Source organism: Balaenoptera physalus (genome assembly GCF_965194825.1).
Source record: "Balaenoptera physalus genome assembly, chromosome: 7".
Lineage (NCBI taxonomy): Eukaryota > Metazoa > Chordata > Mammalia > Artiodactyla > Balaenopteridae > Balaenoptera > Balaenoptera physalus.
The window spans coordinates 96,523,338-96,595,426 of NC_138886.1; the positions used below are offsets into that span (position 1 = coordinate 96,523,338).

The 72,089-nt window shown below is 38.2% G+C and overlaps 1 protein-coding gene across 2 annotated transcripts; it reads right to left on the reverse strand.

The window, feature by feature from the left end:
• Nucleotides 1–6,619: 6,619 nt before the first annotated feature.
• Nucleotides 6,620–45,102, reverse strand: LPL (lipoprotein lipase; the record flags this gene model as incomplete). Of its 2 annotated transcripts, XM_082469764.1 has the most annotated exons (10): nt 44,808–45,101; nt 37,986–38,155; nt 26,076–26,255; nt 24,658–24,769; nt 23,655–23,888; nt 22,223–22,465; nt 20,145–20,265; nt 19,232–19,414; nt 10,748–10,852; nt 6,620–8,603 (listed from the first exon to the last, which is right to left on the reverse strand). In XM_082469764.1, coding segments are annotated over exons 1-10 (1,437 nt in total). In that variant the 5' UTR covers nt 44,896–45,101. The 2 variants fall into 2 exon arrangements, with proteins under 2 accessions (XP_082325890.1, XP_082325889.1); XM_082469763.1 differs by lacking the exon at nt 6,620–8,603 and having other exon boundaries at nt 10,744–10,852; nt 44,808–45,102.
• Nucleotides 45,103–72,089: the final 26,987 nt, after the last annotated feature.

Sequence of the window (72,089 nt, forward strand, 5' to 3'; positions counted from 1 at the left end):
GCAGGAGGGAACAGGGACAACTTTAGAACAATGTCTGAGTAGGAAAGAAAGAATTTCTTCTCCTGTACAATCAATCTGTGCAGCAATTGGCCTTAGATAGGAACAGGGAAAACATTTTTTTATCTGAAGGGAAAGCATAGTATATGGAGCAGGGAAATTGGTACCTTTAGGAGTGGAGCACATAGACATTCTCTTTATGATTGCCTCTACATTCTCAGTAAAATCAGAAGCTAAGCCATCCTCTGAGACTGAGGAGTGATAAGGAGGTATCGGAAGTTGGAGGTGAAATAATCATCTGGGAGAGTAAAAGAGTGTTTATAAATGTAGGAGGATTGCTGGGCAGTTCTAAGGTACCATCTGAATGAGGTACTGACAGATTTAAAGTGAGACAGTCAGCAGGATGTGTGTGTGCATGTGTACGAATTGGTGTGTTTCCAGTCACATTCTGTTGTTCAGATGCAGTCATTGAGAAAGTGGTGATTTAGATTTGTTCAAGGTTTGTGTTTTGCCCTGGAAAGTTCAATTCAGGGAGAGAGGAGCAAGGGCCTTGGGAGTTTTGGCAGTAGAGTAATAATGACCTTGGGCTTTGAAATCTAAGCTGAGTAAGGATCAAAGTGAGGATATGTAAGGAAGCAAGAGATGGATAAATCAATGAATTGGAGGTTCTAGGGCATTTGAGGAATTGTTGGATTAAATTAATTAACAGGTAGTAGTGGTAGTAGTAGTGGTCAAAGAGGAGAGAAATTGAAATGAAGTTCCTGAGTTATTTGTAATGACATAATGTAGTATATAACTCAGGAAGTCTATGTAAAAGTAGATTGAAAGACAAGATTATGGGAGGAGAGGATGTAAAGAAATTATGAGGCCACAATATTGGAAGCATCATCTGTATATGCCCCAGCTATCTATTTTTGTATAACACATCCCCTCAAAACTTAGATAAAACAATGTATTATTATTATTATTTTTTATTTTGGCTGTGTTGGGTCTTCATTGCTGAGCATGGGCTTTCTCTAGTTGCAGCGAGTGGGGGCTACTCTTTGCTGCAGTGCGCGGACTTCTCATCTGCAGTGGCTTTTATTGTGGAGCAGGGGCTCTAGGCACGCCAGCTTCAGTAGTTGTGGCACATGGGCTAGTAGCTCCTCGGCATGTGGGATCTTCCCGGACCAGGGCTCGAACCCGGGTCCCCTGCATTGGCAGGCAGATTCTTAACCACTGTGCCAGCAGGGAAGTCCCAACAATGTATTATTATCTCTCACAGTACTGTGGTTAGTTCTAGGTAATAGCTGGGATTACAGTCTTCTAAACATTCAACTGGGTGGCAATCCAAGATGGCTCATTCACATGGCTGACAGTTGATGCTGGCTGCTTGCCAGGAGCTCAGCTAGGCTGTTGACCAGAGTGCCAAAATATGGTCTCTCCATGTAACTTGGACTTCTTACATCACATGTGTTGTGTTCCAAAGGCAAGTGTCCCAAGAGTGAGTATTCCAAGAGGCAGGAAGCAGAAACTACAAAGCCAGTGAAGGGTTACACCCAAACTGGCACAGTGTTATTTCTACCATATTGTGTTAGTAGACGCAATCTCAGAGCCAACACAGATTCAAGGGGGTGTGGGGAATAGATTCTAACTCTTGAAAGGGGTGGCAAGGTAACATTGCAGAAGAACATGTGGAATGGAAGATATTGCTGTGGCCATTTTTGGAAAATAAAATTTGCCATAGCGTGGATACTGAAATCAATAATAATAATAATAGGACGAGTGTTGGAGGGAGAGAGAGTGAGCCAGGTGTTAAAATGCTGATTAGGAAGAACAAAGAGCTATTTTGTTGTAGATATCTGCAACAAGGAGAAATAGAAGATAATGAGTTTGTTGGTATGAGCTTTAGCAAACTTGGGGTTTGAGGAAAAAGGAAGGGATAATGGTATAAAAATGGCAAGGAGGAACAAGAAGGATATCTACCTCACTCTCAGGTCAAGTGATAAAAGAGGAAAGGACTATCTACCCTTAGAGAAGGCTACAGAAAAGAGGTATTCTCAAGGGACAGCCAATCTCAGAGAAAGAAGGTAAAGATTATGTTCAGACAAGAAGCTGCATATACAATGGATTTTGCTGATGATGAATTAAGAATTCCAGAAATTGGGGAATTCCCTGGAGGTCCAGTGGTTAGGATTCCATGCTTCCACTGCACAGGTTCGATCCTTGGTCAGGGAACTGGAAATTGTGGAAGGGTGTGTGGGGTTGGAGAAGGGTGGGAGACAGAGTTAGGTTAGGGAGTATACAGAGTCACAAGGGAATGAGAGTCAGGAGATGATAAATAACCTAGGAATCTTGAGATTCATTGGTGAGCAAGGAAAACAAAGTTACTGAGCATGATGGAATTAAGGCATGATGGTCTCTCTAAGACAAGTTGTTACATTAAAGTTGCAAGAATTGGAGACGGTATCCTTGGAACAAAGAGAGCATTGTGAGACCCTTCTTCAGTTAAAGACCACTTTGGCCCCAGGAGTATGGGGATCTCTATAAGAAATAAAATGACTTTTAATATGTCCATGGGTAAATATTATATAGCTTCTTTTCTCTTTTGTTTTGTTTTTGACAGAGTATTGAAGTATAATTGACGTTAATAAACTACAGTTCTAAAGTGTACAATTTAATAAGGGTTGTGATAGTGTGACCATCACCAAAGTCAAGATAATGAACATATCCACAACCCCAAATATTTACTCAGGTTCCTTTATAATCTCTCTCTCCGGTCCTCCCTCCCTTCATTCTTCAGGCAATCACTAATCTGCTTTCTGCCATTATAGATTAATTTTAAATTACAAGAATTTTATGTAAATGAAATAATACAGTATGCACTCTTATTTTGTGTGTCCTTTCACACAGCATAATTATTTTGAGATTCATCCGTGTTTTTAGGTGTATCAGTAGTCCACAATTCGTTTATATAGTCACACATTGATAGTTATGTAGGTGGTTTCCAGATTATGGTGATTACAAATATATCTGCTATGAACATTCATGTACAAGTCTGTATGGACATATGTTCTCATTTATTTTTGGTCAATACCTAGGAATGTATAGGCTGAATCATATGGTAGATGTTTGTTTAACATTTTAAGAATCTGCCAAACTGTTTTCCAAAGTGAGTATACTATTTACATTCCCACTAGTAAAGTATGAGTGTTCTAGTTGCTCAGTATTGTCACTATTCTCTCTGATGATGTCTGCTTTTTACTGGGGGGTGTGTTTATGACATTTACAGTTAATGTTATTATTGACATACTTAGTTTTAAGTGTATTCTCTTGCTAATTGTTTTCTCTTTGTCCCATATGTTATTTGTATCCCTTTTCTTCTTTTTCATTAAGTTTATTACAACATTTTATCTCCCTTTTCTGGTTTATTAGCTGTTTTGTAACTTTATTCCTTGCTTTACTCTTCATGGTGTAAACCTTTAACTTATGACAGTTTTTGTTCTAATGATGTTATATGATACAACTTCACTTATAGCATTATAGCCTTACAATTGAATATTTTCATTTCTCCCCTCCCAGCCTCTGGACTATTGTCATCTATTTATTTCTACATATGTGATAAACCCACAATTCTTTATTGTTACTTTTGATTTAACCAGATAATTGTTTAAATAAATTTAAATAACAGGAAAAAAATCTTATTTATTTACCCAGTTACAATTTCTAGTGGTCTTCATTATGTTGTGTAGATCCTTATTTCCATTTGGTACTATTTTCTTTCCATCCAAGGAATATTTAACATTTCTTTAACATTTCTTGTAGTGCGCACCTGCTGTTAATGAATTATTTTAACTTTCGTATGTCTGAAAAACTCTTTTTTCTCCACTTTTGTTTTTGAAAGACATTTTTACTGGGTATAGAATTCTAAGTAACAGGTTTTTTTCTTTGAGTACTTAAAGATGTTGTTCACTTGTATTCTCATGCATTTTTTTCAACAAGAAATATTCTTCCATCTTTATGTTTCTCCCTCTGTGCATATATAATCTTCTTTCTCTAGCTGCTTTAAAATTTTTCTTTCTCACTTGTTTCGAGAAACTTAACTACAATGTACTTTGGTGTAGTTTTCTTGTTTCTGGGTTTCATTAAATTTCTTGGATCTATGGATCTATAGTTTTCATCAGATTTGAAAATGCTCTACCATTTTTTCATTTTGTATTTTTTCTGTTCCTTAAGAACCCCTGCTTTCATTCAAAGTCACCAATTACATATGTAATAGGACACTTCAAGTTATCCCACAACTCACTGATGCTTTGTTTAATTTTTGGTACTTTTTACTCTCTTTTTCATTTTGTACAGTGTCTTCCCATCCCTTAATTTTTTCTTCTGCAATGCTTAGGCTGTCATTAATTCCATCCAGTTTATTTTTCATCTCAAACATTATAGTTTTCATCCCTAGATGTTTGATTATTTAAAAAAAGCTTCCATGTTTCTATACTTAACATACTCAATCTTACCTGTAGCTCTTTGAACACATAAAATGTAGTCATTATAACTGTTTTAATGTCCTAAACTACTGATTCTATCATCTGGGTTGGTTTTGATTAGTTGATTTTTTTTTTCTTTTTAGTTACGGGTCATGTTTTTCTGCCTTTTGCATTCTTGATCATTTGTGATCAGGTACATTTGTGAATTTTGCCTTGGTGGATGCTTAAAATTCTTATAAATATTCTTTAGCCTTGTTCTGGGATGCACGTTCTTAGAAACAATTTTAGCTTTTGCCTCTTGCTTTTAAGCGTGTTGACAGGACCAGTGAAGTGTTTATTTTAGAGCTATTTTTGTTGAACTACCAAGGCAAAGCCCTTTTGTGTATTCTACTTGATAACTCACTAATTATGAGGTTTTTCTAGTCTGCAAATTGGAGACAGGCACTATCTTATTTCTGTGTGAGCTATATAGGTACTATTTTCTCTATTCCTTTTGGATGGTTCTTTCCTGAACCTTTGGTAGTTCATTATCTCCACCCCCCCACACACATATATATACAGTGATCAGTACTCAGCCAAAGACTCAAGGGGGACCGTCAGCTGAACTCGAGTTCATTATGAAATGATTACTATGATAAGTCTAGTAATCATCTGTTCTCATACAAAGTTACTACAATATTATTGATTGTATTCCTTAATCATTTGACACTTAAAGAGTGGAAATGAGAACAATCAGGTACAGATACTGCATTTCTGAAGTTAAGTGGGCACAGTTTGAATGCTAATAAGGTAGGTTAGAGGCTTGGGTTATCCCAGAAGTAGCTGATAAGCATACCTTATTGGATGGTGTCATTCAGATATAATAATTCTGTGTTCCAAAAGACTTTCCCTAATGAACAAAACAGAGGCTGTGTCTAGAACATTAGTAACTAACTGTCTAAATTTCTTAAGAGGTCATTACAGATTTTATAAAACCATACTTATTTTAGTTTAAGTTAACTAGAAAAATAAAATGTATAATCCATAACACTTTAAATAAAGAACGTGTGGGCCAAGAAGTCAAACTAATCGCAAGCTATTCTGAGTCCCAGAAGGGCAATCCCTGCTCTAGAAATTGATGCAGGAGTACTAAGAAGTACTGATTGTTCTAAGAACCAATCCTTACTTAGTTACATGGATGGGCTGTACGTTGTTCTTTTTAAAAATAATTAATTAATTAATTAATTAATTAATTAATTTTTGGCTGTGTTGGGTCTTCATTGCTGCACACGGTCCTTCTCTAGTTGCAGTGAGAGGGGGCTACTCTTTTTTGCAGTGCGCGGGTTTCTCACTGAGGTGGCTTCTCTTGTTGAGGAGCAAGGGCTATAGGCACACGGGCTCAGTAGTTGTGGCTTGTGGGCTCTAGAGCGCAGGCTCAGTAGTTGTGGTGCATGGGCTTAGTTGCTGCGTGGCATGTGGGATCTTCCCAGACCAGGGTTCGAACCAATGTCCCCTGCATTGGCAGGCAGATTCTTAAGCACTGAGCTACCAGGGATGTCCCTTTTTTTTTAAGTCTTTACTGAATTTTGTTACAATATTGCTTCTCTTTTATGTTTTGGTTTTTTGGCCGCGAGGCATGTGGGATCTTAGCTCCCTGACCAGGGATCAAACCCGCATTCCCTGCATTGGAAGGTGAAGTCTTAACCACTGGACTACCAGGGAAGACCCTGTATGTTGTTCTTTCTCATTATCAAGACAATTCAAAGAAAAGGTCTAAAAATGCACCCTCTCATCCCAAATAATTCATTTTATTGCACACATGCCACTGACTTTGTAGCTAATGATCAGACCTCAGAAATAGAAACACTATTCCAGAAAATGGTGAAAGATATTTTTATATTAATCTAACATTTTACTTGTGAAAAAGTATCTGGCAGGCAAGGAAAGTCCTGTGTATTTTTTAGGAAAAATTCTGTATCATTTTTCTCTATAATTTAAAGGATCTCTAAGGGTTTGTACACATGTAAATATAAAAAATATATAATATGCACTGTAATTTTTAGAAGCTATATTTTTTACTAAACATAGGATTACTCAGTAAAAATTTGCTCAATGAATCTGCCCTAAGAATAAATTTCTTTTTGGAGGGGTTTAAATGATACAAAATAATGACTTAGTATTGTAATAAAATTTCATCAATTTTATTAAAAGCAGATTCCATTTCTTCACATAGTTAAGTAAGTTTTGTGTTTTTTTAAAGCCCATTTTATTGTATTACTTCATAAGAGTAAGTTGGCTCAGTGAGACTGTCACTGATAAAGACATGTACAAAGTTAGCACCAAACAGCTATAAATGCAGATAACCACAATGACCTTTCCAATATGTACAAACTCCCTTTACACATACACACACATATTTACAGCTAATAAATAACATTTAAAGCCAAAGCATTGCTGATATATATAGTGAAATCTGTAGAAGCCAGAGTTCCCAGGGCCATACACTGATTTGATTCATATTTTCTTAAGTTGATGCACCCTTGCGCAAAACCCAAATCCAGAGAATTAATGAATTAACAATAAAGGGGGATGCCAACAACTTGTCGCACAACATTTTATTTTTAGAGAGAATTCATTCCAAACTGGCTGATGTCAATCACAACATTCGTCCTATTTTGTACAGGCAAAACCATATTTCTCAGATGAAGGGCTTAAGTTCTGGCACCACTGGAACAATTTCTACTCCAATATGTTCCAATACATCTCTTGATCATTTACCTTCCAAGCCACGCTGAGGAATAATCATACATGTGGGGCTTCATACGTGAATATGTGTTCAGACACCCACACACATTCACAGTTTGGATTCCCAGCAATAGCCTCTGAGATATTTGACTTCTTTATCATTTTATAATAATATATAGAAAAGCATTCTGAAAATATGAGATCTAGTTTATAAATAATTGTTCACTCACTCTTGACTAGTTGTTAAAAACAACAACAACTCTCATGATATTCCATGTGATTATAACAATGGAGGATCCTTTTAACTGCCCACGATGGTTTTAAGCACTGCCTATGAATATATCCTGTAACTCTTCTATTTCTTTACTTAGTAAAAACAATCTTTTCTAAAATTTGTAAGAGTTTGCATGATGCAAAATTTGACCTTGAACACATATTTTCTTATCAAAATTAGGGAAGAAAGAGACATGCCCAAAGTCTGACTGAAGCATGGCTGAAATAAGCCTAAAATTAAATAGTAACCATCGTATATGAAAGGACTTCAAATCAATGAATATAATTTTGAAAATCTGATAATAAAATTATGGTTTCATTTTCTTTCTCTGTAGTTAAAATTATGTGTCAGCTGATGATAACAGGCTCATTTTAAACGCCTATCCAGGGAAATTTGTTAAAATATAATCTTGAGACAAAGCAAGAAAAGGAAGGGGAAAGACTAAGCAATAAACAGTAAAGCCTATTAAGATTTAATTGATCTCAATATTATATGTCCTTTAATTTGTAACTTATTTATGATGCAACCAACTGCAAGGAGTATTTAAAGCATTAGTACTTTATCAACTCTATTCTCCATTCCTCTCTCCAAGTCACTAGTTCCTGGTTAACTCCTGGGCTACATCCCAATGGCAAGAGGAGAATCATTCCAAGAAAGTAGGTATTTTGACTGATGAGTAAATGGGTCCAACTCATGCCACAAAAAATCACTTTCTATATTTAGACTTGGAGAAAACTTTGAAAAGGTTGTCAGTCTAGAAAATGCAGAATTCCAATTAAAATGTGAGGTTCTAATCAATTTTAGGCTATGGCTAGACTTATTACATGAAGAGGTCTGGTTATTTTACCATGAGCCCAAACAATTATTTCTTTCTCAAAGGACAGAAGGCAGTGCTTTTCATATCTGCTATTTTTTAATGTTGAAAGATGTGCTATTTGGCCACTCTACTCCTCAGATTGAATTAGCCACTTTTCAGTATTTGAGACTGTTTCCTAAAATAACTAACAAGGCTATAGAGCTGGGATTAATACTCAGGAAAATCCATCTTTAACCACCCAAAGCATCGGGCGTCTTTTGTAAAAGTTACTTCATTCTTCATAGAATTCATAGGCTGTTCTTTCTTCTGTAGATTTGCCCAGTTTCTGAGAGAAAACAGAGGAAGAACGGCAATTTATTACCTGCTTAGTGTTTTATAACTCTCCCCCCCCCCCCACTACTTTCACGGTGAAAGAGTAGTCACCTGGAAGTTCAGAACAAAGGTTGTGAGAATAAACTGAATCAGAGGAAGTGGCAGGCTCATAGGAATAAAAGACACTCTAATATTTACTTAGCCATTTCCTGATAAGGAGTAACATTTTCAGAAGACTGAACCAAATGATTTCAAAATTTAGGAAGATTTCTTACTTCTAAAACTTGTTAAATAAAATACCTATTTTTTTCTTTTCTTGAGACTTCTAAAGAGTTATATCGGAAAGTGAGAGAAAGAGAAGCTTTTATTTGATTGATTAATTTAGCCACAGAGGCAACAAACTGCAGAGGGTTATTAGTCTGATTCATAATTACGTCCTAGATAAAGATCAGGTGTAAAAAAAAAAAAGCTCTCTAAATGTCTGTTGTTCCAGTAGTCTTATAAGCAGATGAGGAATGTATCGTAACTATCTCAGATAAAGTCTTATAACTTATATAAATAATATGACCAATATGACCAGAAATACTTTATAAACAGCTGGAGTTATTTCCTAATTTTTCGAGTTTTGTTTTTAAATTCACATTATATATTTAGAGTTGTGGATGATTTGGAGAGAATGTATGCAGAGGTGTGTTTGTGTATGTTTATATGTAACGTAAAAGCAATGTATAAAACTTCATATAGGAGTCCCTTTCAAAGAGTTAAAGCAAGTGTGAAATTGCCTCAGATTTGTGATGAGGAAAAACAAAGCAATGAATCTCTTGGTAGAAGTCTCCACTTAGATAAAAATTCAGTTATTCTCCCTGGCTCAATACCAGTAGCTATTCTCCATTTCAAGTTTATCTTGAGTGCTCTTACATTAATGTTTTCAATCCAGATGTCTTCACCTTGTCACTCAAAGTACATATGTCATAATGCCATTATGTAAAAAAATAAAAGAATATAAATATTACATGTGCATAGAGAAAATCTGAAAGGATATAAATTAAAATGTTAGTTGGGGGTTGTCCCTGGGTGATAGTTACAATGATTTTATTATCTTTTTGCCTATTTTTTCTAATCTATTCAAAATCCATAATTATCCGTGGATAAACTATCTTATAAAATGGAAATTAAAAATAATGGAGATATTCCACATAGGGTCTTTAATATGCTCTTTTTGATTAGAAAATTCTTATTCTGTACTTTGGTCTATAAATGTAACTGGGAGAGGACAAACCGAAAGCAATTGGCTTTTCTATTTCCAGATGATGTTGTGACCAACCTTTCCCATTGTTTCTTGTGTCACTGGCTTCTATGATATGATCTAAGCTTTCCCCCTTTATACCTATAAACCATCAGCACTTGGCTTCTGGCAGGGGAATGAGTGGAGGAATGAAAGTGGCATACTTTGGGAATTCAGGAGGGGATGGGGAAGGTCACATGTTCAGTCTCTACTTAGTACTGACACTCTGGAATGATTCAGCTGACAGCTGCCATGTGGATTAGCCTTAAAGGTCAGGTAGAAAAGAGCCAGGCAGTTGTTTTGAGATGGAAAAGAGAACCATCTCCTAAACTCTAAGTCCACTAGCTTTCCGTCTCTGGGGGTTTTGAGATGGATGCTTGGTGGCTGCCCCTTTGGCTCTCTGTCCTGGAATCTGCTGCCACTTGGAGAATCAAGAAGGACTCGGGCTGCAGCTGATGTTTTGCTCCCCTGGGAACGTCCTGGGAGGAGCTGCACCCACAGCCGCAATCACGGCTACTAACTTGTGTTGTATCCCCTGCACACAGGGTCTGTAAAGGGGGCAGTACAGGAAAAAGCAGAAGTGAAGATTTTGTGGTAGTTCAAGATGTAAAATAAAATCTAAATAGTGCACCTGGGGTGAAGGTCAGAGCTGGCAGAAAGAACAGAAAGAAAAAGAACATAGAGGAAGTACTGCCAAAAGCAAATGCACTGGTCTAATGTGTATGCAGGAGGCCTGAGAAAGGCCACCCGAAGGCTCTGATCGCAAGACTCAATCCAAGCCTTTAGTTCAGGGGTGAAGGACAATGCATGAAGCAACATCCCTCAGAGAGCAAGTTCAAGATACCCAGAGAGCCTTAGCCCATGATGCTCACCAGCCAGACTTTCTATTCAGAGACTTGTCATGGCATTTCACAAATATCACAGGTGACTTTCCTTTCTGCAGGTAAGACATTTTCTCCCTGGAACAGAAGATCACCCTGTGGAAGAAAATGGACGTGAACACACCATATTGGAAAAATACCTGTTTATACTCAGCCCATTCAGGTCAGCAACACATCCAAATCAGAGGGTTATCTGAGGGCTTAACCCACTGTCTGGCGGTAAAGCTAGTTCATCAGTACAGACAGGCACACAGACAGCCTGGAGCAGGCTTAAAATCACAAGATTTTCACCAAAAATTGATAAAAGATCAACTTTACCACTTCTTAGTGTCTGCATTAGGGAATTCACAAACTAGCCTTCAACTGGCCCTGCTGGAGAAACAAATACTCTGTATAGCCTCTCCATTCACAACCTCTTTTTCTCCCCCTTTGGTTATAAAAGAAAATGACAAAAGAAAAATACATTATCAACCCTTATTTATTTATTCATTCATTCATTCATTGGTCACGCCTCGTGGCTTAGGGGATCTTAGTTCCCCAGCCAGAGATTGAACCCAGGCCCTCCACAGTGAAAGCACTGAGTCCTAACCACTGGACCACCAGGGAATTCCTTATCAATCCTAATTTAAAAAGTCATTTTATTTACAATAATAGTATACTACAGTTTGCAAAATCCCTGTACATTTAGTATAAAACTTTAAAATCTTATGGGGCTCTCTATGCAATTCATTTTATCTATGTGGAGTGGGGTTGGGAAGAGAGGCTGAGAGATTATCTTGGAATCTTGTCCTTCTTGAGGAGGTTAGTTTTAATCTTTGAATGTCCAAGTGGCATCTCTGAGGTTCTCTGCATAACTGTTTTGTGCTTGCAAGAATCAGTGCTAAATGAGAAGCTGAGATTCTTGACTTCTAATCTCAACTCTCACTCAATGACTGCGGCAATTCAGAGTTTAGGTTTTCTTCCCATGAAATGCAGAAATACCATTACTTCCCTAGTATGACAATAAAATAACACTCCTAAAAAATGATTGATAGGTGTAATTATCTAGGTAATGTAGTTTTAAAGACAAAGCTTACTAAAGTTTCACCTGAACACTGGAGGCTCCATAAATACTATTTCTAGGTAATAACATTAGAGTGAATGAAAATGAATGGAGAGGGGCAGAGTCGAGGGGGCGGAGTCAAGATGATGTACTAGGAGGACACGGAATTCACGTCTCCTCACAACTAGGGCACCTACCAGGTACCGGTGGGGGACCATGGACATGTGAGGGGACGGGAGGAACCCCCAGTGACCAGGTAGGACACAGAGAATGGGGGGAGTGAAGGGGGATGAGAAGTGGAGGCAGGATGGGACTGGCGCCCCTGAGGGGCAGCTGGGGGAGGGGAAGGGATCCCATGCCGGAAGGGGGAAATTGGGGAACCACTGGGGGGCAGATGATCAAAAGGGAGCATGGCCAGGTTTCCCCTGCCCACTTGGACCCCCGGGAACCTGCTGAGATCCTGGACCTGATCCTCTACCCACTGAGGCCCCCTCCAGCCATGCTGGTCCTGAGGGAGTGGGAGGGTGAGAAGGGGGAGGAAAAGCAAAGCCCAGACCTCCGGCACCCCTGAGGGATGGCTGGGGGAGGGGAGGAGTTCCTACACCAGCGGACCCACCCACGGTTAGGGGTCCAGCAGGGAAAGGGGGAGACCCTGGGGGAGACGGTGGTCATGGAACTTGAAGGAATGGAAGGGAACGCGGCCAGTGCTTTCCCTGTCCACTTAGGCACTGGGAAGCCTGTTGGGTTCAGGGGCCTAATCCTCTGCCCTTGGAGCCTCCCTCCTGCCAGGCAGAACCCAAGCCCCACCCCTACACCCCCAACCAGGGCCCCACCTCTACACTCTGCAGAGGTAGAGGTGTTCTCTACCTCTGAAGTTCTCTACACTTCAGCAGAGGCCCTCCTTCCAACGTGCTGCCTCTCCCCTTCTGCGCATGTCCTAGGCAGAGGCCCTGCCCCACGCTTGAACGTCACCCCGCCTAGGTCCTGCCCCACGCTCAACCGTCACTTCCCCACCCGCCTAGGTACCGCCCTACCCAAAACCTTGTTCCTGCCTAAGTTCCACCCCCTGCCTAAATTCCACCCCCATAGCCAAGGCTTTTTTTTTTTTTCTGTGTGGTTTTATTTTACCTTGTTGCAGTTGTTTCAATTACAGTTTTTTTTTTTCCTAATATATTTTTTATCTTTCTAATTTTATTTTGTTTTTATCCTTTGATATGGTACTGCTACTTTTTTTCTTTCTGATTTCTTTTTTTTTTTTTTAACCACACCACAAAGCTTGTAAGATCTTGGTTCCCAGGCTGGAGGTCAGGCCCGAGCTCCTGTGGTGGGAGCTCCAAGTCCAAACCGCTGGACTAACAGAGAACCTCAGACCCCAGGGAATATTGATTGGAGTGAGGCCTCCCAGAGGTCCTCATCTCAGCAACAAGACCCGGCTCTATCCAACTGCCTGCAAACTCCAGTGCTGGACGTCTCAGGCCAAACAACCGGTAAGACAGGAATACAGCACTACCCATCAAAAAGAGAGAGAGAGAAAAAAAAGAAATGACAAAAAAATATGTTACAGATGAAGGAGAAAGGTAAAAACCTATAAGAACAAATAAATGAAGATGAAATAGGCAATCTGCCTGAAAAAGAATTCAGAGTAATGATAGTAATGATGATCCAAAATCTTGGAAACAGAATGGAGAAAATACAAGAAACATTTAACAAGGATCTAGAAGAACTAAAGAGCAAAGAGTGATGAGCAACACAATTACTGAAATTAAAAATACTCTAGAAGGAATCAATAGCAGAATAACTGAGGCAGAAGAACGGATAAGTGAGCTGGAAGATAAAATGGTGGAAATAACTGCCAGAGAGCAGAAAAAAGAAAAAAGAATGAAAAGAATTGAAGACAGTCTCAGAGACCTCTGGGACAACATTAAATGCATGAACATTTGAATTATAGGGGTCCCAGAAGAAGAAGAGGAAAAGAAAGGGGCTGAGAAAATATTTGAAGAGATTATACTTGAAAACTTCCCTAACATGGGAAAGGAAATAGTCAATCAAGTCCAGGAAGCACAGAGAGTACCATACAGAATAAACCGAAAGAGAAACACACCGAGACATATATTAATGAAGCCATCAAAAATTAAATACAAAGAAAAAATATTAAAAGCAGCAAGGGTTGGGTTTCCCTGGTGGTGCAGTGGTTGAGAATCTGCCTGCCAATGCAGGGGACACGGGTTTGAGCTCTGGTCTGGAAAGATCCCACATGCCACGGAGCAACTGGGCCCGTGAGCCACAACTACTGAGCCTGCGCGTCTGGAGCCTGTGCTCCACAACAAGAGAGGCTGTGATAGTGAGAGGCCAGCACACTGCAATGAAGAGTGGCCCCCACTCGCCGCAACTAGAGAAAGCCCTCGCACAGAAACGAAGACCCAACACAGCTAAAAATAAATATATAAATAAATAAATTTATTAAAAAAAAAAGTCTGAAAATTAATGAAACATTCATTTCTTCCTAGTTTAAAAAAAAAAAAAAAGCAGCAAGGGTTAGTGTTAACATACAAGGCAATCCCCATAAGGTTAACAGCTGATTTTTCAGCAGAAACTCTGCAAGCCAGAAGGGAGTAGCAGGACATATTTAAAGTGATGAAAGGGAAAAACCTACAACCAAGATTATTCTACCCAGCAAGGATCTCATCCAGATTCGACAGAGAAATTAAAACCTTTACAGACAAGCACAAGTTAAGAGAATTCAGCACCACCAAACCAGCTTTACAACAAATGCTAAAGGAACTTCTCTAGGCAGGAAACAGAAGAGAAGGAAAAGACCTACAAAAACAAACCCAAAACAATTAAGAAAATGGTAATCGGAACATACATATTGATAATTACCTTAAATGTAAATGGATTAAATGCTCCAACCAAAAGACAAAGATTGGCTGAATGGATACACAAACAAAATCCGTATGCATGCTGTCTACAAGACACCCACTTCAGATGTAGGGACACATACAGACTGATGGTGAGAGGATGGAAAAAGATATTCCATGCAAAAGAAAATCAAAAGAAAGCTGGAGTAGCAATTCTCATATCAGACAAAATAGACTTTATAACAAAGACTATTACAAGAGACAAAGAATGATGAAGGGATCAATCCAAGAAGAAGATATAACAATTATAAATATTTATGCACCCAACATAGGAGCACCTTAATACATAAGGCAAATGCTAAAAACCATGAAAGGAGAAATCGATAGTAACACAATCATAGTAGGGGACTTTAACACCCCACTTTCACCAATGGACAGAGCATCCAAAATGAAAATAAATAAGGAAACACAAGATTTAAATGACACATTAAGCAAGATGGACTTAATTGATATTTATAGGACATTCCATCCAGAAACAACAGAATATACTTTCTTCTCAAGTGCTCATGGAACATTCTCCAGGCTAGACCATATTTTGTGTCAAAAATCAAGCCTTGGTAAATTTAAGAAAATTGAAATCGTATCAACTATCTTTTCTGACCACAATGCTATGAGACTAGATATCAATTACAGGAAAAAAACTGTAAAAAATACAAACACATGGAGGCTAAACAATACGCTACTAAATAACCAAGAGATCACTGAAGAAATCAAAGAGGAAATCAAAAAATACCTAGAAACAAATGACAATGAAAACACAACAACCCAAAACCCATGGGATGCAGCAAAAGCAGTTCTAAGAGGGAAGTTTATAGCAATACAATCCTACCTCAAGAAACAAGAAACATCTCAAATAAACAACCTAACCTTACACCTAAAGCAATTAGAGAAAGAAGAACAAAAAAACCCCAAAGTTAGCAGAAGGAAAGAAATCATAAAAATCAGATCAGAGATAAATGAAAAAGAAATGAAGGAAACAGTAACAAAGATCAATAAAACTAAAAGCTGGTTCTTTGAGAAGATAAACAAAATTGATAAACCATTAGCCAGACTCCTCAAGAAAAAAAGGGAGAAGACTCAAATCCATAGAATTAGAAATGAAAAAGGAGAAGTAACCACTGACACTGCAGAAATACAAAAGATCATGAGACATTACTACAAGCAACTCTATGCCAATAAAATGTACAACCTGGAAGAAATGGACAAATTCTTAGAAAAGCACAACCTTCCAAGACTGAACCAGGAAGAAATAGAAAATATAAACAGACCAATCACAAGCACTGAAATTGAAACTGTGATTAAAAATCTGCCAACAAACAAAAGCCCAGGACCAGATGGTTTCACAGGTGAATTTTATCAAACATTTAGAGAAGAGCTAACACCTATCTTTCTCAAATTCTTCCAAAATATAGCAGAGGGAGGAACACTCCCAAACTCATTCTGTGAGGCCACCATCGCCCTGATACCAAAAACACACAAAGATGTCACAAAAAAGAAAACTACAGGCCAGTATCTCTGATCAACATAGATGCAAAAATCCTCAACAAAATACTAGCAAACAAAATCCAATAGCACATTAAAAGGATCATACAGGGCTTCCCTGGTGGTGCAGTGGTTGAGAATCCACCTGCCAATGCAGGGGACACGGGTTCGAGCCCTGGTCTGGGAAGATCCCACATGCCGCAGAGCAACTGGGCCTGTGAGCCACAATTGCTGAGCCTGCGCATCTGGAGCCTGTGCTCCGCAACAAGAGAGGCCGCGATAGTGAGAGGCCCGCGCACCACGATGAAGAGTGGCCCCCGCTCGCCGCAACTAGAGAAAGCCCTCGCACAGAAACGAAGACCCAACACAGCCAAAAATAAATAAACTAATTAATTAAAAAAAAAAAAAAAAGGATCATACAACATGATCAACTGGGGTTTTTCCCAGGAATGCAAGGATTCTTCAATATACACATATCAATCAATGTGATACACCATATTAACAAATTGAAGAATAAAAACCATATGAACATCTCAATAGATGCAGAAAAAGCTTTTGACAAAATTCAACACTCATTTATGATAAAAACCCTCCAGAAAGTAGGGATAGAGGGAACTTACCTCAACATAATAAAGGCCATATATGACAAACCCACAGCCAACATCATTCTCAATGGTGAAAAACTGAAACCATTTCCTCTAAGATCAGGAACAAGACAAGGTTGCCCACTCTCACCACTATTATTCAACATAGTTTTGGAAGTTTTAGCCACAGCAATCAGAGAAGAAAAAGAAATAAAAGGAATCTAAATCAGAAAAGAAGACGTGAAACTCTCACTGGTTGCAGATGACATGATACTATACATAGAGAATTCTAAAGAGCTACCAGAGGACTACTAGAGCTAATCAATGAATTTGGTAGAGTAGCAGGATACAAAATTTATGCACAGGAATCTCTTGCATTCCTATACACTAATGATGAAAAATCTGAAAGAGAAATTAAGGAAACACTCCCATTTACCATTGTAACAAAAAGAATAAAATACCTAGGAATAAACCTACCTAAGGAGTCAAAAGACCTGTCTGCAGAAAACTGTAAGACACTGATGGAAGAAATTAAAGATGATACAAACAGATGGAGAGATATACCATGTTCTTGAATTGGAAGAATCAAAATTGTGAAAATGACTATACTACCCAAAGCAATCTACAGATTCAATGCAATGCCTATCAAACTGCCAATGGCATTTTTCACAGAACTAGAACAAGAAATTTTACAATTTGTATGGAAACACAAAAGACCCCGAATAGCCAAAGCAATCTTGAGAAAGAAAAACAGAGCTGGAGGACTCAGGCTCCCAGACTTCTGACTGTACTACAAAGCTATAGTAATCAAGGCAGTATGGTACTGGCACCAAAACAGAAATATAGATCAATGGAACAGGATAGAAAGCCCAGAGATACACCCATGCACAAATGGTCACCTTATCTTTGATAAAGGAGGCAATAGTATACAATGAAGGAAAGACTACCTCTTCAATAGGTGGTGCTGGGAAAACTGGACAGCTACATGTAAAAGAATGAAATTAGAACACTCCCTAACAGCGTACACAAAAATAAACTCAAAATGGATTAGAGACCTAAATGTAAGGCCAGACACTGTAAAACTCTTAGAGGAAAACATAGGCAGAACACTCCATGACATAAATCACAGCAAGATCCTTTTTGACCCACCTCCTAGAGAAATGGAAATAAAAATAAAAATAAACAATTGAGACCTAATGAAACTTAAAAGCTTTTGCACAGCAAAGGAAACCATAAACAAGACCAAAAGACAACCCTCAAAATGGGAGATATTTGCAAATGAAGCAACTGACAAAGGATTAATCTCCCAAATGTACAAGCAGCTCATGCAGCTCAATATCAAAAAAACAAACAACCCAATCCAAAAGTGGGCAGCAGACCTAAATAGACATTTCTCCAAAGAAGATATACAGATGGCAAACAAACACATGAAAAGATGCTCAATATCACTAATCATTAGAGAAATGCAAATGAAAACTACAATGAGGTTCACCTCACACGGGTCAGAATGGCCATCATCAAAAAATCTACAAACAGTAAATGCTGGAGAGGGTGTGGAGAAAAGGAAACCCTCTTGCACTGTTGGTGGGAATGTAAATTGATACAGCCACTATGGAGAACAGTATGGAGGTTCCTTCAAAAACTAAAACTAGAAGTACTATATGACCCGGGAGTCCCACTACTGGGCATATACCCTGAGAAAACCATAATTCAAAAACAGTCATGTACCACAATGTTCATTGAAGCACTATTTACAATAGCCAGGACATGGAAGCAATGTAAGTGTCCATTGACAGATGAATGGAGAAAGATGTGGTACATATATACAATGGAATATTACTCAGCCATAAAAAGAAACGAAATTGAGTTATTTGTAATGAGGTGGATGGACCTAGAGTCTGTCATACAGAGTGAAGTAAGTCAGAAAGAGGAAAACAAATACCATATGCTAGCACATATATATGGAATATAAAAAAAAAAAAAAGAAAAAAAAATGGTTCTGAAGAACCTAGGGGCAGGACAGGAATAAAGGCACAGACGTAGAGAATAGACTTGAGGACACGGGGAGGGGGAAGGGTAAGTTGGAAGGAAGTGAGAGAGTAACATTAGCATATATACACTACCAAATGTAAAATAGTTAGCTAGTGGGAAGCAGCCGCATAGCACAGGGAGATCAGCTCGGCGCTTTGCGACCACCTAGAGGGGTAGGATAAGGAGGGTGGGAGGGAGACACAAGAGGGAGGGGATATGGGGATATATGTATGCATATAGCTGATTCACTTAGTTATACAGAAGAAACTAACACAACATTGTAAAGTAATTATACTCCAATAAAGATGTTAAAGGAAAAAAGAAAAAAAAACATGTGAGCTACCTTTGTAGGCTAGAGATGAAAGCAAAATGACCATTAAAAAAAAAAAAAAGAATGGAGAAAAATAAATTTAATTACTTTTTTTGAGTCTCTCCTGCCTTTACTCTGATCTTCTCAATAGCAAAGCCGGGGCTGCTCCACCAGTTGGACCAGCTGAAGTATGAATCGCTGATCCATTTGAGTTTCAACATTAGCAATTCTCCAATATCCACCTCAGTGTAAATTAGAAAGGAGTATGTTTTATTTGTGGAAACTTCAGGCCTGAATAAAAAATCAACATATTTGGTTAGTTCTGGAAAGCAGGGTTTGTTTTTTTTTTTTCCTTTTTCTTCCTCCTAAGATATAAATAGCTTTACTGTTCAGGAAATATTTTTCAAATGGAAAAAATGTCCAACAAAATACGCAAGATGCATGTCAATGGCATTTAGTGTATTTTAAACGATATCTACACTAATGTGGACCTTTAATGCATTCTAACCTTATCCTAACAATATGAACTATGTAATAGAATTCTTAAGAGAAAAAAGTTCATAAGTCCACCATTTAGAGATATTATTTTCATTTTCATATATTCCCTTTCAATTTGTATTGATATGTGAACGTGTCCTTTGTTACAGTCATAGTGTACATAATACAATTCTCTATTCTTTCTTTGTTCACTTCATGTTTTATCTTTCACTTTTTGCCATGTTTTACCTAGTTTTCTATAATTACAGTTCTTAGAGGCTAGATTGATTTTATTGATTTGTTAAACCACAATTCACTTAGCCATTGCCTCAGTTTTGGACACTTGCTTTGCTTCTAATTTATGCTACTATATGTACCATTGCAATGAACATCTTTTGTCATATAGCTGTTTTAAAAATTTTCTGTTAAATATGTGTTTTTCTAGGTGTCCTATGCCTCTTCTGTTCCTCAGACCAATGGTTAGAGCAGGTAGCAGTGCCATGATAAACCCACGTGCTGGAGGTCATGTTCCGTAGCTACTCACAGGGTGAAGGGGATGTTCTCACTCTCGGCCACAGTGCCGTACAGAGAGATCTCGAAGGCCTGGTTGGTGTGTGTATTACTCTCAGTCCCAGAAAAATGTATCTTTACTTGGTAATGGAAGACTGTAGAGAGAAAAGCAGAACAACCTCTGATCAGTCTTTACGGAAACACTACAGCCCAAATAAGCAGGCAATTCTGAACGACAGACAGTATCTTACTAATGATCAACAGCAAGTGCTCATACATGACTATAATTATGTGTGGCTTGGAAAGATTTCTTCATGTCTGTACAGTGCTCACTACTAGAAAATTCAGAATTTGAATTCTACTCCCTTGCATTAAAGTGTGGTTGCAGTGGATAGGAAGAATCCAGGTGTATCTGAATTGCTAAAGCCGACCCAGAAAGTAGTCAGCTTTGATGGGGTACTAGGAAGATCAAACCAAGAGGCCAAAATTCCCATGAAGCTTTCTCTATGAACTCCACCTTTCCTTGGCTGTTTTGTCCCTTAGCATCTGGAACAAGCATATTTGGTATTTTTTACTGTCACTGTATGTGACCGTGTTTCTTCATGTTTCTTGGGTATGTCTGACCTCCCTACCCTGTATGTAGGCTCCTTCAGTTCAGAGGGTCATGTGTACCTTCTATTCCACTGTCTAGCACACAGTCAGCAAATAATAGGCTCACAATAACATTATTTCATTAAATCACTAGTGAGGCTATAAAGACAGCCAGTTCCTAAAGTGTTCCGTATTAGGGAGAGCCTCCAGAAGCAGGTACTTAAACTTCCACACCTCCTCCTACTCTCCCCATCTCTACTAAAAACCCTGAGTAGATGGGACGTGGGAGAGGTTAAGGGATAGGAAAGGCAGCAGGCTTGCAACACAGCTGTAAAGGATGAAGAGAAACAGTTTGGGTTAAATGGAGCCCTTGCAGGCATCGCCACAGACCAGAGCAAGGGAAGTCTGACTGCTGAAGTGTCCCCGGAGAACACTGAGGCAGGATGCTGGGGGTGAGTGAGCCCTGCCCAGTTCTTCAGAAGATTATGGTCTCCTCTATACCTGACACACACTTCCCCATTCTGAAAAGTCAAGGAAACTAAGGTTTCCCTCATTGCTTAAAAGGTTTCCTTGAATTATAGATGCTCCAAACCTCTGGACCACCAAATGCACCTCTAGATTCTAACAAACCACCTTAAAAATGGGTGCCTCTATCAGATATATTTTACCCTGGGAAACTGTTCTTCAATGCCATCTCTTCCCTCGTACTTCCACCTGGACTCCACATAAACTAGCCTTTCTAATATTAGTCCCTCTCGCTAGATTTATCTGATTATCTCCTCTTCCTGTCTCCCTTCAATTCCTGCAGGTCTTGCTCTGAACAAGCTGCCAAGTTTGAAATTCAACTGTGAACAAATTCATGGCAAAATGGGAATATCTTAGAAAGTTTGGTATAGACTTCCCTTCCAGGAATAGTTATATTTTCAAATACAGGTGGTTCTTGCCTTCACTGAAAGCAGACTTTAGGAGTTTGCAAACTTTTTCTACAAAGGGCCAGATAGTAAATATTTTAGGCTTTGTGGGACCAAATAGTCTCTGTCCCAACTACTCAGCTCTGCTGTGGAGGCATGAAAACAGCCTTAGTCAGTACGGAAATGAATTAGTGTGGCTATATTCTAATAAAACTTTATTTACAAAAGCAGGTGGTGGGCTGGATTTGGCCCATGAGCCATAGTTTGCTGACCCTGGATGAATGGTTTCAGGTTAACTTGGAGCCTGGTGCTAATGCAGTGGCCCATGCTAATGGTCACAAGTACAAAGGATGGTGGCAAGCAGGGCTGCTGCATAGGGCAGTGCAGTTGTGCCCTGGGCCTTACTGGCAATGGGAATTAGGAGCTTCAGTAAAATGGATTAGTACAACTCCTTCTCTACCAACAGAAACACAAGTGAGGGATCGGAGTTTAGCAACATCATTTTATCATCTCTGTTGCAATGGACAGAATCAGTACATGTGATGCAACAAGCATGATAAGAAAAGTAGGATCAAATCAATTTTCCTATTTACAACAGTCTCCAGCCTACCTTTGTAGGGCATCTGAGAACGAGTCTTCAGGTACATTTTGCTGCTTCTTTTGGCTCTGACTTTATTGACCTCATAGCCCAAGTTGTTGCAACGGTTCTTTCTGCAACTCAGGCAGAGCCCTTTTTCAAAGGCTTCCCTGGAATTGCACCGGTAGGCCTTACTTGGACTTTCTTCGTTCAACAGAGAGTCAATGAAGAGATGAATGGAACGCTCGTGGGAGCACTTCACTAGCTGGTCCACATCTGGGGAAAAAGAGACACAAAGAACATTTCAACTCTGTGACAGTCCACAATGAGTGTTTCGTCTTGCATGTCTAAAATAGTTGAGGTGTGGTGTTAGAATAAAATGACCCCCTTGATTGTAGGTCCTATTTAAGGAGGTACTCTTGGCAGCAGCTTCTCACCTACCCCCAAGAGTGCCAAAGTTGCAAATTTATAGGGAACTTTTGATGTTTTTGCTGTCTCCATTTGTGAATATGTTTATGAAGCTATAATAAGAGACATCCAAGATAGAAGTTGATTTCCCCCAGTTTATCACAACTTTCTCTTATAGTGAAAGCATATAATACTTCTAAATGCTTCTAGAAACCACATCATAAAGGGCAGGCATAATTGTTAAATAATAGTATTTTATCATAGATATTGATACTATGTATAATTGAGGGGTGTGTCACTGCTAATGATTTTTACATTAAATGAATTATAGAAATAATGAGCAATGTCATAAATGTGCAGCTATTACCATAAGCTTTATAACAATTGAAATTAGTAACATTATGTTGTAAATTCTATAATGTATGCCCAAAACACCTGAGCATACTGACTACAGGTAGGCCCCATTGTCCACAAGGTATGCAAAGGTCCCTTAAAACAAATCATAAAATTAACACAGCTAACATGATTATTAAAGTAAATATTAAAAACTAATATTAAATTGTATTTTCTTCTTAAAAATATGGAATATTTATTCTTAGGGAATGGTGATTTGTTTCTGATTTGTACATCTCTTTAAAAGGCTGACAAAAGAAATTTGGACTAATTAACATGTCCTTTACTTTTAGTAAAATTCAAAATAACTCTACTTGTTTTGCAACTGTATTCAAAGTTTAACGTGTGGCCAGATAACACTTTCAAAGGCAGTGCAGTTCTCTTGTCTAAATCTCACCATTTTTTTTTCCTTTTATTACTGCAAGTGCAGTAGTTTACAATATAAGTGTAGTTTGCAATATAATATAAGATGAAATGTCTGTCTGACCACAGGAAGTACTGAGGCTCTGAGGTGGTCATGCTGAATGTGACAGACTTCTTCAAAATCATATCTTTGCTAAATGTGTGTATTCAAACTACGTACTTGTGGAGAATGGGTAGGACACTTGGTCAGTAACAGTTAAGGCAAAAACTTACATTTAATTAACTTCTAAATTATATTTACCTCCAAGGCCTCTCTCTGCAATCACACGGATAGCTTCAGCAATGTTACATCCTGGTTGGAAAGTGCCTCCATTAGGATAAATGTCAACATGTCCTACTGGTTTCTGGATTCCAATACTTCGGCCAGGTGACCCTCTGGTGAATGTATGTAAGACATCTACAAAATCTGCATCATCCGGAGAAAGGCGACCTGGGGCTTCTGCATACTCAAAGTTAGGTCCAGCTGGATCTAGGCCTTAGTGGGAAAACAAAAAGTCCTCAGAGATTTTTAAATTCCCATTAGTTTTAGTCTCCTCCAGTATCACCTTATCATTCCATTGCTCATCATTTGAATGTAAATGGCAGCCACATAGATTCTTATTAGCACCTCCTATTCTATAGTGATTGGATTTTTAAATTATTGAGATTCATAAAAGCAGCTTAACTCCTTCTCAAATAAAATTTGAGTTTCTCAAACTAGCCATTAAATAACAATTTTCACTCAGGATGACTTGATTCCCTTTTGTATCAATAAATTATTTCTGAGCCTGGTTAGAAGGCCTTTAAATAGTGCTGGGCTCTTTCTTCCTCTCTACACAGGCCAAACAACCAATTGCTATTGGCCCAGATGACAAGACTCCTTTTTCCAAATGGCCTCTGGTGTTGGTCCTTTTTCATTTTTCCCAGTATTGATGTGAGAGGCGACATGTGTGTGCAATAAACTATCAAAGCACAGAGCAGAGGGAGGAGGGAAATGGGTTTCTCAGAGACACCACGGGGCTCTCTGTGCTTAACTCTGCACCATTTCTCTTCTACTGCCATTAGACGGTAAGCTCATGAGAGCAAGCGTCTGTATTTTATCTTACTCCAGAAAAAGAGCCCTCCCATGAGATAACCACATGGCCAGGTGTACCCAGAAGACTACCACTCACATATGGTTGTTTGACAAACAGTCTGATTCTCTTTCAGAAAACGACAGGCATCTCAAGTCTTTTGTTATAAGAAAAATGGTACTGCTTTCTTACCGGTAATTCTGTTGACCTTCTTATTGGTCAGACTTCCTGCAATGCCAGCAACATGGGCTCCAAGGCTGTATCCCAAGAGATGCACATTGTCCAGAGGATAATTAAATTCATCCTTTGGAAGAGGAAAAGAAAAAGGTGTTTGATATTTTACAGTTCTTTGCAAAATATCAATGCTAAAAGAAATAAAAGTTTAACAGTATTCCCGCCAAATAAATAAAATATATTGTTTTGAAAATATAGGCAATACTGAAAATTAATTCTACTTATTTTAATTTCCTGTTACAGATGAGAGGAACATATACTATAGTGTTGAGATTTTCTCTTTCCTTAATAACATATTTAAATTAGAAAGTTTTCCCATACATCTGAAATAGAAATGTATGGAAACATGAATTTCCATACATCTGAAAATATATGTATATGTGTATATTTATATATAGATATTTGTATATATATTGAAGAGATACATACATATACAAATATATATTTAACTCATTATTCTCTACTCTAAATACCCTGCATCACTTTATTCTTTCAGGTTAGCCAAGCAATGACTTAAAATCAGAAAATATTACAGGGGAAGGGACCACAGACACATAGAGTCCAGCCTCCTCATTCAACAGATGAGAAGTCTGAGGTCCAGGAAGGTGATCTGATTTGTCCAAATTCACTCTCCTGGTTAGCAAAAGAGTCAAGAAAAGAACTTTTATCTTTTAATGAGCAGCCAATAAACAGCTTATTTTTTACCTCCAAGCATCTGACTTAAATAATTTGGTCCTGTGAGAATATTAGCTTCCTTTCAACCCTGAGATACTTTCCAAAGGTAATTTTCAGAGAATGGCCTCAGAGAGTCAGAGGGAGTAAAACTCCTCACTCTCAGCACCTCATATCCTACAGATTTTTCCTGCCATTTTTCCCTAGTTCATCTCCATCACTCCCCTAACCCTCAACAAAAATCTGGATCCTTAATCCACACTAAGGAATAAGTACTATTAATATTTTTCTCAAAGAGATTGGTATTCTAACAGGTCAAACCCTGGATAAAATTTTCATGTGCCAGCCAACTGGTAGGCAAGGATTTGGCTGAACATGACATCTTCCCTCTGCCCTGAAATAACAAGCTTTTGTCCGTTCTGCCCATTTAGTTCTTGGTCTCAGCAAATCCATTCACCATGAAAATATCAAAGGACAGGGCAGGGCAGGGCAGGGCAGGACTACGCCTTATGGGCTTTATAGCATTATCATTCTTATCATAGTGATGCTTTTAGCCGGAAAATAATGTCCAGGCTCATTCTGAAGATATGAGTTGACCCAGAAAATATCTATATCTAAGTGAAAAAGAGCAACGACCAGTCGTTAATTCAGCTGTAGCCAGGAGATCTATTTTGGACATACAAGGCTCCTTCCCCCAGTCTTACCGCCATCCAGTTGATAAACTTGGCCACGTCCTGTCCCACCAGCTTGGTGTACCCCGCAGACACAGGATAATGCTGCTGGGCCCGTGACAGCCAGTCTACCACGATTACGTTGGAGTCCGGTTCCCTCTTGTACAAGGCAGCCACGAGTTTTGGCACCCAACTCTCATACATTCCTGTCACCTGAAGAGGATGATACCAGCATTCTTAAAATATCCACCTACAACTTGTTATAGATATGTCAGCCCAATACACCTACATTAAATGGTAAAAAGAAACAAACCCACAGGAAGCCCATTGGCTCAGACACAAAAATTAAACCACAAGAGTATTCAGAGTCTTCTGCCTTACCCTTCTGAGGCAAATTTGTGTACCCCAAAGAAGGACTGTGTTGAGCTCAGGAATGGCAGACTGAGGTTTACCAAAGCTTTCAATTTTAAAAGCATATTTTAGGGGAAGATGGCGGAAGAGTAAGACGCGGAGATCACCTTCCTTCCCACAGATACAGTAGAAATACATCTACACGTGGAACTGCTCCTACAGAACACCCACTGAACGCTGGCAGAAAACGTCCGACCTCCAAAAAGGCAAGAAACTCCCCCCGTACTTGGGTAGGGCAAAAGAAAAAAGAAATAACAGAGACAAAAGAATAGGGACGGCACCTGCACTAGTGGGAGGGAGCCGTGAAGGAGGAAAGATTTCCACGCACTAGGAAGCCCCTTCGCGGGCGGAGACTGCGGGTGTCAGAGGGGGGAAGCTTCGGAGCCACGGAGGAGAGCGCAGCCACAGGGGTGCGGAGGGCAAAGCGGAGAGGTTCCCGCACGGAGGCTCGGCGCCGAGCAGCACTCTCCAGCCCGAGAGGCTTGTCTGCTCACCCGCCGGGGCGGGCGGGGCTGGGAGCTGAGGCTCGGGCTTCGGTCGGATCGCAGGGAGAGGACTGGGGTTGGCGGCGTGAACACAGCCTGAAGGCGTTAGTGCACCACAGCTAGCCGAGAGGGAGTCCGGGAAAAAGTCTGCAGCTGCCGAAGAGGCAAGAGACTTTTTCTTCCCTCTTTGTTTCCTGGTGCGCGAGGAGAGGGGATTCAGAGGGCTGCCTAAACGAACTTCAGAGGCGGGTGCGAGCCGCAGCTACCAGCGCGGATCCCACAGCAACAGGGGCGCAGAGGGAAAAACGGAGAGATTCCCGCACAGAGGCTCGGCGCCGAGCAGCACTCTCCAGCCCGAGAGGCTTGTCTGCTCCCCCGCCGGGGCGGGCGGGGCTGGGAGCTGAGGCTCGGCTTCGGTCGGATCGCAGGGAGAGGACTGGGGTTGGCGGCGTGAACACAGCCTGAAGGGATTAGCGCACAACAGCTGGCTGGGAGGGAGACCGGGAAAAAGTCTGCAGCTGCCGAAGAGGCAAGGGACTTTTTCTTGCCTCTTTGTTTCGCGGCGCGCAAGGAGAGGGGATTCAGAGCGCCGCCTAAACGAACTCCAGAGAAGGGCGCGAGCCGCGGCGATCACCGCAGACCCCACAGCAACAGGGGCGCAGAGGAAAAAAACGGAGAGACTCCCGCACAGAGGCTCGGCGCGGAGCAGCACTCACCAGCCCGAGAGGCTTGTCTGCTCGGCGGGCGGGGCTGGGAGCTGAGGCTCGGGTTTCGGTTTCGGTTGGATCGCAGGGAGAGGACTGGGGCTGGCGGCGTGAACACAGCCTGAAGGGGTTGGCGCACCACAGCTGGCTGGGAGGGAGACCGGGAAAAGGTCTGCAGCTGCCGAAGAGGCAAGAGACTTTTTCTTGCCTCTTTGTTTCGCGGCGCGCAAGGAGAGGGGATTCAGAGTGCCGCCTAAACGAACTCCAGAGAAAGGCGTGAGCCGCGGCGATCAGCACGGACCCCAGAGACGGGCGTGTGACGCTGGGGCTGCTGCTGCCGCCTCCAAAAAGCCTGTGTGTGAGCACAAGTCACTCTCCACATCGCCCCTCCCGGGAGCCTGTGCAGCCCGCCACTGCCAGGGTCCCGTGATCCGGGGACAAGTTCCCCGGGAGAACGCACTGCCCGCCTCAGGCTGGTGCAACGTCACGCCGGCCTCTGACGCCGCAGGCTCGCACCGCCTCCTCTGTACCCCTCCCTCCCCGCGGCCTGAGTGAGCCAGAGCCCCCGAAGCAGCTGCGCCTTTAACCCCGTCCTGTCTGGGCGGGGAATAGACGCCCTTAAGCGACCTACACGCAGAGGCGGGTCCAAATCCAAAGCTGAACCCCAGGAACTGTGCGAACAGGGAAGATAAGGGGAAATCTCTCCCAGCAACCTTAGAAGCAGCGGATTAAAACTCCACAAACAACTTGATGTGCCTGCATCTGGTGAATACCTGAATAGACAACGAATCATCCCAAATTCAGGAGGTGGACTTTGGGAGCAGGATATATTAATTTTTCCCCTTTTCCTTTATTTGTGAGTGTATATGTATATGCTTCTGGGTGCGATTTTGTCTGTATAGCTCTGCTTTACAATAGCTTTATTTTACTTCACTATATTATAGCCTTTCTTTCTTTCTTTCTTTCTTTCTTTCTTTCTTTCTTTCTTTCTTTCTTTCTTTCTTTCTTTTTTTCTCCCTTTTACTCTGAGCTGTGTGGACGAAAGGCTCTTGGTGCTCCAGCCAGGCATCAGGGCCGTGCCTCTGAGGTGGGAGAGCCAACTTCAGGACACTGGTCCACAAGAGACCTCCCAGCTTCACGTAATACCAAACGGCAAAAATCTCTCAGAGATCTCCATCTCAACATCAAGACCCAGCTTCACTCAACGACCAACAAGCTACAGTGCTGGACACCATATGCCAAACAACTAGCAAGACAGGAACACAGCCCCATCCATTAGCAGAGAGGCTGCCTAAAATCATAATAAGGCCACAGACACCCCAAAATACACCACCAGACGTGGACGTGCCCACCAGAAAGACAAGAGCCAACCTCATCCACCAGAGCTCAGGCACTAGTTCCCTCCACCAGGAAGCCTACACAACCCACTGAACCAACCTTAGCCACTGGGGACAGATACCAAAAACAACAGGAACTACGAACCTGCAGCCTGTGAAAAGGAGACCCCAAACACAGTAAGATAAGCAAAATGAGACGACAGAAAAACACACAGCAGATGAAGGAGCAGGGTCAGAACATACCAGACTTAACAAATGAAGAGGAAATAGGTAGTCTACCTGAAAAAGAATTCAGAATAATGATAGTAAGGATGATCCAAAATCTTGGAAATAGAATAGACAAAATGCAAGAAACATTTAACAAGGACGTAGAAGAACTAAAGAGGAACCAAGCAATGATGAAAACCACAATAAATGAAATTAAAAATACTCTAGATGGGATCAATAGCAGAATAACTGAGGCAGAAGAAAGGATAAGTGACCTGGAAGATAAAATGGTGGAAATAACTACTGCAGAGCAGGATAAAGAAAAAAGAATGAAAAGAACTGAGGACAGTCTCAGAGACCTCTGGGACAACATTAAACGCGCCAACATTCGAATTATAGGGGTCCCAGAAGAAGAAGAGAAAAAGAAAGGGACTGAGAAGATATTTGAAGAGATTATAGTTGAAAACTTCCCTAATATGGGAAAGGAAATAGTTAATCAAGTCCTGGAAGCACAGAGAGTCCCATACAGGATAAACCCAAGGAGAAACACACCAAGACACATATTAATCAAACTGTCAAAAATTAAATATAAGGAAAACATATTAAAGGCAGCAAGGGAAAAAAAACAAATAACACACAAGGGAATCCCCATAAGGTTAACATCTGATCTTTCAGCAGAAACTCTGCAAGCCAGAAGGGAGTGGCAGGATATACTTAAAGTGATGAAGGAGAAAAACCTGCAACCAAGATTACACTACCCAGCAAGGATCTCATTCAGATTCGATGGAGAAATTAAAACCTTTACAGACAAGCAAAAGCTGAGAGAGTTCAGCACCACCAAACCAGCTTTACAACAAATGCTAAAGGAACTTCTCTAGGCAAGAAACACAAGAGAAGGAAAACACCTACAATAACAAACCCAAAACATTTAAGAAAATGGGAATAGGAACATACATATCGATAATTACCTTGAATGTAAATGGATTAAATGCTCCCACCAAAAGACACAGGCTAGCTGAATGGATACAAAAACAAGACCCATATATATGCTGTCTACAAGAGACCCACTTCAGACCTAGAGACACATATAGACTGAAAGTGAGGGGATGGAAAAAGATATTCCATGCAAATGGAAATCAAAAGAAAGCTGGAGTAGCAATTCTCATATCAGACAAAATAGACTTTAAAATAAAGACTATTACAAGAGACAAAGAAGGACACTATATAATGATCAAGGGATCGATACAAGAGGAAGGTATAACAATTGTAAATATTTATGCACCCAACATAGGAGCACCTCAATACATAAGGCAAATACTAACAGCCATAAAAGGGGAAATCGACAGCAACACAATCATAGTAGGGGACTTTAACACCCCACTCTCACCAATGGACAGATCATCCAAAATGAAAATAAATAAGGAAACACAAGCTTTAAATGATACATTAAACAAGATAGACTTAATTGATATTTATAGGACATTCCATCCAAAAACAACAGAATACACATTTTTCTCAAGTGCTCATGGAACATTCTCCAGGATAGATCATATCTTGGGTCACAAATCAAGCCTTGGTAAATTTAAGAAAATTGAAATCGTATCAAGTATCTTTTCCGACCACAACGCTATGAGACTAGATATCAATTACAGGAAAAGACCTGTAAAAAATACAAACACATGGAGGCTACACAATACATTACTTAATAACGAAGTGATCACTGAAGAAATCAAAGGGGAAATCAAAAAATACCTAGAAACAAATGACAATGGAGATACGACGACCCAAAACCTATGGGACGCAGCAAAAGCAGTGCTAAGAGGGAAGTTTATAGCAATACAAGCCTACCTCAAGAAACAGGAAACATCTCGAATAAACAACCTAACCTTGCACCTAAAGCAATTAGAGAAAGAAGAACAAAAAAACCCCAAAGCCAGCAGAAGGAAAGAAATTATAAAGATCAGGTCAGAAATAAATGAAAAAGAAATGAAGGAAACAATAGCAAAAATCAATGAAACTAAAAGCTGGTTCTTTGAGAGGATAAACAAAATTGATAAACCATTAGCCAGACTCATCAAGAGAAAAAGGGAGAAGACTCAGATCAATAGAATTAGAAATGAAAAAGGAGAAGTAACCACTGACACTGCAGAAATACAAAAGATCATGAGAGATTACTACAAGCAACTCTATGCCAATAAAATGGACAACCTGGAAGAAATGGACAGATTCTTAGAAAGGCACAAACTGCCGAGACTGAACCAGGAAGAAATAGAAAATATGAACAGACCAATCACAAGCACTGAAATTGAAACTGTGATTAAAAACCTTCCAACAAACAAAAGCCCAGGACCAGATGGCTTCACAGGTGAATTCTATCAAATATTTAGAGAAGAGCTAACACCTATCCTTCTCAAACTCTTCCAAAATATTGCAGAGGGAGGAACACTCCCAAACTCATTCTACGAGGCCACCATCACCCTGATACCAAAACCAGACAAAGATGTCACAAAGAAAGAAAACTACAGGCCAATATCACTGATGAACATAGATGCAAAAATCCTCAACAAAATACTAGCAAACAGAATCCAACAGCACATTAAAAGGATCATACACCATGATCAAGTGGGGTTTATCCCAGGAATGCAAGGATTCTTCAATATACGCAAATCAATCAATGTGATACATCATATTAACAAACTGAAGGAGAAAAACCATATGATCATCTCAATAGATGCAGAGAAAGCTTTCGACAAAATTCAACACCCATTTATGATAAAAGCCCTGCAGAAAGTAGGCATAGAGGGAACTTTCCTCAACATAATAAAGGCCATATATGACAAACCCACAGCCAACATTGTCCTCAATGGTGAAAAACTGAAACCATTTCCACTAAGATCAGGAACAAGACAAGGTTGCCCACTCTCACCACTATTATTCAACATAGTTTTGGAAGTGTTAGCCACAGCAATCAGGGAAGACAAAGAAATAAAAGGAATCCAAATCGGAAAAGAAGAAGTAAAGCTGTCACTATTTGCAGATGACATGATACTATACATAGAGAATCCTAAAGATGCTACCAGAAAACTCCTAGAGCTAATCAATGAATTTGGTAAAGTAGCAGGATACAAAATTAATGCACAGAAATCTCTTGCATTTCTATACACTAATGACGAAAAATCTGAAAGTGAAATTAAGAAAACACTCCCATTTACCATTGCAACAAAAAGAATAAAATATCTAGGAATAAACCTACCTAAGGAGACAAAAGACCTGTATGCAGAAAATTATAAGACACTGATGAAAGAAATTAAAGATGATACAAATAGATGGAGAGATATACCATGTTCCTGGATTGGAAGAATCAACATTGTGAAAATGACTCTACTACCCAAAGCAATCTACAGATTCAATGCAATCCCTATCAAACTACCACTGGCATTTTTCACAGAACTAGAACAAAAAATTTCACAATTTGTATGGAAACACAAAAGACCCCGAATAGCCAAAGCAATCTTGAGAACGAAAAATGGAGCTGGGGGAATCAGGCTCCCTGACTTCAGACTATATTACAAAGCTTCAGTAATCAAGACAGTTTGGTACTGGCACAAAAACAGAAATATAGATCAATGGAACAGGATAGAAAGCCCAGAGATAAACCCACACACATATGGGCACCTTATTTTTGATAAAGGAGGCAAGCATATACAGTGGAAAAAAGACAGCCTCTTCAATAAGTGGTGCTGGGAAAATTGGACAGGTACATGTAAAAGTATGAAAATAGAACACTCCCTGACACCATGCACAAAAATAAACTCAAAATGGATTAAAGACCTAAGTGTAAGGGCAGACACTATCAAACTCTTAGAGGAAAACATAGGCAGAACACTCTATGACATACATCACAGCAAGATTCTTTTTGACCCAGCTCCCAGAGAAATGGAAATAAGAACACAAATAAACAAATGGGACCTAATGAAACTTAAAAGCTTTTGCACAGCAAAGGAAACCATAAACAAGACCAAAAGACAACCATCAGAATGGGAGAAAATATTTGCAAATGAAGCAACTGACAAAGGATTAATCTCCAAGATTTACAAGCAGCTCATGCAGCTCAATAACAAAAAAACGAACAACCCAATCCAAAAATGGGCCGAAGACCTAAATAGACATTTCTCCAAAGAAGATATACAGATGGCCTACAGACACATGAAAGAATGCTCAACATCATTAATCATTAGAGAAATGCAAATCAAAACTACAATGAGATATCATCTCACACCGGTCAGAATGGCCATCATCAAAAAATCTAGAAACAATAAATGTTGGAGAGGGTGTGGAGGAAAGGGAACACTCTTGCACTGTTGGTGGGAATGTAAATTGATACAGCCACTATGGAGAACAGTATGGAGGTTCCTTACAAAACTACAAATAGAACTACCATACGACCCAGCAATCCCACTACTGGGCATATACCCTGAGAAAACCATAGGTCAAAAAGAGTCATGTACCAAAATGTTCATTGCAGCTCTATTTACAATAGCCAGGACATGGAAGCAATCTAAATGTCCATCGACAGATGAATGGATAAAGAAGATGTGGCACATATATACAATGGAATATTACTCAGCCATAAAAAGAAATGAAATGGAGGTATTTGTAATGAGGTGGATGGAGTTAGAGTCTGTCATACAGAGTGAAGTAAGTCAGAAAGAGAAAAACAAATACAGTATGCTAACACATATATATGGAATCTAAGGGGAAAAAAAAAAAAAAAAAAAAAAAAAAAAAGGCCATGAAGAACCTAGTGGCAAGACGGGAATAAAGACACAGACCTACTAGAGAATGGACTTGAGGATATGGGGAGGGGGTGGGGTGAGATGTGACAGGGTAAGAGAGTGTCATGGACATATATACACTACCAAATGTAAAATAGATAACTAGTGGGAAGCAGCCGCATAGCACAGGGAGATCAGCTCGGTGCTTTGTGACCATCTAGAGGGATGGGATGGGGAGGGTGGGAGGGAGGGAGATGCAAGAGGGAAGAGAAATGGGAACATATTGTATATGTATAACTGATTCACTTTGTTATAAAGCAGAAGCTAACACACCATTGTAAGGCAATTATACTTCAATAAAGATGTTAAAAAAAAAAAAAAAAAAAAAAAAAGAAAAAAAAAAAAAAAAAAAAAAATAAAAGCATATTTTATAAATTCAGTAAAACTTCAATAATTTATAGTATTAAAAGGAAAGATCAATCTGAATAAGTTAAAAATTTGCAGCAGAATTACAGACGATTTTAAAAGAAATTTAGTTTAAATACTTTCAATTAGGCTAATAAATTAATTTGGGAGATGTGAATGTCCCTTATTCTTATAAAGGGTCATTTACGTACAACATTTGATGTGATAATGAAAACAATAGTTTTAAACATACTAATCTATTCCAACAGAAGGTAACTTTGTTTAGCAATCTCTTAATACATAAGAAAATGATTAGTTTCAGTTCAGACTTTTTCACAATTCTCTCAAATTCTTGATTATCACAGTGCAATTAATGTGGCTTAATAATTGTACTTCCCAAATTATTAGATTGGTCCTGTTTTGGAGATAAGCAGACTGCCAACTGTAATTCTTTGCTTCTTGTTGATAAAGGCCCCCAAATTCAAAGTCAAAAGACTTATGCTATTAAAGAAGAGACATTGGACATCTTTGCAAAGATGCTTACTTTAAAATAATCGAAACACATTAAAAAACTGCAGATGATAAAATTCCATGCCACCCTGCCAAGAGCCTGTACACAGCAACAATCTACTTTAAATCCGCAAATCTATCCACTCCTAATATTACCTGAGAGCAGATCATACTGTAGCCATAGTAAAGGTTACTCAACTATGTACTCAACAGAGAAAGATTCTGAAATCCATGTTTAAGGCAGCTTTTAAGGGGAAGCTTGTAAAACCTATATTCTTCTTAGAGTAATGCCAATGGACAAAAATAAGACTCTTGAATTCCCAAACCAAGGGACTTCATTTAAAACTTTGATCTTAGATGGTGTGTTCTTTTAAATCTATGCTTCCATTTTGTTTAGTCTATTTTCTAGGCTAAAACATTAAAACATGAGCTCTCTCTTCACTCCTGACACTAACTGCATGATTTTTCACCAAATTGTTGTGCTCTGTGCAAGGAAAAAGCAAGCCTGGGACTCAGGAGATCTTGGTTCCAATCCCAGCTCTTCCACTGATTACTTCTATGAACACAGGCACTGTATTAACCTTACTAGGCTACCTATAAAACAAAGGGGTCAGAATCAGATGATCCGGAAGTTACTCTCCACCTCCAAAATTTCTTCTTGTGACCATTCTGGTTCCCAATCTACTTGCAGTGATAAAATGCCAGCTCTGTAATCTATTTCCAGCATGAGGAGAAAACAAAAAAGAAAAGGCACATAGGTGATGTGAGCCCATTAGGAACATGTTTAAGTCTTCTTTGAACATGTCTCAGTGAGGCTGCTTCAAGCCTGGGTCTTTGGAGGAACCAGCTGGAATGCCCACCCAGCAAAAAACCCTGAGGAATTGGTCCTGCCTCCCTTTCTCCTCTCTTAGAGGTTGCAGGCTGGCCACCCTTTGCAGCTGCCTTTTGAGACAGGATGATGTCATTTCTTCAGAATGCAATGTTAATCACTCCTTTCAGCCAGGGGTGAGGATCTCCAACACCACAATGAGAACCCTGGACTTAAACACAAGCAGGTGGCCAAGCTCCAGGACAGCTGCGTCTGACTGCCTTCTGGGATGTGTCCTGTGCACACTGCATGCTAAGCATTCTTTCAGGTTCGTCAAAGCTGCAGAACAAACCTCCTCACTTCCCCTAGTCCTACGCCCTTGAGTCGCTGAGCTGCTTACCTCAGATCAGGCAGGAAAATCTCATTTGCTCTCAGCACCTATTTCAAGTTTTTCTGTGCTATCAGTGTTTCTAAATTAGGTAATCTGCCAAAGGGCAAGGAACCCAACTTACTCCTACAGTGACTGATACTTTTAGTAACTGCCTAACAACCAATCTAATTCTTTCTTTTTTTAATTTAACATAAGACACTGCTATAAGTAACCCCAACAAAGGGGTGCAAAACAAGGACCCACTGTGCTCAATTCTGAAAAGGTATTATTTCCTAATTTTTTCTTCTGTGCTTCCTTAAATCAGTACCAATTTTTAAAAGCTTTGATTCTCAGGCATACAGCTGAACTTGAAGCTCTCCTTGCCACCTGCGCCAGGTGGTCCCACTGAACCAGCCAGGGAGTTGACTGAAATGGCTGAGATCAGTTATCCAGCATGGCTGGATGAGTTATTGAACAGACCGACCAGCTCTGTACGATGAAACTCAGTCTCACAGCCAGTGGCCCAGACTCTGAGCCCAGGCACTCAAAAAAGTCAGGACATATGATGTGAAGAATATAAGTGGGCTTATTGGGCAGTAGGGCTAATGATAGAAATTGGTGCTATCTACTGATACTAGGTGAGTCATGTCATCTTAATGTGAGAAGGAAATGTTTTTCAAAAATTCTTAAATTATAAAATTCTCTCAGGGATAAGATTGAGATGCCTGAGATACTCAATTTATTTCTGTCATATAAATGTTTATTAAGCTTAAACATTTTTGAAAAGTATTAACAGCCAAGACTACGTACAACTAAAATGTCTCTAAAATCACCAAAGATTATGTTTTCCTATTTAAACCTCTTAAAATATAAAAAGATCTATGTTAGGAATTTGAATATGTAATTTTATCATAAGATATGTAATTTACTGTGTTAACTCTAGTAAATAGATGTATTTTATTAAAATAAACATCCCTGTGAATTCTGTTACTAGTTGCCTTCATCTCTGTAAAAGTTATAGCAATTGTCCTACACTGTCAATAACAAAGGCACTTAAGTTATGTAGGAAAAGAAATCAGGACTGGAAGTATCAATCATTAGCTAATTCATCTCATTAGAATTTAGTGTCTATTACCTTATTCACATGCTCTGACATAATGGAAAGATAATATCTCTTTAACCATCAATTTTATATAAGTCCTTTTAAATAAACAGTAAAATCTGCTCACTAAGGATTGAAAATATTGAAAACAAGCTAAAGTAGTTAAGTAAGAACTATGCCATATAAAGTGACTAATTAGCATTTTTATTCATATTCTTATCATGTCGCTGACAGTTCCCTGGCTAGCCCTCTTTCCTCTCAAGTAAAGCTCCCAAAAGTTTACAGTTGGAGAACGTTGAAAGTGGAGGGACGTCTAGTCTAATCGCATTGTTTTACAGATCAGTAAACTGAGGCCCAGGGATGAGACGTATCTGGAGCCACATCACAGAGCTGGAGGATGGCACAGCAGAACCAGAAACAGCACCTTCTCCCTCCACTCCAGCCCTCTCCCCCCTCTTACAGGTTATCTTCCTTAGGAAAGGACTTTGGCAATGTGCTGGATGAATCAGATCATGCCAGTTTTCCATTGTCTCCTCTAAATGGTAACCTATATTCTTCTCTGTACTTGAACAAAGGCCCAGGAGAATGGCTGGTTCGAGGTCACAGCTAGGTACCGTGGTAAAATGAAGGCTGGCACTGTCCAGAGGAAGTACCCATGAACCTTTGGCTTTAGATTCCTCAATCCCCACCCCGAGCCAGAATTGTCTTTATTCAAGTTTAAAGCAAAGCCATCACTGGGTTCCCATCACTGGGCTCCCAACAACTGGGGCAAGCCAATCAGAATGCTTGGTTCATGCCACTCAGCTCCTTCCTAAGGAGCCTTTCTTACCGTCCAGCCGTGGAGCACCATAAAGGTTTTGCTGCTGTGGTTAAAGTGACAGTTAGCCACAGATTCTGTCACTCCAGGAATGAGGTGGCAAGTGTCCTCAGCCGTGTCTTCGGGGGTCCTGAGAGCAAATTTACTTTCGATGTCTATAAAATCTTTTCCTCCTGTAATTCCTGAAAAGGCAAAATTGGATAGGAGGTTAATTAGAGGGTTGTTTTACTTGCTGGACTGATACGTTTTAGATTCACAAGCAAACACCACCAATGTTATTTTTGTTTCTAAAGTTAAAAAAAAAAACAAAAAACTGAATGTATCCTCCAGTGGTGCTCAAAGTTGACAGAGACAGCCTTAAAATAACTGAGTTAAGTAATATTGACCTCTTCTGTGTCTTCTATCCTTTTCTTCAGCTCTTTTTCAGTCAAGGGGCGTGTGTGTGTGTGTGTGTGTGTGTGTGTGTGTGTGTGTGTGTGTGTGTGTGTATACAGTTTCAAGTAAGAGAACTGCTATTTGGGAATTCCTTAATTAATCTTCTCTCAAATTATGAATTCAAGTGAGTGAGCCGAGGTTATGCTGCCAATAGTGGGAGAGAGAGTAGGGACCAGAACCCAGGTCTCTTGGTTGTAGTTCTTCTAGAGAACACTGGCTCAGGGCACTTGTGTTATATAGTTCCACTTACTTCATATATGATTTCACCCTCTTTAAATCTCTGATTACATCAAGAGATTGTCTTCCTGCAAAATATGATATAATAAGGCTTATTTGAAGGAAGGTTGTTTCCTTTTCCCTAGCATTATTGTTTTAAATTTTAGCAAGAAGAAAAGTTGGAAGCATGGGGAAGTTTTTGTATGGAATCATTCCCACCAGCATGGCAAGATACATCACTTTAAAATGTTTTTAAAAATCCTTTAGCGGGTTGTTCAGAAATATCTGTGCTATGTGTGAGTTATGGTTAATTCTTCCCACCAGTATTTCTTTTCTCAATTTTGTCTTTACAGTCTTCCACACAAAGTCCATGCTTAAAGTACTATAGCAAAGGTGGTTTTGGAAAGAATCCACTTTGGTTCTTCATAGTTAATCCCAAAGTGAGTCAGGAGAGAAAGAGAACTTTGGCCTATTTTTTGACTCTCTGGACAATACTTCTAAATGTTGATAAATCTTTGCAGGGTATTTGTAGGTAGTACATATAATATCACAGTGAACACTTTAAGTAAATTGTATTGCAAATAAAATCAAACTCTTTTATAAAGCAAGCACACCAAAGGGAAGTTATATTAGGAAGTTATCTAATTTCTGGTCAAGTAAAAAAGAAGTCAAAAAACCTATCCATTCACTACAAGAAGGTACTAACTAATAGATTTTAGATTTGGCTATTTAAAACTTTCAAAAGATAAATAACTGGGGCTTCCCTGGCGGCATAGTGGCTGAGAATCTGCCTGCCAATGCAGGGGACACGGGTTCGAGCCCTGGATCTGGGAAGATCCCACATGCCGCGGAGCAACTAGGCCCGTGAGCCACAATTACTGAGCCTGCGCGTCTGGAGCCTGTGCTCCGCAACAAGAGAGGCAACGATAGTGAGGGGCCCACGCACCGCGATGAAGAGTGGTCCCCACTTGCCGTAACTAGAGAAAGCCCTCGCACAGAAACGAAGACCCAACACAACCATAAAATAAAATAAATTAAAACAAAACAACAACAACTATTTACTCTTTAAAAAAAAAAAGATAAATAACTAAGGTTGCTTAGAAATACTTCTAATTTCTTAATCTAAACCTTCTTTCTTTTCACAAAAGTTGAAAATCCATAATTTCAAATAATATTGCAAAAGTCAGACCAAAAATTAAAATAAGAATGATATAGTACAGTGAAAGTACAGGCATTTGAATCAAGGTTATCATATAATTTTCTGAGGACTGACCAGCATTCTCCTTTTTAATTATTTCCCAAAATTCCTTAAACAATATTGTGGTTGCTTGCAAGTGATTCATTACATGCAACAAGTTGATCCCTCTCTCTCTCTCTCTCACACACACACACACACACATACCCCTAGCACCTAAACATTCTAAGAAGATTTATTCAAATAAAAGACTGTGATAGACTATTGATATTTAAAGCTTTTTTTTCATTTCCATATAGTAAAATTTCACTTGAAATCCATTCATCAATCAAGAATATTCTCTGCCTCTCAACTCATTTGAAGATGTGGGTCTTCCTTTTCCTTCCTAACCAGAAAGCACTCTGGTGGCCTAATTATTTATCTGATGGTCAAAAAATATTACAGATTTTTAATCTGATTCCACTTTCAGATTCTGCCCAAGAAGTTCTTTTACTGTTAGAAAGTGCTTTAGAAAATTGAAAACTAAATAAACTTTACCCTCTATATATTTGCTTTATATCAAATAACTCATGTTTCCTCTCATAACAGTCTTATTTTAACATGTTCGATCAGCAAGCTTTTTAAAGCAGAAATACTCTGAACAATCTGGCAGACAGATGTTGCCCACCACCTATTTGCCAAACTGATATTTAAGATTATTGCCTTGCATAACTCCAGAGGATACCAGTCACTTTTATTCTATTTTTTCCTAGAATTGTGCAACATGGTGGCTCTCGTGTTGCTGGTGGTTTTGAAATGACTAAGAATATTCTTTGAAATTATTAAGGCAGGATTTGTATATTTCTATAAAAAAGAAGTCTATTCAATCTATAGATCTTGTATCAGTTTATCTGTATGGCTCATTGAGAGTTCCAGTTTCCCACAACCAACCTTTTCTGTTGGGTACATCGCTTGTAAAGAAAAATGATAGGAAATTCATACATTCTCAAGCAAATTTGTATTTGGAAACTTTTGTTTCACTTTTCATGGAATTTTTTTTTCCATTTTAAGTTACAGAAAACACAATGAAGCCTTTGACAAGAAAATAATACCACTCTATATGCCACGTGATGTTTTCAATTCTACGTTTGTTCTTTATCTGAAATCATAAATGTTACTGGTGTTTAGTCAGTCTTTCCCTCTCTTTGGCGTTCTGACAGGTATTTCCACACTACTGGTGTTTCCAACCCCTCAAGGATGTCTTGGCATTCTAAAAATGAGTGTGCTTTCCAAACTTAGGCCAGGAAGAGTTAGGGAGAAGGATGGACCCTGATTTATGAGTTATCAATTCATTATGGGTCATTATGAGTATGTTTAGTTGACCTAATATATACACTGGGATTGCTTCTGGCTGGCAGATGAACTGATTTGACTCAACTGTTGCTAAAAAAATTATTGTTTTTCATACATGGAAATGATATTAGTGACTCTGCCCTTAGCCCTTTAAGGGGAGAAGGACCTTTCACCAGATCCCCTTAGAAATTAAAGCTGCCTTAGAACAGTGTGTGTCAGGGGGGAGGTGCATAAGGTTTAATCCTTTATAAGGGCCCCTATTCTGAATTTGGCTTATCATATCAGTAACATCACACCATCAGACCTGTTCTTATCACACACTAAGGGGAGAGAATTGGGGGCACCAGGAAAGTTACAAGTTAATGCATTTCTTGACTATATAATCTTTATCCCTAAATTCCTAAATAGATAGCTAAAAATCTATGTGTATAAACAAAGACAAGGAGTTATCTTAATATGGATAATAACTCACAGGAATGAAGTTAGGCTGAGAAGTCAAAGCACTTTAAAGGCACATTTATAGAGGGTACATTATAGGAGGAACACTGAACATCCCAGGAAAGAGACTCTAAAGGCAGTTCACAGTTATCAGATAAATAAGATTAACATTTATATGAAGACATGAGATACAAGAGCTCAATTATAATGCAATTCCCTTAGAAGTTTCTACTTCCTTTCTCTTTTTTTCTTTCCTCTCTCTCTCTCACACACAAACACACACCCCTAAAGAACTTCATCAGTAATTCACCTCCTCTCTGAGGCTGATGGTCACAGTTATTGGCTCAGCTTCTGTAGAATGCCAAAAAACAAGTGAAAAAAAAAAACAATAGGCGGGGCGTGGGCAGGGGGGAATCAGTGCTGTTATCTGACTGAATCAATTGAGGTTTTCAGATATTCCAATGTAAACAATATGCTTGACTTACCTAACAAGCCGATTTACTTTTCATTTTTATAGAAAAAAAGTGTTTGCTAAAATAGTGGCCGTGAAATGCGCAGCCCAATTTCTCTTCCCAGAATAAAGCAAAAAAGGAGGACTGAGCTAAAAATACACTGCCTGAAAGAAAGTGAAAATTTCCCATTGTCAGTCTTCCCCAGTGCCTGACTCCCACCTTTCCATACAGCTATTAATCAATCACTCTCTTGCTGAGCTCTGCTCCCTTTGCAGGTGGTACCTGCTACTTTGCTGTCATCACCCAACATGTTTAACTCAGATGTTAGCCTAGAAATTCACTATGGCCAGTCAAATAGAACTGCACCTACTGAGCTCTTCAATTTCCTAATGGGGCCACGCAGAGACTGTGGTGCCTCCAAGAGCAAAGAGCTGAGGGCAGTGCCTGTATCCTCATATTTTTCCTAGAAATCGAGAATGAATAAGTAAAGTCAGAGCCCAGAGAGGGTGCTGCTTGCCATTCCCTCACACTGGTACCTTTCTACTCTGAATTTCTCACATTCCTACCTAAATTCATTTGGAGGATAAAGGGGGCAGAAATTTGCTGTGTTGGGAGAGGCACAATATAAAGGGGGGGTGAGTGGGGCAGTAGAGTGAGAGTGGGAGGGAAGGATGAGAAGGATTAATTTCAAGTCCACTTCAAAATGATTCCTCCCTTACAAAGCATTTACAGCCATGAAAAGCATGTGTTGATTAAAATCCAATTTAATTCATTAATCACTTGTATCCATTTACATCAAAGAGTAAAGAATTAGAGGGGTCTAAGAGAACTTTTTTTAGAATTTTTTCTTTGAGTATAATTGCTTTACACTGTTGTGTTAGTCTCTGCTGTACAGCAAAGACAATCAGTTATATGTATACATATATCCCCCTTTTTTAGATTTCTCTTCCACCTAGGTCACCACAGAGCATTGAGCAGACTTCCTTGTGCTATACAGTAGGTTCTCATAGGTTATCTATTTTATACATAGTAGTGTATATATGTCAATCCCAATCTCCCAATTCATCCCATCCCCCCTTCGCCCCTTGGTATCCATAAGTTTGTTCTCTACATCTGGAGGGGTCTAAGAGAATTTTGAGTCTGGTCCAAACTCCTCATTTTAGAGTTGAGGAAGCAAAACCCAGAGAGATGACCACTGACTAGCCCAGGAATTTAGGGTCCTGAATCTCTCAGGGAGTCTAGAAAAAACTCAATTTGTGGATGACACTTATTTGTGTGTGTTTTCTAGTCTAAGTAACATTACTCTGTGGTGTACTTTCTGAAATAAGAATTTGGAGTTTGTTCCAACCATTTTCTTGGACCGTGTAAAACACTATCCAGCGGCACATGCTACTTCATGTTTAAGACTTTCTAATTGAGCCTCCATTGTTCCCAAACTGATCTGACATTAAAGATACTTTTCTTATCAGCTTTGATGGAATCTACTTTCTTTTTTTAATCTATCAAAAATGTTATTTCACAACTTAGTGCTGAAATAAAACAAGCCTTTAGCAGCAACCAAAGTCAGAGACAAACTAGACTATTACTTGAACCACTGCAGACTGCGCCCCCTGAAAGCACAACCAAAGGACACCGCCCTAACTGCAAGTCCACCAAGGAAGAGAAAAGAAAATGTTGCCTCCTTTCGTGACTTGCTTCAGTTGCCTTTTCAGTTGCTGCTGTGTGTTAACTGAACCAAGGTTCAAGTTACACAGGCTGCCTCTACTGTGGCAGGTCTTGGGCTGGGAACTCATCTTCCCTGCAATAAAGAAATGCACATCCGGCCTCGATGCCTCAACCCTGGTGAGAGGTAACTGGGGTTCAGCCAGTGGCCTCCCGGCGGCGCCCAAGAAACCCCAACTGCTCGCCACCGCACCGCGGGGCAGGGCGCCCGGAGCCGAGCTCAGCTCGCAGGACAGTAAGGGTAGCCAAGTGCAAACCTGGCAACCCCCAAGTCAGCAGCCACAGACTGCTGGTCGCTCTGCCACGTTTTTCAGGAGGGTCAACTCTTCGCTAGGTTTGCTGGCCGCTAAAAAAAGCCGAGCGTATAAGAGTCGAAGCTAAACAGCTTCCCCGGAGCCCCAACCCTTGCAGGACGCTGCGTCCCCAGGACTCCGCGTCCCGTGTCCTCTTCTCCCACCTCCACGTGCAGAGCAAGAATGTCCTGTACTCCTAAGTGACGGTCAACCCCCCCCGCCGCCCCACCCCCGGCCACGGGCCAGCTTCTCCAGAAGGGGCCACTTTCTAACCGCGCTCTCAATGACGGGGACTGAGCCGCGGCCAAGGCCAAGCCAGGGTCACCCTGGCTCCCTTGCCTTTCATTCCAGGGCCCCGCAGAGCGAAAAGGTTGCTGCGGGTCACCGCCATCTGAGCCCTTCCTCCCGCCCCCCTGGTCCCGCCCCTCACACTCTCTCCCCGCTCCCTTCCCTGCTGAGCCCAGGCGGCCGGGAACTCAGCCTCAGCCAGAGTGGAGGGGACAGCGCGGGAACGCGGGAAAGAGAGAAAGGAGAAGTGGGAGCCGCCCCAGAGAGACCGGAGGAAAAATTCCCTCCGTGGCCCTTCCAGATCCCACCCCGGCGACCCTTTTTGGGGCAAGCGCTCGGGCTAGGAGAGTCCCCGGCACGCATCGCAACCCCTTCCTACTTCCTCCTTCCCATCTTCACAACGTGCGCAAGTGGCCGCTGAGCAGATTCTGCAAGTGGAGGGGAGTCTGCGCGCAAAACTTACTGTCGGCGGTGGCCACCCCTCCGCGGGAGACGGTCAGACTCTGAAGCCACACGCTCAGAGCCACCAGAAGCAGGGCTTTGCTCTCCATCTCGGGGCGCGTCCCTCTGTGCGAGTTACAGGGCACCCGGCTGGAGCAGGGACAGACGGATGGACCGGCTGAGCCTGAGGCGGGAGCAGGCTGGAGCAGCGGTCTGGCGCAGGGCAAGTCACCCTTTAAAGAGGAGGCAGGGCAGCTAGAAGTGGCAGGTTTCCTCGGAGGAGGAGGAGGAGGAGGAGGAGGAGGAGAAATTGAGTCTGACACTGTTTCCACTCCACGGCTGCTTATGTGATTGGAAATATGCAAATAAACCTCATCACCTATTGGCTATAAAATCATAAGTTGGGGGGAGGGTCCTAAATTCACTTCCAAATATTTGAGCAAGCTGTAATGAGGATCAACCCTGCCAGCAAGAAGAGGGGGAAAGGGCAGAAAGGAAATTTTAATTTCTCTATGAGGCCTATTTGCTTTTCCTAAGGCGTCTGGCTCTTCTGGGTCCCCGGCACAAGCACCAAACACAGGTTTATGTGAAATACTCTGGAATCACCAGCTTTCCAAGGAAAGGAAGTTAAGTTGTTAAACTACATTTGGTCAATACTGAAACCCACTCCTCTTTTGATGGATCCCGTTTGTAACTTGCAGTGGTTTTTTGTTTGTTTGTTTTGTTTTTTGTTTATTCCCCCCCCCCCCAAATTCTCCTGGACAATGTCAATGTAAGGACCCATGAACACACGTTGTTCCGCAGCTTGAACTTGCACAATCTGGTATTTTAACATTGGCAAAATGGCAAGTGGTTGTGGAAAGTCCTCTTGCTCTAACTAGTTTCTAATTTTTGCCTCATGAAAATTATACCCAGTCCTCAAACTCATCAAGGAATGCAAAGATTACATTTTATCCTCAGAGGCAGAATATTGAGGCCAAATAGTCTAAAACTGTATTGTTATGCTAAGTGAAAGAAGCCAGTCACAAAAGACACATATCCTATGATTCCGTTCATTTAAAATATCCACAAGTAGGCAAATCTTAAAGTAGATTAGTGGTTGCCTCGTGCTGGGAAATAAGGGAGGGAGGAAAATGGAGATTTTTTGGGGGTGATGGTGATGAAAATGTTCTAAAATTACATTATGGTGATGGTTGTACAACTGGGTAGATAAATGAAAAAAATTAACTTGTACACTTTAAATGGGCAAACTTTATGGTATGTAAATTATATCTTAATAAAGCTATTAAAAAGATGTATTGAGGTATGCAAGTAAAATAATAAGAATAATAAAATCACTTTGGATATTGCATTTTTTGTCCAAAATGCTGAGAATACTTTCAAATATCTTTTTAAATGTAAAGAATTTGAATTAGCCAGGAGGGATAATTAACTCTATACTCTCCACTTTACATCTGAGTAATGGGCTCATAAACCAAAACCTCCAATTCACTGTCTATATTGGATTATTTCTCTGAATACCTTCAGTGCTTCCTTCTACTCATCCTTCCTTCCTTCCCTCTCTCTCTGCCTCTCCTCTCTCACAGACACACACACAATCTACATTTGTATGTTAGAAAGATGAAAGGCCATACAATTTAAACTAGGCTCATATTTTCAGTTTTTCTCAAAAACAAAATACCTGATATTGCCCAAATAATTCAGTTTGTTATTCTACAGAATAGAGTTCTATCTTTAAGCTACTGTGTTAAATGTCACAGCACAATTTGTCTTGTATTGCAATTATTAAACAATACATCGTGCACATGCAGTCTATACTACAATACATGTAAAGGAATGTTGAAATGTTCCAAGAATTAAACCCTCAGAAGAGCTTCAGAAGTAGCAGAACAGACCAAGCAACAGATGAATAATTATGATGTGGCAGTCCTCCAAAAATTCTATAGTAAATTCTAATTTTAAAACATGACACAAGGTGAGTACATTTGCATTGCCTGTGCTCAAGGTATAAATAACATATAAACAAAAGTGCAAAAATGTCTACTACCTTATATAGAATACACAAGCAGTCTATTTTCACACATAAATATCATTTGTTAAGACAACCAAACCAATCTGCACTGCTATGCCTTTCAGAGAACTGCAAGAAGATTTTATGTAATTGCTAAAGGGAAGTGTGATGCTTATAATATATGTTTAAAATGATTTTCCGGGTTAACAGACACAAAATCAGAGCAGTCAAGAGTTACAGTAATTTTTTTTTTTTTAATATGAAACAGATTTTGGAGTGGTCTGTACTGTTACACTGCATATCCATCAGAGTTGCAGAGATTTCCAGGAAGAATTCACTCATAGCAGCTTAGCGTGGTAGAAAAGCAGACAGATTGGCTCCAATCCCAGGGACAAGCAGTGGGCAGCTGGGAGTGGCTGCAAGGCACTCTCTTGATTGGCTGCTCTCAGAGCATCAGGTGCCTGCGTTCTTTTGCAGAGGCTCACATGATCTCCAAGTACAGACTTGCATGTGCGTTAGAGAAGTTCCTTGCCCAAACTTCAGCAAGGTTATTTATCACCGATAGTGTGAGCCTTGACTTTTTCCATGATTGACATTTCCCTTGTAACAGACTTAAAAAGCTTCAGGTTAAAAGATACTAAGCTTTGTATAAACGTTTAACAAACAAGTACTCTTATTTGCTCCTGTTATAAGCTTAAAACTGTAAGTAAAAAGTTAAATGGGCATACCTGAAGAAACGACCAGAAACTCCAGAACTCCACATGTCAGAAAGTTTCTTTCTTTCTTTCTTTCTTCCTTCCTTCCTTCCTTCCTTTCTTCCTTTCTTTCTTGTCTATCTTCTGTCATTTAAACTGAGGGCCTGCTATTTGCACATGCTGGGCACTTTTCATCCCTTTTTGCATTTAATCATTTCAAAACTTAATGATATTCCCACTGTACAGATGAGGGAATATGAAACTCAAGGAAGATTAAACAATGGTAACCACAAATCATGAAGTATGGTTTGTTTTTTTTTTTGGAGATCCAAAGGAAGAACAAAAAATGTATTTGATGTGTGATATTTTAATGTTGCTGTAATTGCAAACCAGAAAAGGCTGGGAAGCAGATATTTTTTCTACATGCATAGTTAAGTGCAGATTTTATTTTGTGGCTGGTTTGCTCAATAAGTCTGATGAAATGTCTAAGTGGGCTCTAAAAGAGCATCAGTACTGAAGTGAATATGGTCTCTATCGCAAAAATTATATTTAATGTAGAAAAAAGCATGGCTAATACAAATAAAATTTATAAATACAAAATCATAATTATAAAAAATTTAAATCTATTGACCTTAATAAAAGCAAAACCAAAATGTTTACTAAATATTGCCATAAAAGTCTTTTCTGCTGCTACCCACCTATATCCCAGCATTAAAAGGGAGGGAGGAGCCCAATCTGTATCTGAACAGGGATGATATGACAGTGAGGGTGAGGATGAGGTTGAGGTTATAGCTCTGGAATCTGGGGACTGAGGCAGTTGATAAGTGGAGATGTTGGTCTTGCAGACCTCTTCTTTTACTCATTACCCAGCAAAGCTATGTTGAAGAAATTCCAAGTAGCAGTTCAAGGGAAGATTAAACTCAGACAGAATATAGTTCTCCACTGGTAAAGTTGGGTGTTATGTTCTAAAAAAGTTAAAGTACAAATAAATATTATATTTTGCCAATTTGCTACTGTCTCCTTCCTCCACCAGGTTTAAGTAAAGGGAGCAGGTTACTTTCTTTGCTTTGGCGGCAAAGAAATTGTGAGGTGTGGGGAGAACTGCTTCAGATGACAAAAGTATGGTGTTAAATAAGCCAGATACATTTTAAGGATTTTAGTTTTCTTGAGTTGGAGGTATTCATCTCCTACCCTCTTCCAAACACACAAGAAAACAAACCAAAAAAATGAAGAGAAAGAAAAAAATCATGTGGTAATATCAACATTAAAAGATTTGTCTAGGGACTTCCCTGGTGGCGCAGTGGTTAAGAATCCGCCTGCCAATGCAGGAGACACGGGTTTGAGCCCTGGTCCAGGAAGATACCACATGCTGCAGAGCAACTAAGCCTGTGCGCCACAACTACTGAGCCTGTGCTCTAGATCCCGTGAGCCACAACTAGTGAGCCTGTGTGCTACAACTACTGAAGCCCGATCGCCTAGAGCCCATGCTCCACAGCAAAAGAAGCTACTGCAATGAGAAGCCTATGCACCACAACGAACAGTAGCCCCTGCTCGCTGCAACTAGAGAAAGCCCATGCGCAGCAACGCAGACCCAATACAGCCAAAAATAAATAAATAAATAAATATTTATTTTAAAATAAATAAATAAAATAAGTTTTGTCTAAATAAAGTTAAGAAGAGAAATAAAAGATACATAAGATAAATAAAAGATTAAATAAGAAAGAAAATAAAGATTACGTAGATTGTACGTAAGGTGAAGGAAGGTATTGCTCTTTTCACCTCTGTGGTCCTTCCAACAGCGTCAATTTTTTTAAAAAGAGAGACTAAATGAAAAAGAAAAAGATAATGCATTGCAATGGCATGTCCTAGAATAAGGCTTTACAGTGAGGGGGGCACATCAGAACACGCCAGACAGACAGATTCTGTCACAGAGGAACTACAACAGGTCGGGGTGGGGGCAGAGAAGGATATAGGCCTTCCCTAGAAGACAACTCATGAAAACTAAAAAGAATGTCACATACATAACCCACAGATTTATAATCCATATTTGTTTATAAGTAGTTTTTATTTTCCCTTTTCCGAAAAAAAAAAAACAAAAACCCAAACTTAAAAACTTAAGTCCGTGTAGGAAATCAAAGGAGACTTTCTATGAGATTTGAATATGGAAGACCACAAATGTTTTATGCAGAGGGCTTCACATTGACCTTCAGACAAAGCATCAAATCCGTAGATGGAAATGAGCTGAGCTTGACTTAGTGCAGACATGTTTGAAGTGCCCCCTGCTGACTTCCTGGTGATACTGTAACGTTTCAAAAAAGCCATTTTAAGAGGTTTGACTTGGAACTGACTTAACTTTAAGCTCTTGTATTGTTATTTGGGGTTTTCTTGTTTCTTTTGTTAAATTATATGTAAGGTGCAGGAAGCTATTGCTCTTTTCACCTCTGTGGTACTTCCCACAGCGTCAAACTGTGCAGGGAAGTTAGGAAGCTCTTAGTCAATTGTTGTTGGGTGAATTAATAACACTGAGTAAAAGATTATCTAGTGCTAAATAGGGGAGAAAGCAGGATATTTTTTTATTTCAAATTTTCACTAGATTTAGTAATTAGGAAACTTGACTGCACACGTGCACACACACACACGCACACACACACACATCCTCCTTGCTATAATCTAGTTAGGCCAAATCTATCTGGGTTAGAGAAATGGAGGATAACTTCATTTGACTGGAACTTTTTGCTGGCCTCATATATTTCTCTTCTTCCTTTTAATTAGCTCTTTAGTTAAAAATGTAATATACTCTTGATCAAAATACAACCACAAAAGACAAAATTTCAAGCACTACGAAAGTGTGTGCAGTCAAACAAAAGTCTTTCTCTGACCTCAAACTTCCAAGCCTCTACTCTCTCTCCAGCAGCAACTAGTTTCCTTTTATGTGTATCTTTCTAGAAAAGGCTATGTATTTGCCTGCATAAATGTGTTTGTAAATGCGTGTACATGTATGTGTATATTCATCCACACATGCACAACTTGCTTTTTTGCAGTAATGTCAACACACTGTAAGCACTTTTCTACAATTTATTCTTTCACCTAATGATGTGACTTAGAGATGAAGGCCCCCCCTTTTTTTCTTTCTTTTTATGGCCGTGTAAGTTGTACCATCATTTATTAAACCAGACATCTATTAATAGTTATTTAGGTCTTTTGGTAATATAAACCAGGTTGTAATGAACAAAGACAAATTCTTTGAAAATATTGAGTCAAAAAGTATGGCTATTTATTATTTTAATAAATAAAGATATTTGTTCTCTAATGAAATTGTACAAATTTACATTCCTACCTACAGTGTAGGAGAGTTGGGTGATTGTGGATATTCTGGCCATTGCTGTGTATTATTGAACTATTTAATCTCTAGCAACCACAAAGTGGAAAATGGTGTCTTGTTTTAATTGTCATTTAAAATAATAATCGGGAATTCCCTGGCAGTCCAGTGATTAAGATTGCACTTCCACTGCAAGGGGCATGGGTTCCATCCTAGATCCCACAAGCCATGCTGCACGCCCCAAAATAAAAAATAATAATACCAGCTAACTCTCATATAGCACTTGCTGTGTGTAATAGTTAATATTGTATATTACAAACATAATATATTACAGTAGCTTTATTAAGATATGTCACATATCATACAATACATCCATTTAAGCTGTACAATTACATTATGTTTTAGTATGTTCAGAGTTGTGTAAACATAATCAATTTTAGAACATTTTAATCATGCTCAAAGAAGCTCTGTACCCATTAGCTGTCACTCCCCTCCCCACCCTCACCCAGAGTCAACCCTAGATTACTTTCTGTCTCCATAGATTTACCTATTCTACACATCTCATGTATATGTAATCATATAATTTGTGGTTTTTGTGACCAGCTTTCCTCACTTAACATAATGTTTTCAAGGTTTAGCTATGTTGAAGCATGAGTCAATACTTCATTCCTTTTTATTGCCAAATAATATTCCATTGTATGAATGTAACCCAGTTTATTTATCCATATATCAGTTGATGTATATTTGGGCTGTTCTCACTTTTTGCTTCCATGAATATTTGTGTACAAGTTTTTATGTGAACAATATGTTTTTAATTCTCTTAGACATACCTGGAGGTGTAGGATTGCTGGGCCATATGGTAACTAACTCTGTGTTTAAGTCTCTGAGGAACTGCCAGACTATTATGTACCTCTTTCTTCATAGAGTTTCCAGATTTCTCTCTGAGGGTTTGTTGCCACTTCCTTGTGTTGCAAAATAGTGTTCATTTCTTGATTATTACATATTATATATTTATATATATATATATAATAGGATATTATTTACAGTCTGTCTATTGCATGAGATTGTGGTCTTGCATAGCTGGGGATGAAATCTTATTCATACCCTCCGTCTCCTTATTACCAAGGGTAGAACTGGGTACCAGAGTAGGTACTCAAACATTCATGTGAACAAATGATTGAATAGAGAAGAAAGGAAAAGTTTAAAAGGTGAAAATTGGCATATACTGCAATGTGTTTACATTTATCTCAGAACTTATTTTCTATTTTCCTTGGTAAAATAGTTAAATAAAAGAGCCAGAACTAAAAGGATCAATTGAAACCTTAAGTCTTAAAGAAGTTTATGTATGAATTGAATATGGTGGTGTGGGATATTCACAAATGAAGTAAAGGTAAATGCAGGAAATCAGAACCAAATCAAGAGGATCCAGATCTCAGCTTGCACTGTCATAAACATTTGTGATTATATGGTCATGCTTTCTTACTATTATTATATGACTTAGATATGTCATAGAAACTTATATAATTTTATAGATGATTTTTTTCTCCTACTTGAATGGATATTTTAGTGTAAAACTAATGGCCATTTTCATGAATATTTTGTCATCAATGATAAAGTTAGAGTACTATTTTATCAAAAAATATTTGTATATTGTCCAATACCTTTCATTCAAGATATTTAAATAGGCTAATAATAGTATAAAGTGTCACATATGAACAGTCTTCACACTTGTAAAGGCTAAGGCATTATACTCAGAATTGAGAATTTGCCTGGATCTAGCCTGATTCTCAAAGAACCACCTGGGAAAACCAGCACACAAACTGATCTTCAGGACTATTTCTAAAAACTCTGCTCTCTGACTTCACACATCAATTACTATATTTCCTATCACTATACAGAAATTTGATTGAGCCTTGTGTGAATTTCTACACAGCCATCTCAAGCCTACTGCACATACCCTACCCTAGATGCATTCTTTGGACCATTTCAGGCTATAGAAAGTCAACTCAGTTGACTTATTACCTAATAGTAATGTAATAAATCTGCCAAGACCTTGAGTCTACATTATTAACAGCTTTCTCTAGAGGTCTTGAAACCAATGTCTGCTTGACTGGCCAGGAAAAAACAAGCAATCTCATCAGTTCAGTCTTGCCTGAATAAGGAAGGTTTTTCCACCTCAAACTTCATCTCTGGCAGCTTCTCCAAGGAAAGTAAAACTCATTAGAATTTGATCCTAATCAAGATTAAAAGACTGAGAATAGGTGGCAAGATCCACACTGAAAGGGGAGGGGACCACAAAAGTTGGAGTTCTGGGCCTATTCCTGGTTGCTAGGACCCTGGCCCCAGGGATCACATTGACATCGGCAGTTTCAGATACGTTGAGATGGAATACTCTGTTCACTTAAGCACTATAGATCCTTATCTGTAAAGTGCTAAAGCTGACTTATATCAGCTCACTAAAGCTGATTATCTTTAGGAATCTTGCGGGTAGATTGATGACATTTGTAGCTTGAAATAAGCCACTGAGGGAGTATTTACAGCATGAAAATTGGCAAACAGTACAAACTAAGGCTTTTCCCTCAAGAGAGCTGGCTGTTACATATTTACCAGTATACCATTTATCTCTACCCTATAACAAACTACATATAAATCAGTGGTTCTCACCCGGGATTGATTTTTGCCCACAGGTGACATTTGGCAATGTCTGGAGACATTTTTGATTGTCATAAGTGGGAGGAGGGGAGAGTTGCTACTGTCATCTAGTGGGTAGAAGCTGGCGATGCTGCTAAACATCTTAATAGAACCCTACATAACAGAGAATTATCCAGCCCCAAATGTCAATAATTTTGAGGTTGAGAAACCTTGTTGTAAACCTTGAGGAAGTAAAGCTTCCTGATAGCCAATATTAATTAAGACTAAAATGGATTTCTAGTAGCAGAACTGACCAGAATATCCCTATAAGTACTCTCTTTCCCCATTAAAATGCTCACATGATCACCTTACAACCATTGCTAATGCTCATGTATTAAAAATTAATGTTACAGGCGCTTGACACCTGAACTGTTGTTGCCTCTATCTACTCATATTGGAGTACTACCCACCTTCCAATGATTGCTCTTTCTACCTATTCCAGTGACATTCTGCTACATTCAACCAACCCCTACCCACCTATCCAACTACCTTCTTTTAAAAAAACTGCTTTATTGAGATATTATTCACATGTCATACAATTCGCCCATTTAAAGTGTACAATCGGCTTTTAGTATACTCATAGGGTTCTGCAACCATCACCACAATCAGTTTTAGAACATTTTCATTACCTCACAAACAAACCCTAAACCTATAACCAGTCGACCCCAATTTCCCCTAAGCTCCCCAGCCTTAGGCAGCCACTAATTTACTTTCTGTTTGTATAGATTTGCTGTTGTGAATATTTAATATAAATAGAATTATATAATATGTGGTCTTTTGTAATCATGTTGAATCATATGTCAGTATTTCATTCCTTTTAATGACAAATAATATTCCATTGTGTGGATGTGCCACATTTTATTTATCTATTTATCAGTCGACGGACATTTGGGTTGTTCTCACTTTTGGGCTATTTTGGATAATTCTGCTATGAACATTCATGGATACAGATTTTTGTGTGGATATATGTTTTTACCTAGGAGTAGAATAACTGAGTCCTATGGTCACCCTATGTCTAATCATTTGAGGAACTGCCGGGCTGTTTTCCAAGCTAGCTGCACAATTTTATATTCCTATCAATAATGTATGAGGATTCCAATTTCTCCACATACTCACAAACACTTTTTATTATCTCTCTTTCTGATTATAGGCATCCTATTTGGTGCAAAGTGATATCCCATTGTACTTTTGATTTACGTTCACCTAATAGCTGATGATATTGAGCATCTTTTTTTGTGTGTGTGTGGGCCATTTGTATATCTTCTTTGGAGAAATGTGTATTCAGATCTAGTGTCCATTTTTTAGTTGGGTTATTTGTCTTTTATTATTGAGTTGTAAAAGTTTTCTCTGTATTCTTTTACACATTTTTTCCCCAGTTCTATGGATTGTCTCCTCACATTCTTGATTGTGTTCTTTGATGCACAAAGCTTTTTTTTTTTTAATTTTGTTGAAGTCCAATTTATGTATATTTTCTTTTATAATGTGTGCTTTTGGTAGCACATCTAAGACACCATTGCCTACTTCAAGGTCATGAAGCTCTACCCCTGTATCCTTTTAAGAGTTTTATAGTTTGTGTTTACATTTTTTTTAAAAATTTTTTTCTTAACATTCTTTTTTTTTTTTTTTTTTTTCATTTTGGCTGTGCAGCATGACATGCAGGATCTTAGTTCTTCGACGAGAGATCAAAACCACAGTGGAAGCGCAGAGTCTTAACCACTGGACCACCAGGGAAGTCCCAGAGCTTACATTTAGATCTGTAATCCGTTTTGAATTTACTTTTAAGTATGCTGTGATACACAGGGGTCCAAGTTTATTCTTCTGCCCATGGATATCCAGTGTCCCAGCACCATTTGTTGAAAAGACTGGACTTTCCCCAACCTCGTCAAAAATCAATTGACCTTAAGTGTGAAGATTTATTTCTGGATTATTGATTCTATTCCACCAATTATATCTCTCTCCTTGTGCCCGTACCACATTGTCTTGATTACCATAATTTTGTAGTAAGTTTGAGATCAGGAAATGTGGGTTCTCTTTGTTCTTTTAACATTAGTTAAAGGAACATTCCAGTTCTTTTAACATTGGATTGGTTATTCTGGATCCATTGAATCTCCATATGTTATTGATTTCTAATTTCATTCCATTGTGGTCAGAGTACATATTTTGTATACTTTAAATCCTTTTAAATTTACTGAGGCTTGCTTTATGGTCCAGCATATGGTCTACCTTGTAGTATCTTCCATGTGCACTTAAGAAGAATGAATATTCTTATAATCATTGGCTGAAATGTTCAGTAGATGTCTGTATCATATATATTTTTAATTTTCTACATATTATGTTATTTGACATCTGAAAAAACCTTTCTGGTTGGGAAGAGACTGCCCCTCCTTGGGCTAGCCAATTCTTAGAAACAGCAATGGACACCACTGGGAGCATGCCTTTGATAACGCAGACCAACCAATCCAAATTCATACCTCCTTGATCTGGCCTGTCCTCCCCAGGAGGCAATATTCCTTAATTGCTATAGATTTTTAATCTTTTTCCAGGGCCCCTGTAAGTTTATTTTAGCAAAGTTTTGATTATATATTGATGACTCCATGGGGGAGCAAAGACTTAGAGCTTCCTAGTCTGCCATTTTGCTGATGTCACTCCTCACCAATGAGTTTTGACCACCATAATCAAGACATAGAATATTTCCATCACTCTAGAAAGTTTCCTCATTCCTCCTTCCCAGACCAGGGAATAAATGTTCACGTTTATATCACTATAGCTTAATTTTGCCTGTTGTAGAATTTTATATAAAGGAAATCAAACAGTATGCATTCTTTCATGCCTCTTTCAATCAACCTAATATTTTTGAGATTTATGCATGTTGTTTTGCATATTAGTAATGTATTCCTTGTTATTGCTGAGTAATATTTCATTGTATAAATATGAGTCAGTTTGTTTATCTAATCACCTGTTGATAGACATTTGGATTGTTTCCAGTTTTTTGTTATTACACATAAAGTTTTTATGAATATTCTTGTATAAGTCATTTTGTGTATGCATATTTTAATTTCTCTTGGGTAAATGCCCAGAAGTAGAAGAGCTAGATCATAGGGAAGTTGTATGTTTATAAGAAAGTGCCAAACTGGTTTTGAATATGGTTGTACCATTTTGCACTCCCAGCAGGTAGTTATGAGAATTCCAGTTCTTCTATATCCTCATCTACACTTGATATTGTCAGTCTTTTCAGTTTTAGATGGTCAAGTGTCCATGGTGATACCACATAGTTGTAGTATTTTGTACTTTTTGCTGATTTATGATTTTTTTTTAAACATCTTTATTGGAGTATAATTGCTTTACAATGGTGTCTTAGTTTCTGCTATATAACAAGGTGAATCAGCTATACATATACATATATCCCCATATCTCCTCCCTCTTGCATCTCCCTCCCACACTCCCTATCCCACCTCTCTAGGTGGACACAAAGCACCGAGCTGATCTCCCTGTGCTATGCAGCTGCTTCCCACTAGCTATCTATTTTACATTTGGTAGTGTATATATGTCCATGCCACTCTCTCACTTCATCCCAGCTTACCCTTCCCCCTCCCCGTGTCCTCAAGTCCATTCTCTACGTCTGTGTCTTTATTCCTGTCCTGCCCCTAGGTTCTCCAGAGCCTTTTTTTTTTTTTAGATTCCATATATATGTGTTAGCATATGGTATTTGTTTTTCTCTTTCTGACTTACTTCACTCTGTATGACAGACTCCAGGTCCATCCGCCTCACTACAAGTAACTCAATTTTGTTTCATTTTATGGTTGAGCAATAGTCTATTGTATATATGTGCCACATCTTCTTTATCCATTCAACTGTCGATGGGCACTTAGATTGCTTCCATGTCCTGACTATTGTAAATAGAGCTGCAGTGAACATTGTGGTACATGACTCTTTTTGAATTACGGTTTTCTCAGGGCATATGCCCAGTAGCAGGATTGCTGGGTCGTATGGTAGTTCTATTTTTAGTTTTTTAAGGAACCTCCATACTGTTCTGCATAGTGGCTGTATCAATTTACATTCCCACCAACAGTGCAAGAGGGTTCCCTTTTCTCCACACCCTCTCCAGCATTTATTGTTTGTAGATTTTTGGATGATGGCCATTCTGACCAGTGTGAGGTGATACTTCATTGTAGTTTTGATTTGCATTTCTCTAATGATTAGTGATGTTGAGCATCCTTTCATGTGTTTGTTGGTCACATGTATATCTTCTTTGGAGAAATGTCTATTTAGGTCTTCTGCCCATTTTTGGATTGGATTGTGTGTTTTTTTTATATTGAGCTGCATGAGCTGCTTGTATATTTTGGAGATTAATCCTTTGTCAGTTGCTTCATTTGCAAATATTTTCTCCCATTCTGATGGTTGTCTTTTGGTCCTGTTTATGGTTTCCTTTGTTGTGCAAAAGCTTTGAAGTTTCATTAGGTCCCATTTAATTAATTTTGTTTTTATTTCCATTTCTCTAGGAGGTGGGTCAAAAAGGATCTTGCTGTGATTTATGCCATAGAGTGTTCTGCCTATATTTTCCTCTAAGAGTTTTATAGTGTCTGGCCTTACATTTAGGTGTTTAATCCATTTTGAGTTTATTTTTGTGTATGGTGTTAGGGAGTGTTCTAATTTCATTCTTTTCCATGTAGCTGTCCAGTTTTCTCAGCACCACTTATTGAAGAGGCTGTCTTTTCTCCATTGTATATTCTTGCCTCCTTTATCAAAGATAAGGTGACCATATGTGCATGGGTTTATCTCTGGGCTTTCTATCCTGTTCCATTAATCTATATTTCTGTTTTTGTGCCAGTACCATACTGTCTTGATTACTGTAGCTTTGTAGTATAGTCTGAAGTCAGGGAGCCTGATTCCTCCAGCTCCGTTTTTCTTTCTCAAGATTGCTTTGGCTATTTGGGGTCTTTTGTGTTTCCATACAAATTGTGAAATTTTTTGTTCTAGTTCTGTGAAAAATGCCTTTGGTAGTTTGATAGGGATTGCATTGAACCTGTAGATTACTTTGGGTAGTATAGTCATTTTCACAATGTTGATTCTTCCAATCCAAGAACATGGTATATCTCTCCATCTGTTGGTATCATCTTTAATTTCTTTCATCAGTGTCTTATAGTTTTCTGCATACAGGTCTTTTGTCTCCTTAGGTAGGTTTATTCCTAGGTATTTTATTCTTTTTGTTGCAGTGGTAAATGGGAGTGTTTCCTTAATTTCCCTTTCAGATTTTTCATCATTAGTGTATAGGAATGCAAGAGATTTCTGTGCATTAATTTTGTATCCTGCAAATTTACCAAATTCATTGATTAGCTCTAGTAGTTTTCTGGTAGCATCTTTAGGATTCTCTGGTGATTTATGATTTTGAACATGTTTTTCACATGCTTATTGATGATAGGTATATCTTTTGCTCACGTATTTTGCCTATTTTAAAATCATATTGTTGACATTATTGTTGACTTCTGGGTATGTATTTTCAGATATACTTACTACAAATATTTCTTCTCATTTTGTGATATGCCTTTTTATTTTCATAACGGTCTTTTTTGAAGAGCAGATGTTTTCATTTCAATGAAGTTCAATTTATTATTTTTTTTCTTTGTAATATTTTTTTCTTGAGGAACTCTTTTGCCAGTTGGAAGTTTACAAAGATATTCTACTATGTATTCTCCTAGAAGTTTTATAGTTTTTGCTTTTTTATTAAGGTTTATGATCTCTAAATTTTATGAGGTAAGGGTCAAGTTTTAGTGTTCCCATATGCATATTACATTGTTTAGCATCATGTATCCTGTCATTATTTAATTACCTTGGCATCTTTGTTGCAAATCAACTGACCATATATGTCTGGATTCTCCATGTATTTCTTAAATGTATTTATCTAGACAAGCCAGGACTACATTGTCTTTACTGTAACTTTACAGTAAGCCTTGAAATCATGACATTTAAGATTTGGGTTTTTTTGTTTTGTTTTGTTTTTAGGTAATGCTTTTGACTTTTCCTGCTGAATCTACCTCAAACTATATTTCAAGAGCAATTGACTATAAAGGCATTGATAATAACAAAGAAAAAGATAAAGCTAACTTTTTTTTAATTGAAAAAGATGTCCATTATTTTAGGAGCTGGTCAAGTTCTTGGAAGACTTGCAAATATGCACTCAGGGGCAGCCATGACTCCTTCAACTTGTGTCTCTTCTTTGTTCTTCCTGGCTCTTTATCAATCTTTTACCTACCCCCAGTTTGCGATTATCTCCAGTTAAGAAACCATGCATTTCTACATGTTACATTCCCCATTCCCAACTCTGAACTTAGAAATGACCCAAAGGGACTTCCCTGGCAGTCCAGTGGTTAAGACTCTGAGCTTCCACTGCAAGGGACATGGGTTCAATCCCTGGTCAGGGAACTGAGATCTTGCATGCCCCATGGCATGGACAAAAAAACCCAGAAATGACCCAAAAGTTTTTCTTGATCCTCTGCATATAGCCAGTGAGAAAATGTGACTCTTTAGAGATTGGAATATACACAGTACAATGAGAGAACAGTGCCAGAAAATTTAATTACATGTGCAAGTCTATGGGTGTGTCTGCATGGATCACCACACTAGCTGTGTAGTCTGTAAATGACATCTGTGAGCATATTCTTGAAATGTTTTTCAAACATCCTCTAAATTCCAGTAAAAGAAACTTAATGAACTCCAAACACTAATTTTACATATTTTTTAAAATTCTGCTTCATTGTTTTATTTCTTTGAATTTTGGTGTTAAAAGGACCTTAAAAGACCAATATTCTCTTCCACTTTATGAATGAGGAAACCAAGCCACCAAGCAGTAGCCCCAGAACTTATTCATGTCAGAGCTAAGACTCAAAGCCTCAATGCTTTGCTAATTATTTTTTAATAACAGCAAAAAGTCTTTTTTACTCTTCTTACAAGACATGATATGTTTAATTTAAAAAATAAATGTATTTCTGAATTTTCTATTTCCAAGCCCCATTTTTTCCAGATATCTTTTTTCTTCAACATTTTTCTCTATCTCCTAACATACTTAGTATTTTCAGCCTTTTAATTCCTCTGATTTCCCCCCCTGCATTTAAGTTTTTAATCTGTATTCCCTCTGTTCCTCTCTCTCTGTCTCATCAATTTCTATAACCCAGTTTTGTCTTTTTTCCTTCTTCAACACTTTCTTATGTCTCATTCCTATTTTCTCCTTATTTTGTTTTATTTTATTTTTTTCTCCTTATTTTAAAACTTATCTCCATAACCTCTATGTTTCCCCTAGAATCCCCTTTTATCTTGTCTCTATCTGTATTTTTCCTTCTTCAATTCTGTTTCTGTCAGACCATTTTTAACCACACTCCCCCCCCCACTTTTCGTTTTACTTTTTGGTTTTTAAAAGATTTTTAAAAACTGAGATATAATTGACATATGCCATTATTTTACTTTCAGGTGTACAGTATAAGGATTCAATATTTGTATGTATTGTGAAATGATCACCACAATAATTCTAGTTAACATCCATCACTACATATAAATTTTTTTCTTGTGATAAGAACTTTTAAGATTTACTCTCTTAGCAATGTTCAAATATTATAAACTATTATTTACTATAATCATTATGCTGTACATTATATCCCCATGATTATTTATTTTATAACTAGAAGCTTTTGCCTTTTGTTCCCTGATAAACTGAGTTTTAAAAAATTTTTTTTATTAAAGTATAGTTGATTTACAATATTGTGTTAATTTGATGTGTACAGCCAAGTGATTCAGTTATATGTATATGTTTTTCAGATTCTTTTTCATTATAGATTAGTACAAGATACTGAATAGAGTTCCCTGTGCTATACAGAAAATCCTGTTGTTTGTCTATTTTGTATATCGTGGTGTGTATCGTGGTGTGTATCTGTTAATTCCATACTCAATTTATCCCTCCCCCAATTTCCACTTTGGTAACCATAAGTTTGTTTTCTACGTCTATGAGTCTATTTTTGTTTTGTAAATAAGTACCTTTATATCACCTTTTTAGATTCCACATATAAGTGATATCATATGATATTTGTCTTTCTCTGTATGACTTACCTCACTTAGTATGATATTCTCTAGGTCCAGCTATGTTGCTGCAAATAACAATATTTCATTATTTTTTTCATGGCTGAGTAATATTCCATTGTATATTTATATACCACATCTTTTTTATCTATTCATCCATTGATGGACATTTAGGTTGTTTCCATGTCTTAGCTACTGTAAGTAATGCTGTAGTGAACATATGGGTACATATATCTTTTTGAGTTAGTGTTCTGATTTCCACCCAGAAGTGGAATTGCTGGAATGTACAGTAGTTCTATTTTTAATTTGTTCATACTGCTTTTCATAATAGTTGTACTAATTAACACTCTCACAACAGTGTACAAGCTTTCTTTTACTCCACATTCACAAATAACAACACTTGTTATTTCTTGTCTTTTTGATAATAGCCATCCTAACAGGTGTGAGTTGGTTTCTCATTGTGGTTTTGATTTCCATTTCCTGAATGATTAGTGATGTTGAGCACCTTTTCATGTACCTGTTGGCTATCAGTATGTCTTCTTTGGAAAAAATGTTTATTCATATCCTCTGCCCATTTTTAAAATCAGATTGTTTTTGCTATTGATTTGAATGAGTTCTTTATATATTTGGATATTAACCCCTTATCAGATATATAATTTGCAAATATTTTCTCCCATTTGGTAGGCTGCCCTTTTATTTTGCTGATGATTTCTTTGCTGTGCAGAAGCTTTTTAGTTTGATGTAGTCTTACTTATCTATTTTTGCTTTTGTTGCCTTTTGTTTTTCTTTTATGAAATTGTTTTTGTTACTGTAGGTCCTTTGCTTTTCCTTATAAATTCTTGAATTACCTTGTCAATTTCTACAAAAGAACATATTGGGATTTTTACTTATATGATATTGAATATATTCATTAGCTTGGGAAAACTTACATCTTAATAACATCAAATCTTTGAATCCATGAACATGATATATCTGTATTCATTTAGTTTTATTTTTTTAAAATTTCTGTCTGTGTAATAAATGCGGCAATTTTAAACATTTAAACATATATTTCTAGGAATTTTATGTTCTGAAGCTATTGTAAATGGTATTTTAAATGTTCATTTTCCAATTGTTTCTCACGATGTAGAAGCTAATAAATTTACTTATTTATTTGCTTTTGTATATTACTCTGGTATCTTGTAATCTTGCTAAATTTTTTGGAGATTGCCTATGGTTTTCCATGTAAAGGTAACTGTACTTTTTGCTTTTAAATTTGCATACATTTTATTTCTATTGATTTTCTTATCTCATTGGCTAGGCTGTCTAGTAAAATGTGGAATATAAATGTTCAATACAGAACTAACATCTTTGCATTTCCAGTCTTTGGAGAAAAGCGTTCAATATTTCACCATTAAGTATAATTTTAGCTGTGATTTTTCACAGATGCCTTTATCACATTGAAAAACTTCCTTTCTATTCCTAGTATGTTAATATTTTATAAACTAGATGTTAAATTTTGTCAAATGCTTTTTCTACCTTACTGAAATAATTAAAAAACTGTTATCCTTTGTTCTTTTAATGTGAGCAATTACATTGATTTTCAAATGTTGAAGCAACCTTGCTTTGTGGGAATGAACCTCACTTAATAATGATGTAATATTTTTTTATGTTGTTGCATTTGGGCTATAATATTTTTTAAAGTGTTTTTTGCAGTTATATTTATGACCAGTATTGTTCTGTAATTTTATTTCCTTGTAAAGTTCTTTTCAGATTTTGCTATCAGGGTACTCTTTTCTTATATCGATAGAATGAATTGTGAAGTGTTCCATTTTCTGTTTTTTGTTTGTTTGTTTTGGCTGCACCATGCGGCATGTGGGATCTTAGTTTCCCGACCAGGGATGGAACCACACCCCCTGCAGTGGAAGTGCAGAGTCTTAACCACTGGGCCTCCAAGGAAGTCCCAGAGTGTTCCATTTTCTATATTCTAAGAGAATTTGTATAAGATTAGTATAATTTCTCTCCTAAATAGGAATTAACTTTCTTTAGTAGACATGAAGCTATTAAGATTTTCTATTTTATCTTGTGTTCATTTTGGTAAGTGTGATTGTCCAGTTTTCTCAACACCATTTGTCAAAGCAAATTTCATTTGTTTTCTGATTATTGTTTTAATAAATCTTTATATTATTCTAGAAACAAACTTTACAGATATGTGTTAGCAAATGTTTTCTTCCAGTATATGATTTTTCATTTACTTAACCATGTCTTTCTAAGAGTACAAGATTTTTTTGTTTGGTTTGTTTTTTTTTTTTTTTTTTGGCTGCATTTTGTCTTCGTTGCTGAGCACGGGCTTTCTCTAGTTGCGGCAAAAGGGGGCTACTCTTCGTAGCTATGTGTGGACTTCTCATTGCAGTGTCTTCTCTTGTTGCAGAGCATGGGCTCTAGGCACATGAGCTTCAGTAGTTGTGGCTCGTGGGCTCTAGAGCACAGGCTCAGTAGTCGTGGCACATGGACCTAGTTTCTCTGCAGCATGTGGGATCTTCCCAGACCATGGATCAAACCCATGTCCCCTGCATTGGCAGGCAGACTCTTAACCACTGCGCCACCATGGAAGTCCCAGAGTACAAGTTTTTAAATTTAGTAAAGCCCATTTGTGGTTTTTTTTTAAGTTTTATTGATCATTCTTTTCAGTGCTCTTTATTAGTTTTCATAGGTCTGAATTTTTATCTGTTAATATTTCTCTTTAATCTGAATAACTACTTTTTGCAATGTTTTGTAGTGTATGTCTGCTGGCAACAAATTGTCTCTGTTCTTGTTTATCTTAAAAGGTCTTTATTTTGCCTTTATTTTAAAGGATATTTTTGTTGGATTCTAAGTTGATGATTTTCTTCCAAAATTTTCAAGATATTATTCCTCTTCCCCTCTCCTCATCTCCACTCTTTCTGATGAGAAACAAGCTGTCATTATTACACTGTTCTTGTGCATGTAACATATCTTTTTTCTTTATCCTTAGTTTTCAGCAGTTTGAATATGATGTTCCAAGGTACAATTTCTTTGTTAGTATTTATTCTTCTTGGGGTTTGTTGGAATTTCTACATATGTGAGTTGCTCTATTAATCACATTTAGAAAAATTTTGATTAATATTCAAATACTTTTTTCTGTTCATTTTCACTCATGTTTCCTCTTTGACTCCATTTATACTTACTTTAGACTACTTGATACTATCCCCTGAGATATTTCAAATATTTTATTTATCTTTTTATTTTTTGGCTGCATGGTATGTGAGATCTTAGTTCCCTGACCAAGGATTGAACCCTCACTCCCTGTGCTGGAAGCATGGAGCCTTAACCACTGGACCACCAAGGAAGTCCTCAAATAGTTTAAATCACTTTTCTCCCTGTGCTTTATTTTGGATGATCTTGACTATTTCATTTTCAAGTTCACTTATCCTTTCTTCTTTATATAAAATCTTTTATTAATCTCATCCAATCAATTTTTTTATGTAAGAGACTGAACTTTTCAGATCTAAAATTTTCATTTAGTTCTTTATTACAGTTATCCTGTCTCCCTGATACTCCTTACTCTTTTCTCATATATCCATCTTTCTCTGTAGATTTTTAAACATGTTTTCATAGTTACTTGAAAGTCTTCATCTGCTTATTCCAACATCTGGATTATCTGTGGGTCTGTTTTTACATAGCTCTTTTATGCCTACCAGCTATCATCTCTGGGTTGTTTGGAATCTTGGTTCATGCATGTGGAATTCAGAAGTCAGCAAAGGATTCTGAAAGAGATTTATATATTTTATTGATCACATTTCATAAAAAATTTTCTGTGAAATACATATATTTTTTGAAATTAAGTTTTTCTTAACTGCTAGTGAAAATAAAACTCCACAGGATAAAATTTTATTTTGAATTGAGGTATAATTATAATTACAGAGTTAAGCAAATATATTACAAATGTTAATAAACAGTAAAATGTAAAAATAAAATTTCATTGGAAAAGCAGTTTTTAGTGGATGGATTGGTGTTTTAAAATTTAATCTACATATGTATGAGTTAGTTATTGCTAGAGTGATTCAGGGTTCACCTTCAATTTTACTTTTATTTTTATTTTATATGTGTAAGCATTGGGAATCCTTTTTCATGTAAATAAATTGGTAGAAATGGAGAAAAATTTGTAATAATAATGTTACTCTGTTCTTAGAATTATTCTGTAGTTACATGCAAACATTATGTACTGGTCTACCATTAAAAATAATTTTTAAGAAACATTTGCTTACAACTGAATTTTGTCCTCCTACATTTTTTTTCTTTTTTTAGAAAACAAAGAACTGGAATGATATTTTATGCAGAGTAGAGTCATTTGTTTTCTCAACAACAGATACCAATATTTTGAGTTGTCCCATTGTTCAGTGTTCCTCTCCCTCCCTCCCCTGCAAGATTTTATGTCCCAGGGAAAAGTTCTCAATAAATGGTACCTTTTATTAGCAATATCTATTGGTTTCAGATACCCCTCAAGGCACTGACTAAACCCCTAGTGTGACAATTTCCTTTTGTTATCTTCAGCATGCTAAATATTAATTCACAGTTTCTATTGGACAATAGACTACAGACTTAGATAACTGTTACCTTCTTCATGTAACATTCCTTCACATTTCTAGCCCTCAATAAACTCTTCAAGCATGACAAACTATTTAATATGATATTAGGGTAGACTACATACTATTCTATACCATATCATTTCTGTGTATTAATCATGTGGCCAAAATCAGATTTTACCCTTTCTGAAGACAACAATTCTGATTTATAATTCTACTTACTTCACATCTACCTCACAGATGAACATTTAAATAGATTTTCAATAAAGTGTGGGAGAAAAAATATTTCCTCCACTCTTCTAGGGTCTTCTGGCTGGTCTAAGAACTAAATTGATATGAGACAGAGCAACAGGAAAAAATAAAATTTAATCATGTACATACAAAGTCTCTATAACTATATGAGGCTTGATATAGACAAAGGACTGTTAAAAGTATTCAAACATGTGTTAAAGAATGGTAAGATATACTTTATTCAGAGGGACTGTCATGATAGTGTGAATGAAAAATGTTGCCTGCCATAACAGTAAACAAAGGATGTTGCAACCATCAAGCCACTGCAGCCACCCCTAACAGTGAGCCCTGAGGGAACTAAGGATGGAGACAAAGGGCCTGCCCACTGCCAAGCCCTCAGCCACTACAACCACCCCCAACAGTGCACCCTGAGGGGACTAAGGAGGGGAAAGAACAGGATACTGGCCGTAGATAGCTAAGCTGTATATCAAAGGAATGATTTCAATGAGCCCAGACTCTTGCATCTTCTCATACATAGATAAGCACTAAATTTCTTAAGATATCTGGTTTTCTTTAATTAACAGTAATCTTTTGATATTCTGACTACCTGGCCTTTGTTGCAAAACCCCCTATATATCCTGGCTCCTCCCTTACTTCTTTGGAGCAGTCCCTCAGAGCTACCTGAGAAGCTGCCTCTGGGCTTAAGGTCCTCAGAAAGTCCACTGAATAAAACATAGTTCTCAACGTTTAGGTTGTGCACTTTTTTAAAAGTTGACAATGGATATAGGGATTACTGTTGTGGAGTTTTGCATTAGGGGACAGAGATTGGGTTCAATTCAGAATATGACAAGGAACAGTGGGAATTTATAGCCAAGAAGCAGAGTGCAGGTCAGTGGATGGAAAATTACTAAAAGGAAACATAAACTGACCTAATGAGATCTTTGCTGAAGGTAGGTCAGGGTAATCAAACATTACCTGAAGGATGGTAAGAGTGAAGAACCTAATTATATATTGAGGGTGATCAGATATTGAGGGTGGGGGATCCTGGATGAACTGACTTAGCAGGATTCTTGCTAAAATTGTGCTGTAGAGAACATGCCCAATTGATAGGGACAGAGTAGAATAATCAGATAGCTCAGAAATCCCATTAGGGAATTGTAGATAGAGAGGGAACTTTAGGGGGCTTTGGGAGACCACAGTAAGTTAATAATCACTTAAGAAAGTAGGTTTGCTTAACCACAAAAGCAAGCAGGCTTGCTTAGCAACAAAATCATGCAGCAGAAGCATGAGACATGCCTCAAAACAATCAAACAATAGTGGCATGAGACCCACATCCTGCCCAGCGAGCTCAGTAAGTTAATGACCCCTAGGAAATGCTCTCTGCACACAGAAAAAACAATGATTTATGGAAAGGTGAATTTTCAAAGTGAAAGATCCTCATTGTACTGAGACCTGAAATAAGTTTTCCACAGTGCCATGACAGTCCTGGCTTGACTAAGGAAGGACAAGAAAATTCCCCTGTCCAACCTGGAGGAGGAGCTGATGATGGAAGTGTGATGTCTACTCAAGAATGAGGAGGAAGTTGGCCTTTCCCCCTCCCCACTTTTCCTTTGATTATAAGCCTGTAGCTAAGTTCTCAGGGCATGGCATCTTCTCACCCACCCGCTTGTAAGCCTCCCAAGCATCTTATTCTAATAAATCACTTCTTATCTATCACTTTGCCTCTCACTGAATTCTTTCTGCACTGAGACATAAAGAACCAGAGCTCCTCAGAGCCCTCCAAGACGCCACCTAGTGGTTTCACAATGATGCTAAAATAGAGCTCAGAGGAACCTGGTTAGGCTAGAGTTTGGTCAAGGAGACAATATTCATCAGGGCCTTTCTTGTGTGAAATAAAAACCAAGAGCACTTTTGGTGGCTAGGGAGCTAGTGTGACAGACTAGAATCTCAAACTCAAGACCTTTTCTCCAAATGAGACATTTCATAAGAACTGGAGGGATCAAGGAGGCTGGGGAGCTTGGGAAGTAAGCAGTATCTTCTGAAGTCTCATGGTGCTTAGGAGACAAAGTCTTACTACAGAAAATCTTTCAACAGAACCCAAGAGGTCCTCACCTTAAGATATTTGCCATATTTTGAATTTTTTGAGCTGAAAGACAAGAAAAATAAGCACAAAACCCCTGATGGGCAAAACTTAGGGAACTGAGGTTGTAAAAGATCTGTCAGATTCTCAATCAAATGTGGAGGGGTGCCATGCTCTGGGAGAAGACTGAGGTGGAAAGGCAAGGTGAAATCCTCCATGGTCTACCAGTATTTTGAAGACAATTTCTTGTCTTGTTCCAGTACTAGAAAGAAGGGTCTTGCATTACCCATGTGGCTACTCTCCCCCACATGGCATCTGCTGGATTTTGAAGCTGCCTGGGTAGGATTTTAAAGAATTAAGCTTAAATCTCCAAAGGACAGAACAAGAATCACCTGCACTCTTCTGCAGAGACAGATATCTGCCAGACTCTTAATTAAGAACTTGAAAGAGCAATGTCTAAGGAGCATGCACAAAGTAGTGGACACTGCATCTAACTAAAAATATACCTTACACCAACTCAACTCAATTCTTTATTAGGATCCATTTAACAGAGGAAAGGTAAACCCTCTCAGGGATGCTTAACATTATCTTCAATTTCTATGGCTGTATTGTAAACATGTCCTGTACATAAAAACAATTTATGAGAATCCCAATGGCCAGCAAAATGTGACCAACAAGGAAGAAATAAAAACATGCAATATAAGTACAGACTCAAAGATGATCCAGATGTTGGTGTTGGCAGATAAGGACTTTAACTTCCTTTATAAATAATGTTAAAGAGAACAGTGGGAAAAGATGGACAAAATAAATGGAAAAAATGGAGAATTTTAACAGAGGACTGTAAACTATAAAAAAAGTCAAATATACATTCTAGAACTTAAAATAAAATGTATGAAATTAAGAATTCATTGGATGGATTTAACAGCAGCTCAGATGAAGCAGACGACAGAATTAGTAAATTTGAAAAAAAAGAACAATAGAAAATATCAAAGCTGAAGCACACAGAGGAAAAAGAATAGGAACAACAGATCAGATTTAAAAGATAAGTTTTTGTATAGCCTGGTGAGATAAGTATGATTTTTACATTAAAAAATACTTATGGCAAACTCATTATTATTTCTTTCCAGCTTTTTTGAGGTATAATTGACAAATAAAAATTATGTGTATTTAAGATATACAAAATGATGTTTTAATATACGTATACATTATGAAATGCTTACTACAATCAAACTAATTAATATAACCATCCCTTTTAATAGTTACAATTGTGTGTGTGTGTGTGTTGAAAACACTTATGATCTATTCTCTGAGCAAACTCTAAGTATACAATGCAGTATTAACTATAGTCATCATGCTGTACATCAGATATCCAGAATTTATTTATCCTGAAACTTTGTCATCTTTAAACAATAGCTCCCCGTTATCCCTACCCTCCAGCCCCTGGTAACCATCATTCTACTCTCTGCTTTTATGTGTTCAACTTTTTAAGATTCCATATATAACTGAAGTCATACAGTATTTTTCTTTCTATGTTTAGCTTATTTCACTTAGTATAATATCTTATAAGTTTATTCATGTTGCAACTGGCAGAATCTTCATTTTAAAGGCTGAATACTATTCCATTGTATATATAAACACCACATTTTCTTTATCCATTCATCCATCAATGGAGCACTTAGGTTGTTTCCATATCTTGGCTATTGTGAATAATGATTCAGTAAACATGATAGTGCAGATATCTCTTTGAGATAGAGCCCACTGAAATTATTTAAACCAGCTAGTCCTAATTCTTCTTACCCTACCTTGCCTATTCCTTCCTATGGAAATCACAATAAAAGCTCTTGTCCATATTTTTCCCTCATTTCATTTGCCTCCTGACCAACTCTGATGTTTTCCCATGTGGCCCCTGCATGGCATGGCATGTCTCCTCCTCTTGGGAACTATGAGTAACAAACTGTCTTCTCAATGACAATCATTCCTTTATCTGTTGTCCTCAACATATCTGAATAATAAAATCTACATTTTAAAACACTACAGATTCAAGAAGTTTGAGAATTCTGAAGCAGGTTAATATAAAGAAACTCACATGTAGGCATATCACAGTCCAATTGCTAAAAAATAATGCAAAGAGGAAATCTTAAATGCAGCTAGAGGGGTAAGAAAAAGACACATTATCAGCAAAAAATTCAACCATAGGACTAAAGGCTGAATTTTCAAGAGAAATTATGGAATACAGAAGAAAACTGAAGATATATTTAAAGTGTTGAAAAAGGAAGGAAGAAAGGAAAGAAGGAAGGAAGGAAGAAAGAGAAGAGGAAAGGCAAACCTACAACCTGGAATGCTGAACAAAAAAGCCTTTGAAAATGAGGATAAACTAAAGATATTTTCAAACTAATAAAAGCTGAGAGAATTTATATTAGTAGACCCGTATTAGCAAGAAATATTAAGGGAACTTCCTTAGGCTGAAGGAAATTGATCCTGGATGGAATTACAGAACTGTAGGAAGAAAGGAAGGGCACAAGAAAAGGTAAATCTATGTGAGCAAATAGAAAAAAAAAAATACTGACTGCTTAAAATAATAATATCTTTTAGAGATAACATATGATTTAATAGAAGTTTTTAAATGACCAAAAACAGCATTAAAAGTAGCACATTGTTCAAGAAGTTGTAAAAACACTAATTTAAGAGGGTGACAAAAAGTCAAGGATGCATATTGAAATTTATAAGAAAACCACTAAAAGAAAAACATTGAAATATATAGCTAAAAATCTAAATACAGGAGATAAAATAGAATGGTAAAAAAAAATACTTGGGACTTCCCTGGTGGTCCAGTGGCTAAGAGTCCACGCTCCCAATGCAAGGGGCCCAAGTTCAGTCCCTGGTCAGGGAACTAGATCCCACATGCTGCAACTAAAAAGATGAGGCAACGAAGATCCCATGTGCCACAGCTAAGACCTGAGGCAGTCAAATAAGTAAATAAATAAATATTTTAAAAATACTCTATTAATGCAAAAGAAGTCAGGGAAGGAGGAATAAAGAAATAAAGAACAGATGAGTCAAATGGAAAATAAATATCAAACTAAAAGACTTAACCCTAAGTATATTATATTAAATGTTAATGGACTAAAAAGTAGGGTTTGGCAAACAATGTCCATTGGCCAAATCTGACCTGCAACCTATTATTGTACTACTCAGTGAGATAGAGTTTTTTTTATTTGTTTGTTTGTTTTTTACATTTTAAAGGGCTATAAGGAAATGCACCAATAAGAACATGTGATAGAGACTGTATGTGGCCTGAAAAGCCTAAAATATTTATTTTGTGGCCCTTTCAAAATGGACTTGTCAATTTTGAACTGAAACCTCCACTTGTGGTACTTGATATGAAGGAAAAGTAAAGTGAATTATAAAAAAGGAGCTTCGAAGAACAAAATTCTTTAAGTTTTAGTTGATTTATTACATTCCATTTAATTATGGTATTTAAAAATTTATCTCTTATCTTCTAATTCTTACTCTGTATCTACTTGAATAATAGATTTCTGGAAGATAACAGCTCTCCTTCATCATTTTTCTAGTTAATTTCTTAGACTCTTCTATTTGTGTTTTACCATAAACATTTTTCTTAGTTGTAAT